This window comes from the organism of the source record quoted next, unplaced genomic scaffold (genome assembly GCF_019419815.1).
Source record: "Pyrus x bretschneideri cultivar Hongxiangsu unplaced genomic scaffold, Pyrus_bretschneideri_v1 Contig76, whole genome shotgun sequence".
Lineage (NCBI taxonomy): Eukaryota > Viridiplantae > Streptophyta > Magnoliopsida > Rosales > Rosaceae > Pyrus > Pyrus x bretschneideri.
The window spans coordinates 1,351,305-1,419,420 of record NW_025999816.1 but is presented as its reverse complement, the minus strand read 5'-3'; the positions used below and the strand labels follow the sequence as shown (position 1 = coordinate 1,419,420).

At 36.9% G+C, this 68,116-nt stretch overlaps 11 protein-coding genes across 14 annotated transcripts; 7 read left to right on the top strand and 4 right to left on the bottom strand.

Moving 5' to 3' along the window:
- The first annotated feature begins 3,120 nt into the window (after positions 1 to 3,120).
- Positions 3,121 to 14,873, top strand: LOC125472877 (probable polyamine transporter At1g31830). 2 transcript variants are annotated; one of them, XR_007254828.1, is made up of 2 exons: positions 3,121 to 3,716; positions 14,690 to 14,873. XR_007254828.1 is itself a non-coding variant. In XM_048574894.1 (2 exons), the coding sequence occupies exons 1-2, from the start codon at positions 3,558 to 3,560 to the stop codon at positions 8,331 to 8,333; spliced, it is 1,587 nt and encodes a 528-aa protein (XP_048430851.1). In that variant the 5' UTR covers positions 3,197 to 3,557. The 2 variants fall into 2 exon arrangements, 1 of the variants encoding a protein (XP_048430851.1); XM_048574894.1 differs by lacking the exon at positions 14,690 to 14,873 and adding an exon at positions 6,906 to 8,333 and having other exon boundaries at positions 3,197 to 3,716.
- On the top strand, positions 9,109 to 11,126 carry LOC125472876. The gene is made up of 4 exons (XM_048574893.1): positions 9,109 to 9,554; positions 9,947 to 10,042; positions 10,140 to 10,188; positions 10,913 to 11,126. Exons 1-4 carry the CDS (start codon positions 9,192 to 9,194, stop codon positions 10,999 to 11,001), a joined length of 597 nt encoding a protein of 198 aa, XP_048430850.1. The 5' UTR covers positions 9,109 to 9,191; the 3' UTR covers positions 11,002 to 11,126.
- Positions 14,874 to 19,185: 4,312 nt separating the features above from the next.
- On the top strand, positions 19,186 to 21,732 carry LOC103955602 (alcohol acyl transferase 1 allele GSa). The gene is made up of 2 exons (XM_048574892.1): positions 19,186 to 19,706; positions 20,612 to 21,732. The coding sequence occupies exons 1-2, from the start codon at positions 19,404 to 19,406 to the stop codon at positions 21,548 to 21,550; spliced, it is 1,242 nt and encodes a 413-aa protein (XP_048430849.1). The 5' UTR covers positions 19,186 to 19,403; the 3' UTR covers positions 21,551 to 21,732.
- An 826-nt stretch (positions 21,733 to 22,558) lies between these two features.
- On the top strand, positions 22,559 to 24,304 carry LOC103955601 (probable polyamine transporter At1g31830). Its single transcript, XM_009367502.3, has 3 exons — positions 22,559 to 22,594; positions 22,710 to 22,779; positions 23,454 to 24,304. Exons 1-3 carry the CDS (start codon positions 22,559 to 22,561, stop codon positions 24,302 to 24,304), a joined length of 957 nt encoding a protein of 318 aa, XP_009365777.2.
- An 893-nt stretch (positions 24,305 to 25,197) lies between these two features.
- LOC103955575 lies at positions 25,198 to 26,977 on the top strand. Its single transcript, XM_009367481.3, has 4 exons — positions 25,198 to 25,626; positions 26,019 to 26,097; positions 26,194 to 26,242; positions 26,888 to 26,977. The coding sequence occupies exons 1-4, from the start codon at positions 25,258 to 25,260 to the stop codon at positions 26,907 to 26,909; spliced, it is 519 nt and encodes a 172-aa protein (XP_009365756.1). The 5' UTR covers positions 25,198 to 25,257; the 3' UTR covers positions 26,910 to 26,977.
- Positions 26,978 to 28,489: 1,512 nt separating this feature from the next.
- LOC103955570 (poly [ADP-ribose] polymerase tankyrase) lies at positions 28,490 to 29,989 on the bottom strand. Its single transcript, XM_009367476.3, has 2 exons — positions 29,749 to 29,989; positions 28,490 to 29,270 (listed from the first exon to the last, which is right to left on the bottom strand). Exons 1-2 carry the CDS (start codon positions 29,862 to 29,864, stop codon positions 28,667 to 28,669), a joined length of 720 nt encoding a protein of 239 aa, XP_009365751.1. The 5' UTR covers positions 29,865 to 29,989; the 3' UTR covers positions 28,490 to 28,666.
- Positions 29,990 to 33,850: 3,861 nt separating this feature from the next.
- LOC108867821 (protein CYCLOPS-like) lies at positions 33,851 to 38,922 on the bottom strand. Its single transcript, XM_048574960.1, has 11 exons — positions 38,278 to 38,922; positions 38,004 to 38,053; positions 37,698 to 37,838; positions 37,531 to 37,579; positions 37,396 to 37,448; positions 36,554 to 37,230; positions 36,067 to 36,110; positions 35,912 to 35,960; positions 35,556 to 35,604; positions 34,906 to 35,034; positions 33,851 to 34,449 (listed from the first exon to the last, which is right to left on the bottom strand). The coding sequence occupies exons 1-11, from the start codon at positions 38,587 to 38,589 to the stop codon at positions 34,326 to 34,328; spliced, it is 1,677 nt and encodes a 558-aa protein (XP_048430917.1). The 5' UTR covers positions 38,590 to 38,922; the 3' UTR covers positions 33,851 to 34,325.
- A 981-nt stretch (positions 38,923 to 39,903) lies between these two features.
- Positions 39,904 to 42,056, bottom strand: LOC103955569 (protein BUD31 homolog 1). The gene is made up of 4 exons (XM_009367475.3): positions 41,901 to 42,056; positions 41,269 to 41,369; positions 40,972 to 41,159; positions 39,904 to 40,351 (listed from the first exon to the last, which is right to left on the bottom strand). The coding sequence occupies exons 2-4, from the start codon at positions 41,360 to 41,362 to the stop codon at positions 40,196 to 40,198; spliced, it is 438 nt and encodes a 145-aa protein (XP_009365750.1). The 5' UTR covers positions 41,363 to 41,369; positions 41,901 to 42,056; the 3' UTR covers positions 39,904 to 40,195.
- Positions 42,057 to 43,244: 1,188 nt separating this feature from the next.
- On the top strand, positions 43,245 to 50,008 carry LOC103955567 (RINT1-like protein MAG2L). The gene is made up of 5 exons (XM_018649520.2): positions 43,245 to 43,874; positions 43,955 to 44,053; positions 45,147 to 45,256; positions 45,377 to 47,237; positions 49,260 to 50,008. The coding sequence occupies exons 1-4, from the start codon at positions 43,580 to 43,582 to the stop codon at positions 47,225 to 47,227; spliced, it is 2,355 nt and encodes a 784-aa protein (XP_018505036.1). The 5' UTR covers positions 43,245 to 43,579; the 3' UTR covers positions 47,228 to 47,237; positions 49,260 to 50,008.
- Positions 50,009 to 50,363: 355 nt separating this feature from the next.
- Positions 50,364 to 55,739, bottom strand: LOC103955566. Of its 2 annotated transcripts, XR_007254873.1 has the most exons (6): positions 55,306 to 55,739; positions 54,816 to 54,946; positions 54,198 to 54,323; positions 53,894 to 54,021; positions 52,246 to 52,396; positions 50,893 to 51,026 (listed from the first exon to the last, which is right to left on the bottom strand). XR_007254873.1 is itself a non-coding variant. In XM_009367473.3 (5 exons), exons 1-5 carry the CDS (start codon positions 55,496 to 55,498, stop codon positions 50,726 to 50,728), a joined length of 879 nt encoding a protein of 292 aa, XP_009365748.1. In that variant the 5' UTR covers positions 55,499 to 55,738; the 3' UTR covers positions 50,364 to 50,725. The 2 variants fall into 2 exon arrangements, 1 of the variants encoding a protein (XP_009365748.1); XM_009367473.3 differs by lacking the exon at positions 52,246 to 52,396 and having other exon boundaries at positions 50,364 to 51,026; positions 55,306 to 55,738.
- Positions 55,740 to 62,253: 6,514 nt separating this feature from the next.
- LOC103955565 (replication protein A 70 kDa DNA-binding subunit E) lies at positions 62,254 to 65,861 on the top strand. 2 transcript variants are annotated; one of them, XM_048574914.1, is made up of 2 exons: positions 62,254 to 62,752; positions 63,200 to 65,861. In XM_048574914.1, the coding sequence occupies exons 1-2, from the start codon at positions 62,454 to 62,456 to the stop codon at positions 65,469 to 65,471; spliced, it is 2,571 nt and encodes an 856-aa protein (XP_048430871.1). In that variant the 5' UTR covers positions 62,254 to 62,453; the 3' UTR covers positions 65,472 to 65,861. The 2 variants fall into 2 exon arrangements, with proteins under 2 accessions (XP_048430871.1, XP_009365747.1); XM_009367472.3 differs by having other exon boundaries at positions 62,255 to 62,752; positions 63,143 to 65,861.
- Positions 65,862 to 68,116: the final 2,255 nt, after the last annotated feature.

The following is a 68,116-nucleotide window of genomic DNA, read 5'->3' as shown; positions in this document are numbered from 1 at the left end:
TCTGAAATTTTGGTCGTCAAATTGAATGAATTGAAGAAGATCAATAACCAAAAATCAACAAAAGTGTGTTAGAGATAAAAATAAGTGTGTGAATAGAACTACCTAAGAATAACTGAACATAAGCATTACATTGGACCATGCTTTGCTATTGAAAGAAAAGTAGCACTTGCTGCTGCTGAAAAACCAATCACAAACGGGCACGTATTTGAATAATTAATATTAAAAACTATGATTTTGTTCAAACAAAAATTAAAAACTATGATTGGACACTTTGTGAAACCCCGTCCTCGATTTATCGTATTTATACTATCGGATTTATGAAATTACCATTGTACCCTTGAGTTGACTTTCGTTAACCATCTCGCCGAAACCCGTAGTCTTAATTTAATTTATTTATTTGTATCGTACTCATTGTCACGAACTCGTAGGCGTGAACGGATTTGAATTCGAATGTATAACGAAGATTCTACATTCTAACTGTCGAACGTTTTTGGATATTTTGTGTTTCGTTTTATGCATTCTTAAATTACGAACCAAGGGGACCCACTTGGGATTCTTGTCCCCTTAACCTTAGCCTATCCGGATATGCCTTCCCCACTTTTCAGATTTCTTACTTTCTTATCTCTCTCCTTCTTACTTTCTCTCCTTTCCCTTTTAATTCTCCCCGTGCCCTCTCTCTAAGTTCACTCTCACAACAAAAAGAACAACCCCAAGACTCAAGGTTTGGACGTTGGACTTCAAACCCTAGGCCAAACTCAATACTTCAGCCATGACAGTCACGGTGCACCCTTCCCCGACAACTTTCGTTACTTTTTCGACGTGGGTAAGTTCCTAGAAACCCTTGGGCTGTGTTTTAAGGTTAGATCAAGGCTTGTTGTAAGTTGTTTAAGCTTCTTAAACGCAGAAATAGCTTGGAGTGAGTTTTCCCCAGTTTTTAGACTAGCACCGCCACTTTAGATGCGTTTTCCGGCCAATCCACGATGAGTTAGTCGTCGTGCGAGGTACCATTCTCTTCATCTTGTTGAGAACTACAACTTTTATTTTTGTATCACTTGATTTGGTTGAGTATTGAAGAAGTTATAAACATTTGAAGGTTTGCCTAGAAACTAGCCGATCCACGACCTGAAACCGGGTTAACCGAACCCGATAACCCTAAAATCGGGATCCAAACCCAACTGCTACCCAGCCCAACCCAGAGACCCATCCCATTAAGCCAAGCCCAAACCCTAACCCTTGACCTAAGCCCAGAAACCAAGCCCAACCCAGATTCCAGTCCTCGCGTGGAGCACACGCGCCTCCATCAGACGATGGCGCCAACGATCCAACTTGGTGCATGGCGGCGACGCGTGGGGGTACCTAAGGTTCCCCCTTAGGTTTTTCGATGTCCTGAATCCATTTATGACATCCATTTTCCGAAATTCAATCGTTTTAGTATAGTTTTATTAATTGGTCCCTTTATGTGCTTAGGTGCGTTTGTTAGTGGCGTTTCCGTCCTCCCTAGTTCGCACGGCTCTTTTATGACGGAGTATCTGTGAGTGGACCCCTTCTAAAATGCATGATTTTACTATTAAAAATGCATACATGAAAAACATGATTTTTATGGATACGTTTTATGAAACATTTATGAGAAAATTGGGTTCATACTTTATGAAATATCATGCTTCACTAGATTTATCCTTATTTAGATATTCACGAATATGATTTAAGATATGATGTTTGAGCTATTGAGCTCCGTTGAGATATATACACATATTTTGGAAATATTATGTTCATGTTTTTATTGTGCTTATTTAGTGGCTACTTATACTATGTGCCTACAGGCGAATGATATCTATATATGGCTTCGGTCGGGTGTTGTAGGGGTCTATATATGGCTTCGGTTGGATGATGTAGAGGCCTACGAGCGAATGAAGATGCATATATGGCTTCAGTCGGGTGATGCAGGAGCCTATGGGCGAATGAAGGCCTTCGGGCGATTTTGATACCACTACTAAGCACACTATATATGATATGTGTTTATGAAGTTTTATGACAGGCTAGGGTTTTCGGAAAACCTATTACCTATTATACTATTAAGTTTTCATAAACTTTGGGGGTCAGTACATTGATGAATAATTGTTTTAGTATTATTTATATATCAGCTTGATTCACTCATGTTTTGTTTTGCGCCCTCTCAAGACCTAGGAACTAGGCATACGATCCGACCTACGTGGTATTCCCATATTAGTGACTTTGTGTCCTTTTCTCCGCTTGGACATTCTTGTAATAACACTTTCTGTTACACCTTCCGCTTGTATTTTGAATTAGTAGTATGCTTTGAATATGTCAGACATTATCACTATTATTTTGTTGGCAGTTGAACTTATTATATTATTTTGTGAAGGTTGTATTTGAATTTTACATTGTGTAGTTATGCGCGAAATTTTTATGCATGTTTCACATGTCCTCGGCATATGCATTCATAAAATGGCTTGCATTACCTTGGGTGTCAGCCAGCACGTGACCATCTCATTGTCCTTCAGACACCGAGATCGGGATGTGTTGCACTTAATCCATTTGTGATTGGAAACATGGTTCCATTACAATTGTTATAATATGGCTTACCTTGTTCTTGCTGAGCTTGGTACTCGGTAGAGGTCCAAAGGAAATTGGCTTAGCAAATTACACCCCACATTTACACTCAAAGTTTTATTTCACCATTGTAGAGTAAACTTTATGATGAAAATTCTCTCCACATACTTTTTTTTTTCATGAACGATTGAGATTTAACTAATTAAAATTTATATTAAATTTCAATTGTAACACGATTAAAAAAAAAGTGCGGTTGAGCAAAATCGATTCTCTTATACATACATTAAATTAAGGCTTTTTAGCCAAAATAGTCACTGAGATTGACATAACTCTTTGCTTTGGTCCCTAATATAGAACTGGTTCCTGAATTTGTCTACCATCAATCATTTTGGTCATTTTGTGAAAAATTTCCGTTAAATAAAGAAAAAATGACAAAGTCCATTGTTTATTAAATTGAGGGTATTTTAATCATTTTGATCTTTATTTAACAAAATTTTTTCACGAAAGACTAAAATGATTGATGGTGTGCAAAGTCAGGGACCACTTCTATCGATTTCAAATCTCAATAATCAAAGTGACGAGTTATGTCATTCTCAAAGACCATTTTAGATAAAAAATAAAATTAAAAAAAAACCTTAAATTAAAGTCTGTAAAGATCAATAACGTTATTCATGTTCACAAATATTATAACACTTTCATTCAGTGTCTTTAATAAATTGGATTTGATTCATAATTTCGTATGTCAAACTCATCAGTGTTACATAGTGCGATGATGAATGAAATAAACGTGTCTTTCCAACAAAAAAGGTCGAAAAAGTGGGAAATTTTAAGGGAAAACTTTGAACAGCATGCCAATTTCGACTTCTTAAAAGTTGATTTGGAAATATGTACTTATATATATATATATATATATATATATATATAGACATGTATATCGATCAGATAGGCAATTAAACAAAGTATTCTTGTTCCTGCTGCTGCTGCTTATGATGGTGCTGCACAAGGAGGAGGAGAAGGAGCAGAGCAGCGGCAGCAACTCTCTCTCTACAAGTATTATTCCCACTGCTGCTGGAGAAGGAGAAGGTGCTGCTGCTTCACACACTCAGACTACCGATCACCGTAACTCTGACGCCAGTCATGACCAGGTATATATGAGATTAATTGTTTAATTAATTCTGGGAAAATGTGTTTACCTTATCGTTTCCGTTTACAAAACAATTTTTCTGTCTTTCTGGGTGGACAGTCATTGTGCCATCATTTTCCATGGTGTCTCTCTTTTTTTTTTTGCTCGTCAATTTCCATTTTCTGAATTTCTTGGCTCATCTTCTTTGCCAACTGAGATAATGGGATAATTTTAATTTAATACAAATTCTGAATAAATCCAAATGGAAAGGATACGGGTGAAATAAATAATAAATACACACACATTTTTTGTTTTGTTTTTGGCATTCACTTTAAATAAAACAAATGAAATCAATATACAATATTAATAATAACACTGCCCTACTTGATGTTTTTTACCTTTACCGGCAAAAACTCGCGCTAAAAAACTATTTATTTTGAGCACGGATTTTCTTGGTCTATGTTTCTCTTGTTTTTACCATTTATAATTTTCTCTGGTTAACGCTAGTTGTAGTTTTGCCAATATTCATGGATTCCTTTATTTTCATTCTCTCTCACAGGGGAATATGATAATTAGGTGGTATACTATTGGTACATGCATAATAGAACACCTTCTAACATAAATGCAAAGGGATAATACTTGCACGTATTCAATCATTTACAAATAAAATAAATTTACTGTATAAATATTATAATTCAAATTTTAATCATTTTTGTAAATAATATTCAAAATAATAATTATAAAAATTAAACTGTTCGAATTAATAAATTTATTAAGTAAATATACATTATTCGTAAAGGCTGGAATACACCCCATTTCTCATGAGATGAAAGTATGTGTCCTACCCTAATGACTATTTTAAGAGCATAGTGGTGTGGATGCATCAGATTCCGCGCACAAACTAGGGCATACACTAATTCATAAAGATTTATGCTGTTCGGCAGACACATGCTGAATTGGGCCTCTATTTTTGAGATGGAAATTGATTTTCACGTCTATTTCATTTTTGTTTAATTTTGACTGTTAATTTTGTTTGATTGATTCAAACGATGGCAATATATAAAGATATGCGTATAAGAAGTTAAAAAATATGTGTAAAAATCACTTCATTTTTTGACATTTTTTAGAAATATCTGTGTATACTATATAACAACATCTGTGACTATTAAATAACAGTTAGACTCTAGTCCGCACATACAACGCTTTATATAACAATTTTTGCCATGTTGAAGTGACATTTGTGACTACTAATAGAATTTTCGCTATCCTTGTTAGAGCTTTTACATGTTCGACGCTTACACTCAATCCACAACAATAGAATTTTCCCTATCTATGTTAGTGCTTACATATTATATTCCACAAAAGCGTCATACAAAATGAAGCCTTTAAAAAGTTAGCTGACGTGTTGAAGTAAATGGGTTTAGAATTGAAGAATATCTACATTGAAGACGATTGGATTTTAGATAAAGCAATATAGTTTAGAAAATATACAGCTGTGAAAATGATAACTAAGTGTTTGGTAAATTATAATGTTAAAAATGTTTTTAGCAAAAAAAAAAAAAAAAAAAAAAAAAAAAAAGACAGAGGTAGTATTGTTAATATGAAAGTTTCAATAATTAGTACTGCTCCTCCATCTTCTATAATAAAAAGCTCTTTTTCGAGAAGCATGGGTAGAGCTGCTTCTATTTTTTGCTATTCTACCTACATCTATGATTTTGAAAAGAAAAAAAAGAAAAGTTTTTTTCCATCTACCAAACAATTTTTAGCCTAGTTTTTTTTTTTTTTTTAAGAAAACTGCTTTTAGAAAAAATTGAGCAATCTCAAGTCTACCACAATAATCTGTATCGAACTCTTCATTAATTAGAGTCAAATCAAAGATCCCTAACTTACAAATAGACAAAAAAAACTAAAATTATATATATGGCTAGAACACTTGAATATCTTTTAATTCTATTTGACATATTTGACATCTCATCTGGAAAAAGATCTAAACAGTGTATATATATATTATTTATTTATTTTATCAAAAGATAAATTTGTTAGATCCGATAAGATTTGAATCCACAATACTCATCATTGTGGTAGAGGACCCTCTGAACAGTATATTTCAGTTGTTAAACTTTTTGGTAACTGAAACTAGCACGTGGAAAAGTTTTCAAAGGTTGCATTTTCTCTTCTTTCCCCCTTTTGTTCAAGAATTTTTTTTTTCTTTATTAAAGAGATAAATAATATTAAATTCGAATAAAAAGGTTTACCTCCTCAACCAAAATATTAAACAAAAAAAAAAAAAATCAATACAATCCCACTCAAACGAGCCTCCCTCTTTAAGAACAAACGCCGCCACGGTATGCCGCTCTAATGCCTTCTCTCGGCGAGAACACAAACTCCAGGGAGTGAACACATTCACTCAACATCCAAATATCATGAACTAAACCTTCCGCATTAGCATCAGGTTTCATCTCCTTATTCGGTACGCATCAGACTCAATGATTAAGTCCTGCACTTCTTCCCTACAGCATGCCCGGAGACCTTCGCGAATTGTTGCCATCTCTGCCATCTTACCTGAGTCACACTGCAGCATATCCGTGCCCCCTGCTGACTTATCGGCTGTCTCTCTTCCCTGAGCCGCTGATCTGTAAAACCTGAAGCTTTCTTTGTTCTTCAATGGCGGATATTGTCTACCCCAACCCACCTGAAATCGTTGCCTTTTTTCCCTATTCCTGGTTTGTTTATTTTTCTTTCTTATGATCATGTATAATAACATCTAATTTTATTGCACTTTGCAAGCGACTCTTCCAACTTGGTTGTGTATTTTCATGTTACTGTAATTACCATTTTCTTATTTCGATTTATGTTGCTAATTAATTTCTTTAAATTGAAAACGACTCCAGAGTTGATTAATCTGTGAGTTCAACATGGTAGAATGAATCCCATGGATTGATTGGACGTACTCTCCATATTGTCAATTGGTTTTACGGTGGAACATCAAGTTTCTTTGGTTAGTGTCACCAGATTTTATACCCCGGTCCTCGTAGTTTACTGTTATATAAATTTACTGTAGACTATCACTTTTCAAAATTGGAACTTTGGTTTTGATTGATGAGGATAGTTTATTAATGTACTTGCTCTTGTATATGTAAACACCTTCAAAGTTGATGCCAGTGAAAACCGAATTAATATTGTTTGTTGAAAAATTATGAAAAAAATACAGAAACTGAGGACCACAGAAGAAAGTAGGCAATCTTCCATTGAAATGGGAGAGTCCAACGGCAACGGCAACGGTGCTGAATATGTTTCAGTTGGTGAAGTACATTCCCCTAGGCCTAGGGTAGACAACTTCCAAAAACTCTCACTTCTGCCTCTTGTCTTCATCATCTTCTATGAGGTATCTGGGGGTCCATTTGGGGTTGTGGATAGCGTCCAGGCCGCTGGTCCGCTTCTAGCCTTTGTTGGATTCTTGGTCTTTCCACTCATTTGGAGTGTTCCCGAGGCCTTAATTACCGCAGAGATGGGTACCATGTTGCCTGAGGCTGGGGGCTATGTCGTTTGGGTTTCATCGGCTTTAGGTCCCTACTGGGGGTTTCAGCAGGGTTGGATGAAATGGCTAAGCGGGGTTATTGACAATGCTTTGTATCCGGTTCTGTTTCTGGACTATTTGAAGTCGGCCATCCCAGCATTAGATGGTGGCGTTCCAAGAGTTGCAGCGGTCTTATTTTTGACATTGTTGCTCACTTACATGAACTATAGGGGTCTAACCATTGTGGGTTGGGTTGCTGTTCTTTTGGGAATTTTCTCAATCGTTCCTTTTGTGGTTATGGGACTTGTGGCAATCCCCAAGGTGAAGCCCTCGAGATGGCTAGTTGTAAATCTACACGATGTGGACTGGAATTTGTATCTGAACACTCTCTTTTGGAATCTCAACTATTGGGACTCGATAAGTACACTTGCCGGAGAGGTAGAAAACCCAAAGAAAACTCTCCCTCTGTTCTATGCTTTGATATTAGTTGTTCTTGGATATCTCTTCCCCCTCTTAATGGGTAATGGGGCTGTTCCACTCGACCGTGAGTTGTGGACAGATGGTTATTTCTCAGATATCGCTAAAATAATTGGGGGAGTTTGGTTGAGATGGTGGATCCAAGGTGCTGCAGCAGTGTCGAATATGGGGATGTTTGTTGCTGAAATGAGCAGCGACTCCTTCCAACTTCTTGGGATGGCAGAACAAGGGATGCTCCCTAAGTTTTTTGGTAAGCGATCTCGTCATGGAACCCCAGTGATTGGCATTTTGTTCTCAGCTTCTGGAGTTCTTTTCCTATACTGTTTTGGAATGATTTTGGAGTTCATATCATTCATACGATTAAGGAGTAAGTACCCAGCTACATCTCGTCCTTACAAGATACCCATTGGAACAGTTGGAGCCATTCTTATGTGTATTCCTCCAACTGCTCTAATTTGTGTAGTTTTGGCTCTGTCAACACTCAAGATCGTAGTTGTGAGCCTTGTCGCTATATTGATCGGCCTTGTGATGCAGCCATGTCTCACTTACTTTGAGAGAAAGAGGTGGATCAAGTTCTCCGTCAGCGCCGACCTCCCAGATCTTCACGGTGCTAATCGGGGAAGTGTTGGCTTCATAAGGCATTAGTAAGTCCTCAAAATATGCAAAGCCATTGTATACTCACTACCGTAGGACGTTGGTGTTGAAGCGATGACTGCTCGCTACCGTATACAATTGCATTGCTCGAACACAGAGATCCGGAGAGGACATATACAGAAACGTTGACATGTAGGATGCATGTTGTGACTTGTGGGAGCGATGTATATTGCATGTCCTTCCCTGGAGGTGACATACAAAAATAAGAAATTTCACCAACTCCTAGTCTCCTATAACTTTTGAGTTCTAGTTTTATAATTCCATCGTTTCAAATTTCATGTTTTAATCCATCATTTGATTCAAAGATCTTACATTGAATTTAGAATTGCCAAAGAGATTAAAAACTTGAATTTTTAATCTTTCTTGCAATTGAATTTGCAGCACATTTTTCTTTTTGACAAAGCGATACTCCTAATGTACGAGAAATTCGAACTTGGGTGTAAGGAGGCGGACAAATTGAGTTGCCTCTAAATATGCACAAAACACATCATTAAGGTGTTTCAAGTACCTGAACCGTTATTAAAACAATATACCAAACACAACATTTTAGGGTTAGTTACAATACTCGTGATGCACCGAAATAATAATAAAATTGTTAAAAATAAAGTATCTATTTCGTTAAATCTCAGCTCTACATTTTACTTTACATCAAAACGTAGTGTTGTATTGTAAATTTCGCAACCTCACTACCTTTGAGTGAACAATGGATATCCAAAATTTGCATATAAAATCCCGTACATATATAGACACCTGTCAAGGCGCCAATCCATTTTCTTAGAAAATTTGAAAATTTAAAAGACAGAGGTGAGAGAGGAACAACTGAAAGAAGACGAGTAAGCGACGGGAGAGATGAAGAAAAGCGGCGGAAGTGGAAGTCGAACCCGGAGATGCATAACAGAAATGTTTCTGGAAACGCGGTTACAATTTCCAGTGGCTTCTTCCCCTCCAAACCAACCGTCACCGAAATCGCCAATTTTCAATGCCAGCAGCAGGCGCAAGAGGCCGGCCGTCGCTGCCGGAGGAGGAGCCTCAGCCTCTGTTGCAGCGGCGCTCATGGAATCCCCCAAAAGTAACGCTTTAGCTTCGATTCCTGATCTCAAGCACCTCGCCTCCTCTCGTCTCCGCGATCTCAAGCTCCACGTCGACAGATCCCACTGTGAGATCCTCAAGGATTTTGATTCCTCTCAATCTCGCCTCCACAAGCGATTCAAGGTCTCTCTCTCTCTCATATTGATTCTCTGTTGTCGTACTTTTGCATTATTTAGTCTCGGAGTTGGTGGATTAGTGTCTGTTTGGTTGCTGAGAAAATACCTGAGAAAACGTAAATTCGAATTTTCGCCAAGTAATAACATTATGTTGATTTAATCTCACTTTCAAGTCATAATTAAATCTCATTACTGTTATAAGGTCTGCTAAAGCAAAATAAATTTAAATCTAATTAATTCTTAATTATAATTAAAACTTAATGTCCATTTAATATAAGGTTTTGTCTGCTCTATGATGAACTAGTACTCAGTGGTAGTAATAGTTAGGGAAGAGGAGCATTAGAATTCAGTCTAGGGCACGATTTTTTCGCCTAATTATACGTCTCTTTGTACCGTCAGATCCAGAGCCAGACATGCCAACAAGTTTTGGATGAAGCAGATAAGGAATACAAGAAGATGACCAAAAGGATTACTGAAAGTCGGGAAGCAATGGCGGTATATTAATCTAGTCTTTCTTTGTTTCGTTTACTTACTTCTGATTGTATGTTTGTAGTGCTTATTCATCAAGTGCATCCTACTGCTTTTTTTTCAGGCTTCGTATGCAGAGTTCATGGCAGATGCACAGACCACTGCTTCCCGTGGTATGTCTTCAGTTTAAAACCTCTTTGACATGCTTAAAATATGTGGATTTTTTGTTAGTTATGTCTTGGTAATAATGTCGTACTGATGGAGTCTGGATTCAATCATCTCTACTCACCAACACTCTATGTTACATTATCATCAAAGCATTTGAGAGACGTCGTTCATTTTGAGGCTTTGACGAGTGATTATTGTGTCCATATGTGGAAATCGTTTTTAATCTCATGTTCAAAGTGATACAGGTTGGATAACATTTCTTTATCTGTTAAGTTTCACATTGCCATTAAAACTATTGGCGCGATAATGGCTAACTATTTAGTGTGCTAACTTAGGTTCTTCAGTTTGTTATCTGTTTTGTTTTCTGTTTAGTGTCTGTTTTTTCGTTCTCTTTGCGCTCCCTTTTAATTAGTTCTCGGCCCTACACTGGAGCTTGTTCAGGTGGGGTTTTAGGCTCTGGCCCTTTTGAGTTTTCTTGATTGCCTAGTTGCCTTTGTTCTAAGAAGCGAATCATTGATCAAAAACAAGATATTGTATAACTGCGGAGAAGAGAAAGAAGATTGAACAAACAAGAAAAGAGTGAGAAATAATAAAATGCCTCCTATGAGTCATTAATAAGACTTATAAGTGCTTGGTAACAAACTAACAATCTAACTTGAGCCAACAATGTAACTACTGTTATTCATTCTGAGTACTTTTTCTTTTGGGTTGTATTTCATACTTTTTCAGCTTGCAAAACATCAATCGCTGAGCTTTCACAGTCCTTTGAGAAACAAATCGATGCTCTTTGCAGCTGGTATGGCATTTCAACAAATTAGCAATCAATTGTCCTTGCAATATGATCTACTGAAAGCCTTAGGTGACTGTTCTACTTTTTAAAATTGTTTACTGCTGGTGGGATAATTCAGTTTTATGTGTTTTTAAGCGTCTGATTACGCTGTTTTGTTTTACTCCATATACTGTACATAAATTTACATTCATTACAACCTGTACTAGATTTGAGAAAGAAAAAAAGAGGAGAGAAAGGTTGTCAGTTGTAGAGTATCGGATGTATGCTCGTGATGGGATATTAATAAATTGCTAGAACAAGGGAGACATCTTTTAATGTATTCAAAGGAGTTCAGATGCTTGTGCTAATTCATCTATTTTGGTGGAACATTGTTGGATTAATTAATCTTTAGACTCGTAAATGTCGACCTAATAAGCAAATATAACACTTAATAAACAGCTGCAGAATGCATATCTCCACCTTGAGTAAGAAGTATGACAATACTTGCGCGTCCCCAAACTAGACGGAGACAAGCGATTTGGGGAGGGGGAATCGAATTCAGTTTCTATTTCAATATAACCTGCAAAAGTATTTATATGAATTATGATACCCTGAGCTCGTTCATAGTTTATAGCCCTCGTACCTTCATACGCAAGTTTTTTACATTGTTGGTTTGTGTTTTCAGGCATGTATAGTGCTGACGATAGCAATTGAGACTCCGACGAATCTTGATCAAGAACGACTGGTTGGATCAAAGGGGATTTGAAACCATATCTTGTTGCGGTTTCATTACTAAACAGAAAGCTGCATTTCAAAGTATATTTGTGGTTACTTGATGAAACACAAAGTCATTGGGTTGTGCATGAGTGGTTGAATGTTCTGCTAGTAAATAATTTAGACCAGTGCTTAGCTTTGTGCCTAATGTGTCTATTGAGTTACGCCCTAAATAATTAATTAGTTCACAAAGTTTCCTCCCAAGGCCCTCAGCCCAACATGCCAGCGAGAGTCCCGGCCCGAGCCGGCCTATCCTTTTCTCTCACTCCTCTTGCCTGCACGGGCCCATGCCAAGTGGCCTTGAAGACCCGACCCAAGTCGGCCTCCTCGTGGCCTAGCACGCTGATCCCCTCAGCCCGAGCCGACCCAAGCCCTGAGCCCAGGCCAGCCGACCTTCTTGCCACATCACCAGCAGCCCCGTGGCATCCCTGCCACGCCACTCACACCTCTTAGCTCCTGCTGAGCCAATTTTTCAAGTCTCAAGACTCCCAAAGACATTTAAGAAGAAAATTCAAATTTTTCTTACCTTGGTGCGACATGGAGAAGAAGAACAACGAGAGACGACTCTTTACAAGGGCAAGAGAAAGAAAGCTAGGGGAGGGGGAAGCAAAATTTCCTCTTGCTTCTTTTCCTGGTTGGAATAATAATTGCTTTCCAAATTTATTTAATCCACTGCTTAAGGCAGAATTGAATAGGTATTGGGGGCAATTGGTTTCCTTTTCCTAAAAGAAGTCTATCTTCAAAACAAGAAAGGAGATCAAGTTCAAATTGGGAAACAACTTTACAAGCCCAAGCGGTTTGAGATTTCTACACCTACTATCATTTTCTTGCTTGCAGCCTAGTAGGTGTAGGGGCATTTATAGAGACTAAAATAATCCCAAAAATTCTAGAGGCGACACTCGAATTTTTCTCTCAAGAAAGTCAAGATTGCCATCAATAAATGGGCATGCTTCTCAGATACTCCCACGCATAACTCACACTGTTGAATGTCTCAGCAGTTGAATACGATTGTCCACAGCTCACCTGACCTTGGCAATGAATTAAAGATAAGGATTAATTACCCAAATCCTACCTTTAATACATTCCTAATTGAAGATTGACTTCAATCAAGTAAGTAATTCCAATTTAAATAAATTAGAGATAATTACTCTATTATCTCAAGATATTATTTTCTATTTAATGTCTTGGGAATATTATGAGAATATTTCTCCATAAACACTTTGGCTAATAGGATGACATCATGTGTAGGGTAAAACCCTAACACTATAGTCGGCCTTATCCCTATAAATACCTCATATTTTACCAAATTTTTAGAGCTTTTCTACCCTAAAAAAGCCATAAACACTTTATTCTCCTCAGAGAAACTAACTTAGGCATCGGAGATCCATTGACCTAACACCCCCCCCCCAACCTCGTGGGCGCGTGAGGCTTAGGACTTTGATCAAATGTGTTGATTGTTTTGCAGATGCATTTTCGTCAAGACTGAAGACGGTGGAAATTTGCATTCATATAGGAAACGAGAATCACATCATTACACATCTTGAAGATTATAATATCAATTTAATTGCCTAGTTTTAAGAAATAAAATCAATTTGATTTTATTCTAGTACATAATTCCAGTTTCCTTTATTCTAAGTTGTTGGTTTCATAGGAAATCAAGCCTATCATTCATCTTTGCTTGGTTATAAGATTTGAGCACAAAAGGTTTAAAGCAAAGTTCTTGAGTGCTAGGTTAGAAGAGTGATCTTAGTGAAACACTTCATACCTTTCATATTATTCATCATATTCATTTGTGTGAAGAAGTTGTGTCCATCTATGTGACGAAGTTGAGTGCAATCTCTTTAGTTGTGAGAAGAACCTGCTGAGTGCGTCGTGTATATCCAAAAGAGAGCAAAAGAAAGATTGTGTGCTACAAGATTAAAAGTACAAGAGAAAACTTCAAGTGTAGTAGATGTTTGTCTTGTTGAGTCTTGTAAAAGTACTTATTTCTTAATGGTTCTTTAATCGGTTGTGTGTCCATGAATTATATCGTGAGTCTTTTGTTCCTTTTTCTCTATTTCATTTTGTTCTTCACAGTTATGTAGTATGATTGAAATCGTACTCGAATCCTCGTGTGGAATTTAGTTGAGATTATTTATCTATTGGGTTTGGGTTCCTTGACCCAGCTACGCTTTCAAAGTAGATGCTATATCACTAAAATTCAACAACACCTTTGTAATTGCTATAACAAGATATCCTCTGATTATCTAAAAAACAAAACATGTCAAGAGGAATCGTCACTTTATTTAAGATCCTTTATATGTCAGATAATGTTATTGAATTACTGTATTACTAATATAAGGATCAAACTGTTGATATGCTATATATACTAAAACTCGGCGGATGAGTACTGTCCAAAAACCAATGTGTTTATCCACGGGGTAAAACAATTGGTGATTGTTTTGTTTATTATATATATAATTGTTTTTCTCATGAACTCTCTCACTGGCTGTTGCAACTTCTCTCTCTCTGAAAGTGGGTTTTCTTTTCTATGCATGTTATTATTTTATTTCTCTCTTACTGTTTATTATATCTACCTGTCCATTATCCGTGCTTCTTCCTCCTATCACTCTCAAGTCAAGTATTTAAAGCCTTTTCTGGTTGCTTTTGGTTTACATTATGCCACGTGTTGATCGTCTGTGGTTCCCCCTTTTTCTTGTTGCTTCTGGTTGCTTTTGGTTTTGAACACCCATACAAAACACTAGCTTCACTCATAGTAATAGTCCTTATCTTTTATGTTTAACATAAAATAGATAATGATGCATGATTATGGATTACAAATTATTTTTTATTTATTCAAATTTTGTTTTTACTCTTTCATCCTACATATGACTCCATTTTTCAATCCATGTCAAATAATTATTACATATTATTTATTAACTGCTATAAAACGTTTTTTTTAACACTTTGTTTTACAATTTTAGGAAACGAAAAAAAAAATGCTAACTCAGCAACGAACTTACAAGGTTGACAAATACGTTTTCAAGCAATGACGACACAAACATTCAAAGGGATGTAAAATTAGTTATTACTTTATTAATTTTGTTTTATTGACATTTTACATTTAATTTCAATTTTTACTAAGCTTTCTCTTTAGGGGAATTAGATATTACTCGTACACACACACACACACTCGTACACACACACAAACTATCTTCTTTTCACATGATCTAAATACATGACAAAATTACCTGCTTGCATATTGAAAGGTTAGATTGAATATCCAAAAGTACAAAAGTAGACATTTCCACCATAGATATACCCTCTCCATATATTTTAATCTGATATGTTCTTTCACATATTTAGAAAAATATGGACAAAGCATATCTTTAGTGGAACGATGCCTTTTTATACTTTTGAACGTTGGCCTTAAACCTTTCACTAGACAACCAAATAATTAGTCATGTATTCACAATAAGTTAGCAGAAGAAAGTATGTGTATAAATTAGTAATAGTTAATTCCTCTGAAGAGAAAAGATGGAAATGATGATTCTTACTTTAGATAATCAAAACTGAGTTTATCAATTTACATAAATCTGATCTGTCTTAGAATGGCATTTAATTTTGTTTTAAAAATTATATTAATGGCAAATAAACTCTTATTTAACGATAGCATGATTTGCAAGACTTTTGAAACTCTTATATAACGCTATCACTAGATATATTTTATTGCATGACACACCAATTTCCATCTTTGTTGTACTAAATTGCAAAAAACATATCTTTTCTTATATTGGTCAAACTAAGACAAATTCGGCTTTCAATGTGCCGAATGTAGTAACCTGTAACACCTCACTTCGCCGAGATGGCTAATGAGATGACCTCTGCCAATAAGGATTTGAAAATCCTTCTCGACTGAGACTTGGATAGATAACCAGTCGGCCTCGACGCAGTGCTGTTTATCCAAACTGAAGGTGCTCCGGGAACGGCTAATTCTACAACAACAGTGCTGTTTATCCAAATTGAAGATGTCACTGGTTGCCTTCACAGTGATGTTTATCCAAACTAAAGGTGTGTTGGCGGAAAAAGAAAGTAAAAAATCTCAAGATGTTTGAAAGATTTGCGCATGACAATTTGTGTGTTAAATTGGAGAGGACTTGTTCGTTGCACATCGCTTCGTATTTATAGCGATGAAAAATCTAACGAGCATGAGCAGATAACACGGCTTTTCTTGATGGTTGCATATTTTTACGCTGACCCAATGAATGACCAGGTGATAATGCATAAGACATGCTTCCTACTTCAACCAGGAGACTCCCTTCTCAATTTTATTGTCCAAAAGCACTCATGCAATCCGTTGCAAATCGCCAAGTGTAATCACTATCTCACCACTATCTCACCAAGCCACGTGCATGATAACATTTAATCATCATCATTATCACCAAACTTGAATTGGATAATAACAATTTCAAGAAATCCAATCCCATCTTGCATGCTTCAATATTTGATGTCGTGCCTTAAAGCATATCCGCATTTATATTGTACAAGAAAATATCAAGGTAATTAAAAAATGATTATTATGATGAAAAATCATAATATTATCCTTTAACAATAACAAAATTATCTTCTTGATATCTAACAGTGTGGAGTTATGCTCACTCAACAACCTCGATTACTCAGGCCGACGGTATAATTTTGGGTCCAAACAGCATGACACACCAATTTCCATCTTCGTTGTGCTAAACTGCAACAAACGTATCTTTTTTCATATTGGCCAAACTAAGACAATGAATATATGTTATCCAAATTCTCAATCCAGGTATGTATCCAATTTCACTTACTCCTTATTTCTCAATGCATTTGTTTGAATGAATTAATATAACGTTAGTCAAAACTCAAAAACTTAGAAATTATGCTGAATCTATTTTTATTAATTTTTTTAGTTGTTATTACCTACGAACTTTCTTATCCTGCAGCAACGTGTGGGCACCACTTCCTAGTATTTACTGAAGGTACGCTAAAAGAGAGTTTTGTATACCTCAGGGATTTGCTGGTGTCAAAACTAGAAACAATTTAAAGGAGAGTGTTGATGCCTGGACTGATTTCTAGCTTCCAATTTTTTGTATTGAACAAAAGTAATGGCTTAGTTTTTTCTGAATTTGTAACGGCCAAATATGTTGACTTAGTCCAAAATTGCAAGTGTAGGGCTGAGATAGGTTTGCTTTGGTGTGAGGTTTAGAGTTGCTTAAAACAACTGGGGTCTTAAAGGCTTTCGTTAGCTAGCTAATTTAAATGAGATGTAAGGTGGTATTGTGACCAAAACCCTAAATCATTGAAGTATACAAGTGACGTTTGAGCTGCAATGTTCTGCCCTAAGCCGTCACTTTTCTCTGAAATCCTCTTATGTTTGTTTCTATTTTCTTAAATAAAATACAACTAGATTGAATCATGTATTTGAACATGCCGAACACAAAATTTGACAAGAAGTTCAATGTTCGGAAGTTAAGCACCGAACATAAGAGTTGAGGATTAGCTGATAGCCATGAACATGGAATTGGGGGGTCGGTTAACCAGTACTAGCTTAACCTGCTACCGATCTTCTCCTCCAAGTCGACTCTTGACCTTCATGCTGCTGTTACAAAGTCTTGATACAATTTGGCTTCTTAGTGATGGAATTTTACATATTGTTATATTCAACTCCAATGATTATATGAACACTCGAGTCTAGTTTGGTTTGATTTCTTCTAAAAATTGATGGGGAAGAAAAATTGGATGGCTAACCACCAACTTAAATGAACGCAAATAAAGACATAATTCACAAGAAGTTGCAAAGAGCTGTTGGTTTCATGTTCCTTATAATTAAGTTGAATTCTCAAAAGAGTGTGCATAGCTTGATGAATATTGGTTCGGCAACCCCATATTGAAGGGGAGGTTGTTGGATAAGAAGATATATTGTGTAAGATGGGGAAGGATTTGGAAGGGGTAATTTTGGTAGATTTGGTGAGTGCGGAGAGTAGATGTAAAGTTTTTAAAATCTTGTAGAGTAAAAAGAGTTCGTTGGGTGAGGAGATAAAAGTTGGGTGTAATCAGAAGCTTCATTTCCATTTTAACAAACATAATATTGTCTTTAGTGAGTCCTATCTTTAACAAACATAATATTGTCTTTAGTGATTTCTATTTTGTCAAGTGATCGAATTGTTTGTTCCATTTTGATTTTGTACATGTTTGCTTAACAATGAAATGTTGAGAGTGGATCTCATATTAGGTAAGGGAAAGACCTTGCATGTGTTTATAAATAATTGAGTTACTCATTCATATTGTCAATTAGTTTTATGATGAAACGTCTACTTTTTTTTTTTTTTTTTATTTTATTTTAACAAACGATATTATCTATACTGAGGGAAAGATGATGGGTTTAGACTCACAATGGATTAACAATAATGTGGTTTAAATTCGTCTTTGGCAAAAATTTAACCTAAAATCGCTCACTTACAAGTAAAGAGGAATACCACTAGACCATAGTACTAAGTGGCGATGGAACCTCAACTTTCGGCATGGTATCATGTCAAATTGTCTCATGTGTGAAGCCCATCACTTGAAGTGCTCCACACCACCTAGTTTGTGTTGTTCATATGCTAAACTTAAAAATTCGACACACATAAAGGGTCATATTGGGAGTATGAATTACACATCGGATAAAAGAGGACCTTGCATCTGCTTATAAGTGATTAAGCTGCTTCCTATATTATCGATTAATTTTACGAAGCCTCAACTTTCTTCATCATAACAAACATTTATCATGAGATAATTGAGAAGTACAGATCTTCTCCAGATCTAAAAAAACTAAGCCTAAGGATCAATTGATCTTGATTGTTGAAATTTGATCTAATGGTTACGATTATTATTACTTTGAGAGATCTTCTCTTTATAATCGTTAGATCAAATTTTAACGATCCGAATTATTTGAGTCTTAGACTCAATTTTTTTAGATTAAAAAAAAAATCTGTGCTCATAATTGAGTAGTCACCATACCAGACCAGTCAAAATTAATAATATTCTCCCGTGCTAATATGCCAGTCATTATAAAACAACAACGTTTTCATTTATAGCAGACGTCTCAACGTTTTCCCGTACTACGATGTTGGCCTTTTTCGTTCCATTCCTATCAAAGGTTTTCTACCGGCCACTTGTCCTCATATCCCTGTTAGTATTCAGTTTTCTGATGTTGAAATGAAATTCAGAATTAATGCATATGCACGAATTTGTGGTGTGAAGTGTGAAACGGTCCCATGCACATAACTGAACGACATGTTTTTCTTTGGAGTCCATGTTGGCCACGTAATTTAAACGTTTCTTTCTAACAACTAACAACATTTTTAATGGAAAAGAAAAGAATCACAATCACAACAGGTGAAAACTTGGACGGAAGAATCGAGAACCCTGTAGCATCTGCATAACGCTATATAAGTACTGACTATCAACTTTTAGTTAGCATGCATACCACAAAATAAAAGTTCCAAAACCTTTGATCTTTTGCTGGTTCTTAAGCTCGTTATTGAAATGATGCCACCCTCAGTACTTCAGGTGAAACGATTGCAGCCGGAACTTATAACTCCGGCAAAGCTAACGCCTCAGGAAACAAAGTTTCTCTCAGATATTGACGACCAAGAAAGCTTGAGATTTTAGGTTCCAGTTATAATGTGTTACAAAAACAACCCTTCACTTAATAAAAATCGTAATCCCGTTAAGGTGATTAGGGAAGCCTTAAGTAGAGCATTAGTGTATTACTACCCTTTAGCTGGAAGGCTTAGGGAAGGGCCTAACAGAAAGCTCATGGTCGATTGCAATGGTGAAGGTATCTTGTTCGTTGAGGCTTCTGCTGATGTCACACTTGAGCAACTAGGAGACAAAATTCTACCCCCTTGTCCATTATTAGATGAGTTCTTATTTAATTTTCCAGGCTCTGATGGAATTATTGGTTGTCCTTTGCTGCTGGTTCAGGTGAGTTAATTAATTATCAATTACATTATTTAGTTTTTCATATTCATATTTGGTCATATCCATTAATTCTTTACAAAAAATTTGAAGTAGGTTAAGGGTATGAGTAGTGTTTTTTGCGTTAAGGTCGCATACACACACCGTAGATTTTTTGTAAGAAATTAGTGCAATCAACAACATATGAAATTTTTAATGACAAATAAGGACATATACAAGAAAGCACTAACAATATTGTAAAGTTTGGTGGCACCACAACTGTTTTTAACTTTTTTCATAAAATTGGCATCCCTTTTCATAAACGAAAATTAATCATACTGCCACCACACCCAAACTTGAACTTATCTACGATACTACCACGCCTCTTTGTTCTTATGATTAAGGAAAGTCACTAGGTGGCTTTGGAAAGAAAAGATTATGAGACGCTTTTCATTATTTTTCGAAACTAATTTTTCTTCGACAATCCTTATGTTTAACACTATACATTGCAAAATTTGTATACACACCGGATAGAGGAAATTATATTTCACCAGTCTCACATCACCTTTTATTGTGTAGGTTTTCCTTTGGCGTTCTTCTTCTAGGTCTTTTGCATGTCGTCATGTCGTCGTCTTTGTCTTCTGTCTAAATTTTTCTCTTCTATAAGCATTTTGTCTAAATTCCTCTATATTTAAAGACTCTTTCAAGTAACTTCAACAGGCATGAGACTCTTTCAAAGAGACTCCATCTTTCTTGAATTTTATTCCTAATTTTTATGAAATTTTTGTTTCCTAATTAGATCATCTAATTTAGATGGTTTTTCTATTTTTTTTTTGTTTTTTTGTTTTTGTCTTTTCTTCTAAAGAATTGTTAACTAGCACGAATATGATGATCAAGAAAAAAGTCTAGAAACTAACTTTTGCAATATGCAGGTGACCTGTCTTACATGTGGAGGTTTCATACTTGCATTGTGCCTAAACCACACAATGTGTGACGCAGCTGGATTGCTCTTGTTCCTGACCGCCGTTGCGGAAATGGCAAAAGGCGCACATGCACCATCTATTCTACCAGTGTGGGAGAGAGAGTTCTTGTTCGCTCGAGATCCACCAAGAATTACATGTGCTCATCATGAATATGAAGACGTGATTGATCATTCTAATGGCTCATACCCATCTAGTAACCAGTCAAACATGGTTCAACAATCTTTCTACTTTGGTGCCAAGGAGATGAGAGTCCTTCGAAAACAGATTCCACCCCAACTAATTTCCACTTGCTCCACATTTGACTTGATCACAGCTTGTTTGTGGAAATGTCGCACTCTTGCACTTAAAATTAATCCAAAACAGGCTGTCCGCATTTCATGCATTGTCAATGCACGGGGAAAACACCACAATGTACATCTTCCCTTGGGATACTATGGCAATGCATTTGCATTTCCAGCTGCAGTTTCAAAGGCTGAACCTCTATGCAAAAATCCACTGGGATATGCTTTGGAGTTGGTGAAGAAGGCTAAAGCTACCATGAATGAAGAATACTTAAGATCAGTGGCAGATCTTATGGTACTAAGAGGGCGACCTCAATATTCATCAACAGGAAGTTATTTCATAGTTTCTGATAATACGCGTGCAGGTTTTGGAGATGTCGATTTTGGATGGGGACAACCGGTATTTGCTGGACCCGCCAAGGCCTTGGATTTGATTAGCTTCTACGTTCAACACAAAAAAGACACCGAGGATGGAATATTGGTACCAATGTGTTTGCCATTCTCGGCCATGGAGAGATTTCAGCAGGAACTAGAGAGGATTACTCAGGAAACTAAGGAGGATTTATGTAACACCCTTAGATCAACTAGGATCAAGTCAATGATGTAAGTGTTAAATGTAATGCACTTTCTGTAATGTAGAGTTGTGTCTCTTGGAACTAATCCAAGAGTTATGCCTGTTATCGAAAGGTCTGAATGTTATTATAAATAGCCAATAAGATGGCCTAGTGTTGTAATAAAAAAACTGAAAACAATAAAGTTAAGTAAATTTCAGTCCCCATTCAAAACTCATCCTCCATGTATATTCTCTTGTATTCTTCCTTTCGGCAGTATAACTGAAAACTGCTGATCTTTCCTCCAACAGTAAGAATCAAATTGCCCAAGTGTTAGACAATTTAGTAAGTTTTCAATGGATTTCTTGAAGTATGAAAGAAAAATTAATATTACTGACATATTAAAAATTGAATATGAAAAACTTTATTATTACCTGTCACTGTGCCTCCATCCTATATGAGAAGGGCCTCGAACCCGAATGGTGGAGAAGAGTCTTCTTCTCTCGATTGATTTTGTTGGCTTTCGTCTTCTTCTTTTATACAAAAAAAAAATGTATTAGTTCTAATTTAAATGAAATATAAAAAGATTAATAAACATTAGTAAGAAACGTATAATACTTTTAGACTTAATATAAAAAATATAAAAAACGTTCCACATAACCGGGCTCCTGAAAATGACTACAGAGCCACACCCAATTTTTTCCCGATCCTCAAACTCTTTCGGGCAACCCTCCTCAAGAGCGACCTGCGAATCATCAAATGTCAGAAAATATTGGTGCATGTCTCTCTTCCACTGCTTGTATCGTTCAGTGAAGAGCCTATTGACGTACACCAACATATTGTTGTTGATGTCATCAAAATTGTAATTCGTTTGCAATGTAACAAATTAATTACATACATTAAGTAATATAAATATATAAAATTAAAAAAAAAGCAATAAAAAAGCAGGATACTTATCGACAAATAAGTGCGCACCTTCATCCTCACCTTATCTGGCATCGCCTTTCAAGACTTCTATCGCATAGGGCAATAGGTCTGAACGACGTGAACAATGTCGTGGGCCAATGCACTATGTTGCTCCAGCGTTGGTGCAGCCTGATGTCAGCCATCGTATCTGATCGTGATACGTCCGTTGGTCACTTGGGTGACCTTCGCCATCTTCAACTTGCGACACGGTCCCTGGGTATTTTTCTTTGCTGAAAAAAAAAAAAACAGTCAGACAAACACTGCAAAGTATACCAAAATTTCAGCAGAACCTCCCCTAAAGTTATAACAATTCCCAAACCCTAGACATTGTAATAATATTATATGATATCCAACAACAATCACAACTAGGGGTGGGCAAACGGGCATGGACCTGCGGGTAGGGGAGGGTCCAATTTTTTTTAAATCTGGAACGGGACGGAGTGGGGCGAGTCCTAATTGCTAAGGAAACGGGTCCCCGACCAGGACCGTTTCCACCGTCCAAAAATTTGTTTGTCTCTCGGACAAAACTCTCAATCTCTCTCACTCTCCCTCTCCCTCTCCCTCTCTTTCATCTCTATCCCTCGCCTTTGCAACTCACTCTATCGGGATTTCTATATTGAAACTGCAAAGTGTCAAGCAAATAAACATCAATAATTTGTTAAACTGAAAACGGAGTGACAAAACTAAGAAAGAAGTAACTTTTACCGCTATAACACCAGCATCCGTCAGAAAATACATGAAGTCACCATCAATGCCAAGCTGCACACAGACTTGGTCAATATGCAAGTGACAAGTGAAAAAAAAAAAAAATATATCCCACCGGTGGGAACTGGACTCATGATTTACAAATGGTGGGTGCAAAGTGTGAAATTCCAACCTGGGTTGCACCAAACAACGCCCTTATTGCTTTTCCATTAGTTGTTAGACTTTGTTCAATGATACGAGTAGTTTCTTGAAGTGCAGCTTTACATTGTGGACCTGCAGATTCCAACGTGAAGCCCTCGAGATGGCTAGTTGTAAATCTACACAATGTGGACTGGAATTTGTATCTCAACACTCTCCTTTGGAATCTCAACTATTGGGACTCGATAAGTACACTTGCCGGAGAGGTAGAAAACCCAAAGAAAACTCTCCCAAAGGCTCTGTTTTACGCTTTGATATTAGTTGTTCTTGGATATCTCTTCCCACCCTTAATGGGTACTGGGGCTGTTCCAATCGACCGTGAGTTGTGGACAGATGGATATTTCTCAGACATTGCCAAAATAATTGGGGGAGTTTGGTTGAGATGGTGGATCCAAGGGGCTGCAGCAGTGTCGAACATGGGGATGTTTGTTGCTGAAATGAGCAGCGACTCCTTCCAACTTCTTGGGATGGCAGAACGAGGGATGCTCCCTAAGTTTTTTGGTGAGCGTTCTCGTCATGGAACCCAAGTAATTGGCATTTTGTTCTCAGCTTCTGGGGTCCTTTCGCTATCTTGGTTGAGCTTTCAAGAGATTGTAGCCGCAGAAAACTTCTTGTACTGTTTTGGAATTATTTTGGAGTTCATATCATTCATACGATTAAGGATTAAGTACCCAGCTACATCCCGTCCTTACAAGATACCCATTCGAACAGATGGAGCCATTCTTATGTGTATTCCTCCAACTGCTCTAATTTGTGTAGTTTTGGCTCTGTCAACACTCAAGATCGTAGTTGTGAGCCTTGTCGCTATTTTGATCGGCCTTGTGATGCAGCCATGTCTCACTTACGTTGAGAAAAAGAGGTGGATCAAGTTCTCCGTCAGCGCCGACCTCCCAGATCTTCACGGTGCTAATCAGGGAAGTGTTGGCGCCATAAGACATTAGTATGTCCTCACTCCTCAATATATATGCAAAGCCATTGTATACTCACAACTGCAGGACGTTGGTGTTGAAGTGATGACTGCTCGCTACCCTATACAATTGCATTGCTCGAACACAGAGATCCGGAGAGGACATTTGCAGAAACTTTGAAATGTAGGATGGCATGTTGTGACTTGTGGGAGGGATGTTTATTGCATGTCCCTCCTTGGAGGTGGCATACAAAAATAAGAAATTTCACCAGCTCCTAGTCTCCTATAACTTCTGCGTTCTGGTTTTATAATTCCATCATTTCAAATTTCATGTTTTAATGCATCATTTGATTAAAAGATCTTGAAATTACATTGAATTCAGAATTGCCCAAGAGATTATAAACTTGAATTTTTAATCTATCATGCAATTGAAACGTTCCGTGGTTCCTTGAATTTGCAACACATTTTTTTTTTAACAAAGCGTTATTCCTAATGTACGAGAAATTCAAACTTAGGTGTAAGGAACGGACAAATGGAGTTCCCTCCAAATCCGCACAAAACACATCATTATGGTGTTTCAAGTACCTTAACCGTTATTAAAACGATATACCAAATACAACATTACCCGTGATGCACCGAAATAATAATGAAGATTATTGAATATATAATATCTGTTTCGTTAAATCTCACCCGTACATTTTAGTTTGCATCAAGTGTAATGTTCTAGTGTAGATTTTGCAACTTCACTGCCTTTTATTTAGCAAATAATATCCAACAAAAGAAAATGATAAAATTCATTGAAGGTCGATACAATTATTATTTTTTATTTCTGTATATTGTTAGCCCAAAATGTGCGTGTAAAATCCCGTACATATAAATAGGCACCTGTCAAGGCGCCAACTCCATTTTCTTAGAAAATTTAAAATTTTCAAAACACGGAGCTGAGAAAGGAAAAAACTGAAAGAAGACGAGTAAGCGACCGGAGAGATGAAGAAAAGCAGCGGAAGCGGAAGCGGAAGTCGAACCCGGAGATGCTTAACCGCGAACTTTCTGGAAACGCGGTTACAATTTCCAGTGGCTTCTTCCCCTGCAAACCAACCGTCACCGAAATCGCCAATTTTCAATACCAGCAGCAGGCGCAAGAGGGCGGCCGACGCTGCCGGAGGAGGAGCCTCAGCCTCTGTTACGGCGGCGCTCATGGAATCCCCCAAAAGTAACGCTTTAGCTTCGATTCCTGATCTCAAGCACCTCGGCTCCTCTCGTCTCCGAGATCTCAAGCTCCACGTCGACAGATCCCACTCTGAGATCCTCAAGGATTTTGATTCCTCTCAATCTCGCCTCCACAAGCGATTCAAGGTCTCTCTCTCTCTCATATTGATTCTCTGTTGTCGTACTTTTGCATTATTTAGTCTCGGAGTTGGTGGATTAGTGTCTGTTTGGTTGCTAAGAAAATACCTGAGAGAACAGAAATTTGAATTTTCGCCAAATAATAACATTATGTTGATTTAATCTCACTTTCATATCATTGTTAAACCTCATTACTGTTATAAGGTCTGCTAAAGCAAAATAAATTTAAATCTAATTAATTCTTATTTATAATTAAAACTTTATGTCTATTTAATATAAGGTTTTGTCTGCTGTATGATGAGCTAGTACTCAGTGGTAGTAATAGTTAGGGAAGAGGAGCATTGGAATTCAGTCTAGGGCACGATTTTTTCGCCTAATTATACGTCTCTTTGTACCGTCAGATCCAGAACCAGGCATGCCAACAAGTGTTGGATGAAGCAGATAAGGAATACAAGAAGATGACCCAAAGGATTACTGAAAGTCGGGAATCTAGTCTTTCTTTGTTTCGTTTACTTACTTCTGATTGTATGTTTGTAGTGCTTATTCATCAAGTGCATCCTACTGCTTTTGTATCAGGCTTCGTATGCAGAGTTCATGGCAGATGCACAGACCACCGCTTCTCGTGGTATGTCTTCAGTTTAAAACCTCTCTGACATGCTTAAAATATGTGGATTTTTTGTAAGTTATGTCTTGGTAATAATGTCGTACTGATGGAGTCTGGAATCAATCATCTCTACCAACCAACATTCTATGTTACATTCTCATCAAAACATTTAAGAGATGTCGTTCATTTTGAGGCTTTGACGAGTGATTATTGTGTCCATATGTGGAAATCGTTTTTAATCTCATGTTCGAAGTGATACAGGTTGGATAACATTTCCTTATCTCGTAAGTTTCACATTGCCATTAAAACTATTGGGGTGATAATGGCTAACTATTTAGTGTGCTAACTTAGGTTCTTCAGTTAGCTGTTTTGTTTTCTGTTTAGCTTCTGTTTTTTTGTTCTCTTTGCTGCTCCTTTTTAATTAGTTCTCAGCCCTACGGTGGAGCTTGTTCAGGTGGGGTTTTAGGCTCTGTCCCTTTTGAGTTTTCTTGTTTGCCTAGTTGCCTTTGTTCTAAGAAGCAAATCATTGATCAAAAACAAGATATTGTATAACTGCGGAGAAGAGAAAGAAGATTGAACTAACAATCTAACTTGAGCCAACAATGTATAAACTACTGTTATTCATTCTGAGTACTTTTTCTCTGGGTTGTATTTCATACTTTTCAGCTTGCAAAACATCAATCGCTGAGCTTTCGCAGTCCTTTGAGAAACAAATTGATGCTCTTCGCAGACGTTATGGCATTCAAACAAATTAGCAATCAATTGTCCTTGCAATATTATCACTGAAAACCTTAGGTGAGTGTTCTACTTTTTAAAACTGTTTACTGCTGGTGGGATAATTCAGTTTTATGTGTTTTTAAGCGTCTGATTATGCTGTTTTGCTTTACCGCATATGCTATACATAGATTTACATCATTACAAGCTGTACTAGATTTGAGAAAGAAAAAAAGGAGGGAAAGTAGGTTGTCAGTCGTAGAGTTTCGGATGGATGCTCGTGATGGGATATTAATAAATTGCTAGAACAAGGGAGACATCTTTAATGTATTCAAAGGAGTTCAGATGCTTGTGCTAATTCATCTATTTTGGTGGAACATTGTTGGATCAATTAATCTTCAGACTCGTAAATGTCGACCTAATAAGCAAATGTAACACTTAATAAACAGCTGCAGAATGCATATCTCCAAATTTGAGTGAGAAATATGACATTACTTGCATATCTCCACCTAAGTTTGAGTAAGAATTATGACAATACTTGCGTGTCTCGAACTATGTTTGGGTAAGTTCGAGTAAGAAGTATGACAATACTTGCGCGTCTCCAAACTAGACGGTGACAAGCGATTTGGGGAGGGGGAATCGAATTCAGTTTCTATTTCAATATAACGTGCAAAAGTATTTATATGAATTATGATACCTTGAGAGCCCTCGTACCTTCATATGCAGGTTTTTTACGTTGTTGGTTTGTGTTTTCAGGCATGTATAGTGGTGACGAAAGCAATCAAGACTCCGACGGATCTTGAACAAGAACGACTGATTGGATCAAAAGCGATTTGAAACAATAGCTTGTTGCGGTTTCATTACTAAACAGAAAACTGCATTTCAAAGCATATTTGTGGTTACATGATCAAACACAAATTCATTGGGTTGTACATGAGTGGCTGAATGTTAACGCTAGTAAATAATTTAGACCAGTGCTTAGCTTTGTGCCAAATGTGTCTATTGAGTTAAGCCCTAAATAATTAATTAGTTCACAAAATTAAAGCCTAATATATCAAGATCTTAATTTCCTTCTTGCCCTCTAATTTAAGATCTTAATTTCCTACTTGCATTGGATTTGTTTTGATTTCCACGCCAATAAGAGAGTCCTTTTTCGAGGGTTGTGAGTGCGTTTCCATGAAGGTAACTGGTTACGAGTAAGAGAAAGTCATAGCATAGACGATCCTTACCCATGAAGTTAGTTTACTTAGAGCTTGTGATGGCCTCCTCGACATTAGACAGAAAAATGATACGCTGAATCCATGGTCTCTCATGTCCATTGCTAGGCACAGAGTGTCTCAGTTGCACACTAGCAATTTTTGAGGGTGGCAAAAACAAGTGCGCAGTCAGACAGTAAGCTATCTGCAGAGAAGAAAACAGTTGCCAAATGCAACCTTCGACATACAGAGCTTTTGCAACCATGAAGGCATACATGATTGAGTAAACTCTGTATTAGCCTAGCGTAAACCAATTCGAGCCATTGCCCAACAACGAAAGTAAAAGGCAACAGAGAACGACTTTGAAACACAAGTTTTTATTTGGAAAGACGGAGAAACAAAAAGAACACTTTCTAACAAGTCTTTAACCGATGATACCCTATAAACATAGTACAAAGAGCTACATGTTGCTTAGGCTACAGCAGTTAGCTGCTTGATTAAGGTCGTTCTACCACATTAGTCTCTTCTAGCAGCTTCATTCCTCCTCGTCTTGCATGTCATCGGCAGTTAGAAGATGATTCAGTGCAACTTTGGCCTTTTTACGTTCCCCTACGGCTTCCTCAGCGTCATTTTTGTCTCCCTTCCGCTTCAGACTTTCATCCTCGGCCTGTTTATTGTTCCCAGAAGTTGCAGCTTCACCTTCCGGTTTCACTTCTTCCTGCACAGATGTCTTTGGATCAGATTCTTTATCTTTCTGTTTACCATCCATATCTTCTGTCTTGGATGACCTTTCACACTCTTCTAAACAAGAGCGGACATCATCGCTGTTAGCAAGATCAAGAGGGGTCTTCCCAGCTTTTGTCTTCGCACTCAGATTGGCACCTTTCTTTACCAGATACTTGATAAGCTCGACATGAGACCCTTGAACAGCATAGTGGAGCGGAGTGAAGCCCTTGCGAGTGGAAGCTTTTATAGAAGCCCCAGATGAAAGCAGAGTGCGAACGACCTCTAAATGTCCCTTTTGGGCAGCAAAGTGTATAGCACCCATATCGTCCATAGCAGCAGCACCAACATCCGCCTTGTGGCTACAGAGAAAATTCACCACCTCCGTTTGGCCAGACCATGCCGCTAAATGTAGTCTTTGATCAAAACCACTTGTCAAGGAAACATAATTTGAATTCTACATTGTGGACACTGGACACTACGATACGAAGATTAAACTTGAACAAGGCAAGAAACTTAGAACGAAAAGATTTCAGGAAACTAGGAAATTTAACGATGAATAAGTACTCAACACAAAAACCCGAGCCAGCCACTTTCTAAGTTGCCCGGAAAGTAAAGCAAGTCGAGTAACTAAGAACACATTTGAAGAACAAATCTTTACATCCATATGAACAATGCGGCGACTAAATACATCTTTTTCGGATAATCGATGCAAAGGATTCGGCCATTCATTACCCTACAACGCCACTGCGCTCGGTTTATGCGATTCATAGCATCATGGCGTTCAAAAATTGAAGCAAATTCATTCATATATTCATTCTTACAGGCAGTGAAGTGTGTGTAGAGAGAGAGAGAGAGAGAGAGAGAGAGAGAGAGAGAGAGGGAGAAGGATACGGAGTTCTGGAGTGCTTGTCTCTGGAATTGACGGCGAGAGGGTTGGAGGCGAGAATTGACTGCAGTGAAGGAAGATTACCGGACCTTGCAGCTGCGTGAACATTTTCGCTCGCCATGTCCCTTTTTCTCTCTTCAGCTACTGAAGCACAACAACGAGGAAAAGGGGTAAATTGTAGTGTCTGAATTTATCAAAACCCTAAAATTATTCGACACTCAAACAGACCATCCTTCAAATTAATTTAAAAAATTAAAACTGAAAAAAAAATTTAACATTTTTTTTTATAAAAGCAAATAGATAATTATGAAATTATCTTTTGGAAAATATTCGGAGGCATCGAACCTTCAATAAGCCAGTAGAGCTCTAGTACGAATTAGTAACTTAAGGCAAAGCTAAACATTCAATTTTTATTTAAGCATTTGTCAAAAGTTCGTCTTTACAACGATTAATCAAAATTCAAAATCGGTTCAGTATTTAACTATTATATAAGACTAGATTCAGAATAAATAAATAAATAAACCTAAAAATTCGTTGTTTGAATACATAGTGTCATGCATCTCAAATCTTCACAAATTACCAAAGGTCAGTTTAATGGCACCATAAATTGCCACTTCTCGCCCTCTTTATATTCGTACTAGTGTGCTTGATGCATGCAAATTTTGTAATTACCTCTATTTTAATCAGTTATTACCATTTCCTTAATTTGAACAAATCTAAAAAGTTCTTATCATGTAATGATCAATTCGGAAAATCTATGATTGAAATCTTTAATATTCTTTTAGTTATTTCTTGTATTTACACAATATCGTTACCCACTATTACTAAGAACATCCAATATCCTAATGTGCTATGAAATAATTATTATCCTTTGATTACCTTTTGGAAAAACCTACGAATGAAATTTTCAGTTGTGTTTGATATTTAAGCCCAATGTTGTCACCCATTGTTACTATAAACTGAAAGAAACCTCATGAACGAAAGAAAGATGAGAAAGTGAGGAAGAAACCTATGTAGAATTAAAGACAACTTCCAAAACAAGGTGGAATAAACAAGAACAAGAGGGATCCTCCCGAAGAAGATCCTTCCCCTTCTTTATTTTTTTTCAAAGAAAATGAGGATATTAACAAAATCGATGAAATAAAAAAGATCCAAGTGCATGATCTTACTCTTACACACGAAAAGTTTACATGCTGAATACCAAGTAATTTGTTTTCCAAACCTATTTCTTGTAGGATATGCACATGTCAGATTTTCTATTCTTACAGAGTTCGATTAAATTACATTTCTAAATATCACCGATAGATTTGGACATGCAAAACTTAATGTTAGTGGACAATGATAAGACTTTTACCACCTGCAAAAGTAGGGATAAAAATACTTAAAAATACTTGCAAGAGAACAAGGTAGTTGTAGTATAAACGGCTCAAGCAAGGTTGTTTCCACAGGGATTGATTGAATAATTTGTATTTAAACTAATTCTTAGTTAACTATTTAAAACAAAGTTTCGAAAATGTTGATTTTATGACCTAGAATATTAAAAACGAATTTTAAATTAAAACAATTAAAGAAAACCAATTTGAAAGGGAACAATCTTAGAAAATAATGATAAATGGACACTAGGATTCCATCATCACCTTAACAATCTTATGTAGATTTACCAATTACTTATGAATTACATGTGCAACTTTGAAGGTTAGGTTTTCCTAATGCATATTCTACTCGTGCTATTTAAGTTAGAACGTATATCAAACATGTAATCCGTCTATGGTATTCAGAACAAATATAAACTTGCATGACTTATTACGTTTTGTGAAAACCCTTTGAAAAACCATGCAACCCCTAAGGTATTCACCCTAGGTGAAATTACAACTATCAATCACAAGAAGCAATACTCAATCCCCTGGTGGTATTCCAACCGAATGCATCCGATTACTTATCTAAGCATCATAATGGTCACGAATCATTAAGACACAAAGACAGTTTAAACACAGTGATTAATAATTCAAAGTATGCATGCATAATATCATAAGTAATTAAATAAAAATTACATATTCATACTAAGGCTCAAGGCATCACCCTACCAAATGAAAATTAGTTACTAACAACCATAAAACAAAAGGAATTTGATTGAAATAGAAAAAGAATAGAAAACACCTTGAAATACAAATCGTCAAAGCCTAACTAAGTTCTCCAAATTGATGCATTCCCTTTCCTAATGGCTAAATAGCCTTATTTATACTACTACAAAATAAAATTCTTACTAGAAAAGGTCTTCTAAAAACTAAGAAACATAATAGAATAAGATAATTAGGAAATAAAAGGTTTTCTATTTGAACTGAAATTTGGACTTCTTAGAAAATCAGACGTTTGACCCACCAAATCAACTTCGATTTCATCCCAAAAGGTCTCTTATTAAAGCTTGAGACGTCCCCAACAAATCCTCAGAAGGAGTCTTCCTCAAAATATGTCATCTTGACCTCAAAAATACCCAAAATGTCTAGAAATGTCAATCTGGGAAAGTTGCGCGCTGGGCCTTCTTTTCACCACCACGGTCAAACAGCTTGGTAGAAAAATGTGGAAATTTGATACAATCATCTTGAAAGACTGACGAGCATCCTCCAATTAGAATCACTCCAAAATTCATCCGTTTGATCACTTTTTGCTCCAGATGAAGTCAAATGTCCTACATTGAAAATAAATAACAAAGTATCAAAGTTCTACCAAAATAACCAATAAATTATAACTAAGAATAGGATAAAATATATGGTATAATATGAACTTATCGGACAACAAAGAAAATAAGTCTAAAAGGAATAAATCTAGAGATCCAAAGAAAATGAGTATGGTAGGAATAGATTTAGGGACTCACCTTGAAGCAACTTAGGTTCTTGAGAGAAATGCCGAAAATTTGAAGACAAAGCAACTAAGGAGTTTTGAAAATCAATTCCTGACGGTAGAGATCAAATTAAGTTAACAAAAAAAAAAAAAACGATATTATGAGATTAAGTTTATCTATACTATTACTAAGAGAACCCTTCTTGTCAACTTTTTGTCACTTTTTTTTTCCAATTTTGCCCTCACAATGCTTACATAAGGAAGGTAAAATAGTAATTTTGTATCTTTTGATAAAATGACAATCATATTCCTATTTTTTCTATTTTACCCTCACTTTTTATATTCAATATTTACATAAGAATGACAAAACAGTAATTATGTACTATTAAGATAAAATATGCACTAGCCCTTTTTTTTCCTATTTTGCCATCACTTTTGATACACAATACTTACATAAGGAGGGTAAAATAGTAATTTCGTATCTTTTGATAAAATGACAATCATATCCCTATTTTCCTATTTTACCCTCACTTTTGATACATAATATTTACATAAGGAGGACAAAACAGTAATTATATAATATTAAGATAAAATATGCATTTATTAAGAGAAATTGTTCCACAATCATTTTTTCATACTTTTTTTAAATTTTAAAAACTAATCACACTTTTTAATAGCCAAAGGTCACTCCATGCGCACCATTAATTGCCACCTCTCTCTCTCTCTCTATATTTGCACACCAAGTGTCTTTTCTGTATGCAAAATGTCTAATTTTCTCTCTTTTTTTAAAGCAATTACTAACTTATTGTTTTGTTTCCTTGCAAATAATAGGATAATCTACACTTAAATTAAATTGTTTGAAATCCGGACGGAGTAGTTTTAACTTTGAAGAGGAAGATCATATCCACCAAGGCAATTTCCTACTTGCAATCCACTAGTTCTCTATTTTACCCCTTGGTGTTTGGTGTTCCCTCTTTTCAATTTTTTTTTTTTTTTTTTTTTCAGAAAACCAAATCAAGTGGTAAGTCTTGCATGCATTTCTTGAGAAATTTCATATATTACACCAGATTTTCACTAATTTAACTTACTAATATAGGATTATAGAGTTTAATTTAAGTTTCTTCGTTAACTTTTTATGGTTTAAAAGTGGCTTCGATGAAATCAACTCAAGCACCCAATTAGACAAACACCACGAAGAACTAGAAGGATTCTAAGTTATTAAAAGCTTGTGTACTACACGTGATGATTCTCAGTTTCAACTCACATAAATGACAAGAATGATTTAACATTTATATTAAATTCGATACTTAGTTGTAATTAGGTCATTGTGGCTTGGCCTAAAGCCAGCTTGCCTTACCAGAATATCATTGTATAAGACGAAGTAACCTCCATTTGCCGTTGCCCAAATTATTTCATGCAGTATACATTTCAAATTGACCTTCGCACCTAATGCGACAGAAAAATTGAAACACAAGCAGCTTGGTCTTCCTTACTCTAGAATTTCCAAAGTTACGAAAAAGCTTTACCGTTTTACCTGACCTTAGTTATATAAAAAGGGCAACCCTAACCTAGCAAAACTCCCTGCTTTGTGAGAGTCGGGAGGAACGTCTAAGTAGCTTAGTTATATATATAAATTTACTGTGCATCAAGCATTGACATTTGTCTGCTTGCTTTGTCTTCCTTATTGAACCTGTATAAATTCTCAAGATCCTGAAGTTAACTGCAAACCAGAAGTTGATGAGTTTCAAACTTTGCCAGTTTCTGAAAGGACTCTCTCTATCTCCTCCACGAGCCGTTCTTTTTCATCCATTAGATCTTCATTTTGCTTCTGCAGCTCCTCTATCTGCGTAGTCTGCTCAGAATCCTTCCTGAAACAAGGTAACACTTAGATAATCAATAAAGTTTCAGATAGAACACGAAGGCGTGTTTCTAGCAGTCAAACCAAAAGCTTTCGTGCTCCCAAAAAGACCCTGTCAGTTGATTTGATCTAACTGGCAATACTTTCCAAAGACTTTGCTCGACAATTTACTAGCTCTAGCACTTAACCGAGAGACTTAACTAAGTTTCGGACGAACGAAACCTATTAACAGAAGTTAGTTAGCAGCTCTAACGCACAGCAAGTTTCTGAACCATAAAAATCTTGATTAATACAACTAGAAAGTTCATGTCATTTAGCAAACAACTGCACCATTCCATCTTAGATACGGATATTCAACGGTTGTATGCATAATGTGACTTGAGTGAAAGAATAAAAAAGTTGCTTCGTACGCGGAAACATCAAAGTAGAAAATTCTGAGGAAATGAAAGCTAATCTGTTTCGTTACCTATTCATGAAGGACAAGTTCAGTTTGAGTGATCGCACTTCCTTTTCAAGATTTTCGCACCGCTTCAAGACAGATTGCATATCAGATGGAATTACTGGAGTTGAGTTCCTTCCCTTTGCCTCCGCCATTCTTCATCGACAAAAACTTAACGTAAATATAACCTTCTCATCTCTAAAACACAAGTAGCACTTTCTAGATAATTTCTATTGCTTCATGTTGCCTTCAAAGATATGTTCTGGCATCACTTGAACCTGCTCACTGATTTTAACATAAAATCCTCCTCAACTTCTCCTCCTAGAATTCCTAACAAAAGTTACAATCTTCAATACGAAAAGTTCACTCTTCAATGCGATCAATTTGATGTCAGACAGTATGTGAGATAAGTATGCGCGTGTTTTTTCTGCTATCGTATCTTATGTGAACCCGTGTGCTTAAAATCAACCCATTTATCCTTAACTCATATATGAGCATCCAAATTTGAAAAAAAAAAACTGGAATCAAGATTCAACGGATAGCCAATTAACTAAATCTGCTCCCATTTGTTAACAAGAATATATAAATAAAGAAAAGAAAATCTAAAGTTCTAAGAAGAGAAGTTTTTTTGGGGGGAAAACAATACTATCCCCCGTTGTAGGTATTGCTGTACTTACTTCCGTGACCTCTCCACCCTGCGTTTTTTTGTTGCATCCTCCTTGTCCACTGCATAACATTTTGTTTTGGTTAGAGAGAATACCATGAGGGGAAAAAAATGTCAGGCAAGTCCAAAGGCTTCCTAGTTCACCTCGAACATAAGAACCTTCCGTTATATGTGTTGCACATCATAAGTAAAGAGTTTGGTTTTTCTTGTCCCATCAACTAGAGTACATTCCATTCTAAAATCTCATAAAGTTCAATTCATAAGTATGCTTTAAGAACCAAGAACATTCTGGTTTAATTTATTCATAGAGGTAACATTGACACCAAATCCTTAACTCACTATGATGAAGTTTTAGTCATAATTGGATACCTGAAACAGCTGATGTCACTGATCCGTAGCGGTCTAAACGTTTCCCACTCTGTGAAATATGCCAAGTTAAAGAACAAAGAAAAATGAAACTTGATAAATGTTTTAGATGTTTTCATAATAACATGCTGTACTCAATGTCCAAGAGTAGAGTATACCTTTTGATCATCTTTCAAATTTCCAATTATCCGTTCTCTGACATCTGTAGTTCCACGACAAGATATATAATTTAGTTACATGAAACGCTGACAGACGCTTACCAGAATTAACTTTTTATTAGTAGTGCTAATATGTCTTCATAAACATTTTTAATCACAAGCGGAGAAAGAAAGGTGTGCATCTGAAACATCTGCACAGGCATACAGTTACATTTTGTGCTGATAGTCTTTTAATTTTGTACAAATTTTCACTTACTCTGGTAAATGGAAACAAAAAGATAATTCCGATCATAGTTCTTTCACAATTTTAAGATGTATCATGATGGTAAGTGTGTATCTCGGGCTAATCGATTTATTTTGTATGTTGGTTCTCTGTCAACAGAACTTGCATAAGATAACTCAAAGGCTTCTAAAAGCTAAACGGTCACCGATATGAGTCTGCAATACAATTTTCATAAAAAGGGAACAGTGACTTAAAAAGGATCACCTTTGGATCTAGAGCTTTCAGCTCGTTTGATTGAACTTTCACAAATGCTCAGGGTTTGACCTGAATTGCTGGGACCGTCACATGCATCAAAACCAGATGAAACTACTGGTGCAGCAGCAGATGATTCACTTTGGGAACGTTCTTGGGAAGTCCTGCTTATGGGATTTGGGTTTGTGATATTTACAAAACCTTCCATCTGAATATCCAGTGAACCTTCAACGTTTTGTGTAATTCTATGACCATTAACTTGGATAGTGGATATTTCCTGAAATGTTCCAGCTGCCATATCATGAAGTTGATCCCTTTCCCCTTGATCAAAACCGGTGTTGAAACTAACTTCCTGAACAGAGAAACGTCCATTGGATCTATCATCATCCACACTTTGTTTCTCGATCTGATTGCTAAGCTTTTTGCGCTCCAAGGTACCCTTTAGCATGCTCACCACAGATGAAACCTTATCCATCTCACTCATTAGTGGGGTGTTGAAAGTGGACGATGATGAATTGGATGGAGAAATGAAGGTCGCCAATTGGTTGCTGACCTCACAAATAGAAGGGTCATTGAAACCATTTGAAAACGCAAAATCCTGATTTGCTAGATTGCTATTCCCCGAAGCAGTCTGCATGACTTCCAGACCTGCTGGCATTTGAGCGTTTTGCATAGCGACATACCTCCTCCTGTATTTTAATATATACTCATTGAATGAAATGAGATGATGACATGTGCCCTCCGTAGAAGTAAATAAGAAAAAAAATAGATGAACTACATTAAGGACTGCATCCCCAGGACAGTTTAACAGCAATTCTGCGGTTATTATCTTTAAACAAGTGTATAAAAATTACCGCAATTCAGAGGATCGGCTTCTTGTCATTGGTTGAGAACTGTGAAACCAGGCCTGCATTGATAGGAAAATATCAGATACATACAAGATGAAGCTTCCTTGAAATGAATCCTGACAGGAATCAATATTAACATGCCTTGGCCAAGTATAACTCGCTAGCTTGTATTCCTCGTTCAACACCATGCCTGAAAAAATTGAGACCAAATTAAATCAATGTAACTATCTTAGAAAATTGTTATCGTCACCGTGTGAAGAAATTTGTATATGCTACAAGGCTGCTTATTAGAAGGGAGCAGTAGCCACCTGATTGAACTTTGATTGTTGTCACCCGAGATTTCATCAGGCATTGTATTAATTGGTGGATACAAACAATCGTTGCTTCTTTTCTTTTGAAGTATACCGACATGTTGCTGACCCGGCGAGCTAGCTATTTCAGTAGAAATCCTGTGATGCACAAAGCAATTATGAGCTTATAACAAGAAAGCAAAGAAGATCAAAGATCGGAAGTCTGAAGGTTAAAAAACACTATGCAGTCTGGAAAATAACAACGTTTTTAAGGCGTAGCACATGATTTCCATTTAAGGGTTGCTCGAACTGCAGACTACTTACATCCGTGATCGGGTACGATGTGCAATGCTTGACGAATTATGGCAATTGGTCTGGAAAAAGTTACATGTCAATCAAACAAAAAAAGACGATCAGGAAAGGGACAGAGCACCGAACCCACAAGTCCATATATCATCCAGCTTCTAATGGATTTTGTGTATCTTATGTGAAACAATTAACTGACTCAAACCTAGATAGATGTTCTATTGGACATTCAACGAATGATCAAACTTTCAAACAGAAAAACAAGTAAATGAGTATGTAGGATAAGGATAACACTGCTGCTTGCCTCTCCATTTGTGAGCCAGCTTTTGAAGAGTTCCTCGCTATCAGTACGAAAGTTTTGAGACAAATTCTTAAAACCAAGCATCTCCATGGTTGGTAGAGGCATTGCAACTGGGCTCTCCATATAAGATCTCAGGCTCAACTCCTCACTTGTATTCCTATAGAAGTCCGAAAACCTTCTTCCTTCCATCTCCTGCCCCTCACTTCTTGGAATCGCCAATGCGTTTATCAACTTCTGCCGACTGCTTTCTGGTTTCACAATAGAATCATTCACTGAGCTTCCCTTAATCCCTTCATTGACCATACTAAAAAACACTTCCCACAAACAAAAAATTAGAAGCCGTCCGAAAAGGGTCAACTCTTATATATACCTGTGAGCGAGCTATAATCGAACTATGTACTCAAGCAGATGATGCTCTTCTGATCCCTCTTAAACCAGCTACTTACGCGAGACGACTTTGAACCAAGTTGACACAGCAACTGTTTCTGTCTCTGCAGTCTCAAGTCTGAACTGATCAACACTACCACCATCTGGGCAAGACTTCAAACATTAAAACCAACCAGTATATGACAAAGAAGAGGTCTTAAGTACCAAGATTATAGTTTCATATGTCAGTGTTACGCGTATTTAGTTTTCCTTTGAACCATTTTACAAGCATATGCTGGTCTGCGGTCATCAAAACAAGATTATTATAAACAAAAACTGCGGTATCGTTGATTTCGGGCTATCTAAAGATTCCCTACACCAAACATTGTCTCGTCTTTGTCATGAAACTTTCATTCTTGCAGCAGAAAATTACTTCAATTCTTCAACGGTCTGTCAAACGCAGGCAGATTAAAAAATGAATCAAACCTTATTAAGTTCAATGTAATCTCGGTAAGATATGCAAGAGGCCTGTAGAGCGTTTATTCCTGTACCCGAGGTTTGTGTTCGGCTTTCTTCACACCAATTTGCTTAGGGTAGAAACAGCTAAGCAATGATGGCAGCAAGAAAGGGACTTGCTTGATTATGTTTATTTAAAAAGGGTAGCCGTTGGGAGGGCGTTGTATTAGTGTTGGGGAGGCACCATCTGACTCGTGGACTTTATATAATATGGTAAATTGGTAATGGTCGATTCAGAAATTTAATATCCACCAAGTGGGAAATTTTTATAGGACTATAAAAATCATAGGCTTCAAACACAAGCCAATTTAATTTTGTTTTTGCTAATCAATTTGAAGGCTTAAGAAGTAGGAGGATTAATTTTTAGGTCATTTTGGTTCCGGTCTCTAATCAACCTAATTGTTAAATTGAAATCTTGTTTGTTTAAATATTTTGATCGAGGTCCTTAACATTATTTAACGGGAGGACGGTTGTGGTAAGTTACACAATAGGTCTGACATAACTAAGTATCAAACTAAACATAAATATTGTAGGTTATTGTCACCCATGTGAGTCGAAAATGATACCTCTCATTTACAAATAAAACAAAATATCACTAGACAATAATACTAATTGTTTAACTCACGGATTTTCTTTTTTGGCCAAACTATAAGATAATTATGATAAATTCTTCTAAATTACAGGGTGAGAAATTCGCACTAGGATAAAGAGAGTGAAACACACTGCTCACGAAGATTAAAGGAAAGAAAATGACATGCTGCTAGTGCAATACGAATTAGAATCATTCATCGATACAAAGTTTCACTAAAACTCCAAAGTCTTTCAGCTTTCAAGATGCAGTTAGTCGAAAACACAACTAACTGTTGTTCAGATCAAAGAAACACATACTACTAATACCATTTACAAAGGGACGGCCCAGATTAATTAAGATCAGCTGAAAGTTACAAATTCCAAACAATCCACGGTACCAAGGATAATGCGGTTCAACATCCTCACTAGTATTACAATTTGAACGACATACCACTAATCAATCTCCACTGGCACAGCCCCTACAGCCACAATGCACACACTCTATAACCTTCTCCTCCCTCAGATGCTTGGGCACTCGGCAAACACACGTGGTGGCAAAGTTATGATCCCGAGGCTGCATGCATCTTAAACAACAGAGGCGTTCGTATCCAGGCTGCAATTCAGACACAAGCCTTATGTCATGATTTGTCATCACAGTTGACTTGTACTAATATATTAATTCATAAATATTAGATGTGGATAAAAGGACGCAATGTACATGAGTTTGCTATATTTTCCTTAACATTTTTGGTATCCTAATTAAAGTACAGAACTTCGTTTTAAACTTACTAATGCAGCTGACAATGCAAAATCCAATACATATTACTTTACCTTCATCGTCAGCATATCCATGTCAGACTACCCATGTCCTATGTCTATGTATTCCAATACATATAACTTGACCTTCATGGTGGGCATATCCATGTCATACTACCCATGTCCTATGTCTATGTATTTCCCCCTGAATTCGCTAATTTTCTAGCAATGCTAAGTTTACTCCAATTTTCTGATAATAAATATTCATGCTTATGTTCTTTCAACTTTATTTACAGGTGTTTCATGATTAAAAGGGCGACCCCAAGCCAACAAGGCTCTCCGCTTCCAATTCAAAACTAGGCAACTTATTTCCAAGTTCGATATACCATGCAGTCAACTTCATACACATATAAACCAGACAAAGGAAATAAAATGCCAACTAATAGCAAATAAGGGTAGAAGAGATCTGAGACAAACCTTTTTCCATTTTGCAATTAGATTGCGGTCAGCGTAGCCTTGGTCCAGGCAGAACTCATATAGTTCCTTGGATATTTCCTTTCTTCGATGGTAAAGGTCAAAAATATAGCGGCTCTTTTGATGTGCAATTTTGAAAATAGGCCACAAGGTCTCACATTTTCTCTTACCATCATGAGTATCATTCTCCGCTGTCCAAAAGATAAAGGAAACATTCATCAGTGTACTTTTGAATTCTTATACGCATCGATTTTTAAAAGTTCAAGGAACAATGTAATAAAAACACGGAAAAAATTAAACCTTCTCTCATCTTAGCTTGTAGCTCGCGAAGAGTAGGCTCAATCAGTTCCCATCCTTCTGGGTATTTGACTCGGTTAGTCTTTACCTTTGGCATTTTCTACCTGTCATCCATGGCAACATATAAGCTCAAAAACTCAATCCGCAGCAGCAATAGAATCAACAAGAAAAGAAGCCGTGTCCAATAATATATTAATTAGCGAAAATCGCAAATGATGAGCACCAAGTCCGAACCCAGGATTTGAAACTGGATTGGTCTGAACTTTTAAGCCAATTTTCCGAAGTCATAAGTTCCTCACTAAATTTGAGCATAGTCTAATTTGTTTTTATGGAATTTCCCAACAAAATGATAAGCTAACAACAATACAATTATACAAAATCAACTAAAATTCAAAGACCAATGGCTGGAGCTCCAATCCAATCCCAAAATTCAACTAAACTAAAATCAGAAATTGGACATCAATTCAATATTCCCTAAATCCCTAGATTAGACATCCAATTAAAAGAATCCTAATTCCTAAATCCGTAAATCAGAATTTAGAAACAGTAATCAGAAGAAATTAGACTGGAATAAGTAGAAGACTTGAACAAGAAGAAGAAGAGAGAAATGGGCTTATCGATGAAGAAGGACTTACAGCTGAGGAAGGAGGAGCAGTGGAGCGGCTGCAATGCGGAGGAGGAAACACGCTGTCGGATTAAAATGGGCTTTCGCTTGCTTTTTTTCTTTTTTTTTTTTGTCAAATGTCAGATTACAGAGCCGACAGTGTTCGAATAAAAGACAACACTCATTTCCAATACCTAGGGATGGGCATAAAAACCGTCAAACCGTAAAACCGCATCGAACCGTAAGAAAAAAAATCGAAAAAAACCGTGTTGATCGGAAAAGTCAACTTTGAGTGAAAAACCGAACCGAACCGTTCAAACTGGTTCCGGTTCCGGTTTCGAATGACCAAGAACCGGCCGAACCGAACCGAACCGTTTTATTAATAATAAATAAATAAATTATATATACACACATGTCATAGTATAATAGGTTGAAAAATTGTGTACAGGAGCTGCTGCTTCTTGCTTGCTCTCTGAAGTCTGAAAACCTGCAATTTGCTTCATCATTTTTTTGTTTGTTGACTGATTGACCAGTACATATGTATTTTAGTTGTCTCTTTTTGTTGACTTGGTGCCACTAACAAAGACATTTGCATTAAAAAAGATGTGTTGTATGTAACTTTATGTAATCAGTTTTAGAAGATGTATTTGAATGCATAATGATTTGGTGTTCAAATAATTTATTATTAGGAACCGTAAACCGGCAAGAACCGAATCGGAACCGGTGTAGACCGAACCGTAATGTTCTAGTAATAAATTTAAGTGGAACCGCACCGAATCGAACCGTTAATATATTTCGGTTTCGGTTTCAATTTAGGGGTGGAACCGCACCGAACCGCACCGTGCCCACCCCTACCAATACCACAGGGAGCTGCTTGCATGAAAAAAAAAAAAGGCTTTTGTTAAATTGGTATAAAAAATGTTTTTAGATATTTTAAAAGCACAATCAAACAAGTTATAAGTAACTTACATTTTACCCAAAATCACATCATATAACTTGTCAAACTAAACTCGTGCGTCTCATACTATGCACATACAAGTGCATGTATACTTTTTTTCTTAAAAAGGGAATAAATGGTGGTAAGTTACAGTTATCTATCTTTTTCGAGGATCAGAAAGACTCACATAAACATTTCAGTCTTACTTGGTTAGAAGTCTAGCTTTCACATCAGTAGTGAGTTTCGAACACAAAACTTTTAATTTTTAGTTTGAATGAAGCCTTGTAATCCGTGCTTTATCGCTTAACTATCAGCTCGTAGTTAAATGTATAAGTACTGAACATATACCTCCCACGAGTCTTCTTGTAAGTCACATAAATAATATGAATATGTAAAGTACTATTTAGCCAGTATAACATACCAATCATCCTCATATATCATGTACCATAATACAGATGCATGTTTTGTACAAGTAAAGATACAATATATTATGCAGATTACAGATGCATTTTTAAGTTTCAAAAGCACTTTCTGCAAAAGCTCCGTCATAATACTGTACTAGTTTCATTGTTCCAAAACCCCAGCGTACAACTCTCCTCCCGCCGGTCCAAACATCCACGGCGGGCGAAGTTGTTCCCCCTCTCGCTCTTCCCTCTCCCTTTCTTTCTTCTATCTCTGCAACCTGCCGAACCTTAACCAGAACCAGAACCAGAACCAGAACCAAACGCGACCTTTCCATCTTCCCGATCGGCCGATTCGATTCCCAATCTCAGATGGAAGCTACTCCTTCCTCCACTCTCTCTCTGCCCAAACCCATCGACATCTCCTCTGACCAATTGAGGTTTTTGAACCACCATTTCCCAGCCCAGGAAGATGTTCTTCACAAAGCTCCTCCTCTTTTGGCAGCGCTTCGCTCTCAATACTCTGATTTGAATTCTCATCTCCAAGCGCTCCAAACAGCTCTCACCCAACGCACCGTGTCCTGGATTCGCCTCTCGTCATCGGCGAAAACCGCCCTCCACAATCTTCACATCAGTCTTCAGAATCTCAGCCTCCTCACTTCCCAGTGTACGTGCATTCTTTTATCTCCATCTGGGTTTTCGAAATTTGGGTCATTTAACTCATCTCCTCTTTTGGGAGCATTGCAGGTGGGAGTGCCTTGAAGAAGCTGCAGCGAGTTTTGTGTACGGAACTGCCTCAGCTTGCTAGGGAAGTGTTGCGAATTGAGACCATTCGCAGTTATCTTGGTGAGTTAGGGAGTGACCATTTTGTAATGCATTCTTCAATTTCAGATATTTGTGTAATTTAGTGTATACGATTCGCCATTGAAGCCTTGCAGTTCTCCATAACTCAGTGCCACTTTATTGAATTAACTCAACCATTGTTTAAAAGCTGTCGATTCTGAATTCCTCACATTCATGTTCTGTTCTTTTAAACTATGTAGTTTTGTTAAGTACACTTTGACAAAGCGATGCCAAAAAGACAGTATAGTAGATTTATAAAGCCAAATGTACCACATAATACATATGATTCTTATGTTAATTGCACAAGGTGGCTGCAAATGTGTAGCTCATCCATGTAACTCCCTTCAAACCTGCCCTTATTTTTACGAGTTTCGCTGTAATATTTACTACTTTTTGGGCTCAAAATCCTTAGCATTCATAGATTACATGTAAGACATATAATGCATAAGATGTCCCTGCCAAATTTATCCGGTAACCTAACCACAAAAACTTTTCACTTTTCTATTGCAAAAAGTGAAGCAGTAAACTGTGTGATTGTTTTATAATACTGTAGTCTTTGATATCTACATTGTGCAGAAGATGTTATTACTCGAAAGCAGTTTACCATGTTACCACGTTATGCATTAGGTACCATATTATATATTGCTAGCATTTGCTTTATACACATTACTCCAAATATCTAGGTACATCCGACACATCTTTGAATTACAAAATATTTACAAACCTTGTTAGATTGATTTTTGTAACTCGAATACATTGATGTGTTTTATGGTGGAAAAGTTATCGAGTAAATCCCATATCTCATTTGTTACAAGGCTGAAATTGTTATTGAATGTGTGTTTTCTTCAAAATGCTTGTTTTAGTGAGCTCCCAAATCCGAAATTGTAATGCTGCTGCAGTATTTTCATATCACATTTTCCATTTTCTCTTTTGTATCTTTTTTAATATTTTTTTTTATATTTATAATTTATAATTTATTTTCTCTTGATATCCAAACGTCTTATATTTCACTGCTGGATGTGACATGCATTTCATTCTTGATATTGCTTTCAGTGATGTAGAAGTCTCAAGCTAAACTACCCTCTTAATATTTCAGAGACTACTCTACAGTTAGAAGCTCGGGTTGGAGATCTAGAAGATGCAGTTTTCTGTTTTGTGAATTTCCGTGGTGGAAAAATGTTCTCTGGAATGCTTTCAAATTCATCTGTATCGACTGAAACAATTTTTTCATTTCTTGTTCTTTTTTTTTATTTTTTTTAAATGCAGAGTTGAATGGTAGATTAATTGACAGGGGTCAGTTGATCATACCGTATCTTATGAATGCAGGATGCTGGAACCAAGCACGAAAAGTTGCTTCAAGCCATAAAAGCATTGAATGATTTGGAAGTGTTGGTTGATGTTATGAAACTTCGACCACAGTGGCATCATCTTTTGACATCTGTTGATGGGAGGGTGGATAAAACTTTGGCTATTCTTCGTCCACAAGTTTTTGCTGATCACAGATCTCTTCTTGCTTCTCTGGGATGGCCGCCAAAACTTTCAACATCACAAATAGAAAGTGAGAAAATCTCAGGTCTCCCAAACCCATTAGTTTTAATGCAGGGGGAAAAAAGAAAGAGTTATTCGAATAGCTTTTTAGCTCTCTGTGCTTTACAGCATCTACAAACAAGGCGTGAAAAACGACAGCTCAATCTCTTAGGACAAGAGGTGTGCATGATACAGCTTTGGGCTATTGATGAATTGGTATCTCCTATTGCCTCACGGTTGGAATACCACTTTTCCAAGTGGATTGACCAGCCTGAACTTATATTTGCTCTTGCACACAAAACTACAAGGGGTTTTATTGCAGGAGTTGATGATGTGTTGCAGCCGCTGATTGATAAAGCAAGATTGGTAAACTGTAGTGCTAAAGAAGCTTGGGTTCTTGCCATGGTACAACTGCTCTCTGAATTTTTGGCAAAAAGAATTTTTACAGATCTTGCAGAAAGATACAAGGACAAACAAATGAAATCTGAAGTTATAGAATTATGGCTTCATCTGGTCGACCTTATAGTTTTATTTGATAAACAAATGCAGTCACTTGTAAGTTCAGACATCACTCTGTTTCTGACAGAGTCAGAAAGGGTGGAGAGTCTTTCTGGAAGCATTTCAGCGTTGATGGTGTTTTGTAAAAGGCCGGATTGGCTGAAGATTTGGGGAAAGATAGAGTTTAAAAATGCCTGTAGGAAATTCAAAACAGATTTGAAATCTGAACGAGCTTGGTTAGTTGATGAAAAACATCAAGATGCCTTGCAATTGGATACGGAATTTGAGCAGTTTCTTCTTTCAACTAGAGAAGACTACAGAGCTCCGTTAATTGCAGAATCTGCCCTTAGAATCGCCTGGGAAATGGTTGAAAAATGCCAAACTATGCCTTCCACTTTAGCACGTATACAATTTGTTAGGTCAACTGCCGTCAGATTCCTCTGGTACTTTTTTAAAGTTTTGCTTCTACGGTGCAAGGAAACTGAAATTTATCCTGACAATCTTGATGATGATGCCTTAGTTAGACTATCTGGATCAGTTAATGCTGCCAAATATGTCGAATCCAAACTTCGACAGTGGAGTGATGATGTGAACTTATTGGAGATGAAAGTTGCTGAAAATGATACTAGTGACCGGGAGAAAGATGACAGTACCGAGATCAGTTTCTTCAGAGAAGAAATAAAAAGCTTGTCAGAGCTTGCAACTAACTGGTTGTTGGAGATCATTTCTGTTCTCCTTCGTCAGTTTGAAACTCTTTCATGGGAATATGTGCAAAAGGTGAAACATTATGACCAACAACTAGAAGGCTTGACTCCAGTGGAAGTATCAGCAGCCATGGATATAACTATATCAGTTGATTTCGTTGAACCGTTAGATGTTTTGAGAAGTCATCTCATGCTTTTGAGAATGCGTCTTAATCCCAAAGACTTCTTAGATCTGTGGAGAAGTGTTTCTGAGGGACTTGACCATTTCGTATCTTACAGTGGTATCGGATGTGGTATTCAACCTTTTGATAATAGGATCAAACACTTCGAAACGGATATGCAAGCATTGTTTTCTGTTTTCCAGCCTTTTTGTGTTCGGCCTGAAGCATTTTTTCCCCGTACTATAGAGACCATAAAGCTACTGAAAATGAACAAAGGGAGAAGGTGAAGCATTTCAGGTAATTTCTTAATTCTTAAAATGGTGACAATGAAACAAATTTTGTGCATTTATCTGGAATTTTACATGTATCTTTTGATGAAAGTGGAATTAGCTTGAGGGTATGAAAAGCAAGAGAAACAAAGCATGCAAGTTTTTCACAGAATAAGAAAATAAGAAAATAAGTGAAAATAGCTTGAGTAACACATGCAAAAGCGTTTAAATTAGATACAATTTTCTTGTTACATCCAGGATCATTAGGATGCAAGTGTTAACAAGTTTTACTTTATTTACCTTTTTACCATAAGCCTTATCAAAATAAAGTAAGCAAAGTACAACATCATTGTTCAGGAGTGGACGAGTAGTTCACCAAATGAATAGTAAGTCTACCATCCACTAACTATACAGAAGTAACATAACAATATTTCTCGATAAACAGTTGCTACCCAATAGTTGGGGCAAAAGGTCAATGTTTTATGGGGTGTACTGGCGTTAGCTTTCTGAGTTATTTGGATGAAATACAAAATGGTTTTAAGATTGCAGTGGTGCGGTGGTTGATGAGCTTTTGGATGAGGTCAGATTCTGGTCCTTGCTGTAGGCTCTTGATGTTTATAAAGTAACAAGTTCAAGGCCTTTCTCCTATTCTTTTAGATTGGAAGGCTGAAGAACCCTAGATATGTTGGAATTGGTTTTATTAGGGGTTGGATTTTGTTCTGGGAAGAAATTATTATATATCTATTACTTTTGAATTGGATTCCTGGTCAACTCTATCTTATTTTGTTTAGATGAGTACTAACATGTTTGTATTCATCAAAAAATATGAAGTTACCAACCTTTAGCGGAATAATGGAGTATGGGTAAAATACTTGTATATGCTATCTTCCCATAGCCACGCCCTCAATTAAGTTCCTATTTTCCTCTCTCACGAACAACCCATACTTAGGACATCAACCATTAACTTTTGTAGAAACAAAGACATGAATCCCTCTAGTTAGGCCTCCATATAGAAGTCCGAACCTCTCTGATATCCTCCCATAGCTCGGGCAGCCAGTGATTTACAACCTCCACCATCTGCAGAAACATTTCCGAGCCAACCAGGTAACAGATAATCTAAACAGGCCATTGATGAAGAATAATGCATTTATTGGTATTCCATCAATGAAGAATCCCTGGAAAATCCTCAACAAAATGTCCTGACCACTTCCCAACAATCTTGAAAGTGCACCATTAAAAATCCATGTTCCCCACCCAGGCAACTTCCCCGCTGTCACAATTTTAATATTCAAAACTTTTATTCCTAGCTTGAAAAAATCCAGGAGCGTTTAGTTTCAGAGCAAAGTCCATCTTGTGAAGAAGCATTGGAACTTGGATGTTTTGTAAATCTGTCATAACATCTACAGTTAATCACTATTGTCCTTTTATTCTGGAAGTTCCTTAGCCTCTTTTCCTCATACTGATGGACAGGTTGACAAGACTGCCTTTTAGATCTTAGAAACTTGTGTTGTGGTTTAAAGACTTCCTGTTGTAGAATAACAACATTGGAGTTTGCAGATGTTTAAAAAATTGAATTAATAGGGATAATGGGGGCTGATCTTGAAGAAACTGGTTGCTGCAATTGTGGAACAGATGCAGTTCACTCCAGAATTTTGGTATTGTTTGGTCGTTTATTTTGGGCTGAAGTGGTCGAAATTATATGCTTTAGGCTTCTATTGGAAGAAAACATCAAGGGTTGGGGCTGGTAAACAACTTGGGTTAATACTTATTTTTATTTTAATTATAATTAGGGACAGATTATTCTTTTTTTTTTTCATAAATAGAATATGAAATTGGTAATATATTTGATTATGAAGGTTTGCAAATGTATCAAATGTTCAAATTTCGATTGGCAATCATTATTTTTCAGAAGTCCTGGTCATGATAAATAAGTTTGTTCTGCATCTTGGTTGTTTTCTTTTGTTATACTGTTTTGCTGGAAGTTGTTATTTATGTTACTTCTTTTGTGATCGTATAAACTGTCTCACTTTTGTCTGTTTAAATAAACTAGGTGTACCTTGGCCTAGTTGCCCATATACGAGTCCTTGGACCAGTGCAATGTGGGGAAACGGCAATATATCTGAAATGGGAGCAACCATAGTAGCATGTCCATGTTTCATGGTTCTCGACACTCTAGTAGTTGTTGGACCTTGCTAGCAACAGAGGAAGTCTTGCAGACCCTTTACGACAGTCGTCCATAAACCTCACTAGGCTCTAAAATGGCCAAAAATTGTGAAGGTGCTGGGTGCGGTGGTAGTTGCAGGCTGCATCCTCCCTATCGTTGAGGCACAACAGTAAACATGAATCCTGGTGGTGGCGTTTACGATGGTTATGCTAGTTTCGCTGGAGCATGGTGTGGCGTGCTGCATAACATAATGGTTGGTTGCAATTACGGTATCATTTGAAGATTATTGACGGCATATTTTAACCCGGTTATCAAGCTCAAAAACCGAAACGCCTGAGGATGAGATATGTGTGTCGAAAGCTGTAAAAGGAGCAATACTCGCAATGTTTAAAGAAGACAGGTTTTTTGTGTGTTGTTGATTTTTAAGGATTTTCTTTTCTTTCTGTGTAGCCCAGTCTCGGCCGATTTCACTTAGTGGGATAACGTTTGGTTGTTGTTTGTCTATTTAACCACTCTTGGTTAGGACCAAAATGTATGGTTTGTAGCAGTCACACTCTAAGAATACTGAATTCGAATGTGCCTTCGTGCTTCATTTACAGTCGATTTTTTGTGAATATAGAGGATGTCATTTTATATTTTTCCTTTTTATGACAAGATGATATGTTATTCTAAACTAATTCACGGGAAAGAGGATTCAAACTTTGGTAGCCAGCTAGCCTCCTAATCGTATGTGCAACTGATAACTCCTTTTTGGGATGCAATTTGATGCAGAGTACCAACCTATCGACTATGCGGAGACTAACCCAAACAAAAGATTTCAATGCTGAATTGGTTGCACCATTTTAACCCAAATAAGCTAACGTAGTGGATTTTCCTGGTGGTTAGGGCCTACCCTCTTCAACGCACTGCGTTCTAGGGTTCAAACCCTTCTCATAGTGTAGACGAGCATAGAATATCGCTCATACCATAAAAACAAAGTACAGAAATGAATTCCCGAAATCAACCACATCCATCACAATATAGCACAAATAAAACATTAGACAACAGATTATTCGAATTTCGGTGTACAAAAATAGATGAAATTCTGTGAGATACTTTTACACAATCACATATAAGATTATTGCTCTTTTATCTCCAGGTAAGTTTGCCTATACAATCTCTATATGAGCTCAATATATTCTTTTCAACACGACGATAATTAAGCACATTCGGTGCCCACTCAAATCGTATATCGTTGTACAGGGGAATGATAAACTCCGTTGCCGCAACTCCAAATTTGTAGAATCTAGGACCGAACACCTTGCAGACGAAAATGGAATTAGCACTTCTCAATAAACGGTGCTGCCTACTTCTCAAGAGTTCTTAAGCAGAACGATGATCTCCGGGAGGCCGAGCCTTTTCCCATACTGGATAGCCAGCCAACCCACAAAAGAGATGTATGCCACGAGTAAACAAGTGCGCCTGAAACCGATAGTAAGCACTCTTGCAGCCAAAATCTGAGGCAACCGAAATTTCATTTGCTGCAGCAGTCTAACAAAGAATATGGAGATGACAGAAGTTGAAAACCCACTAATAACTCCAGCTATGGTTTCCCACCTCCAAAACACGCTTTGTTTCTGGCTGAAAATCCAGGCATGTAAAATCTTCGTCGCCCTGAAATATAAGAGACACCATTACTAAGTAAGACAATACAAGTACAAAACACAAAACATACATGAACAGAGGATTTATTAAAGTGTAAATTCATGACTGCTCCACTTAATTCTCTATATACACTGCACTTATTTATTATCAGGAGAAATTTTTCCTAAACAAAATGAAAATTCTCAATTGGTACGTTTGACACTAGATAGAAATATAATAGCTGCGGAAGAGAAGTGAATAATAACGTGGATAAAGCTATATCTAAATTTACATGCTACTGTCGTCTGCACAAGCTAGAGACTATGAAGAGGCTGGAATAAACAAGCCGCTAAAACAGATGGCCGCCTGCCTGTAGAAGAAAAAAAATGCACATGCAATAGGTTGACATGGAAAAAAAAGGTGCTGAGACAAACTCTTTTGCAGTGAACCATGATGAGAGAGTCCTTTCTCAGATTTGCACACAAATACTCTCTCCATTCCTTCAGAACCTTTTGGTACAAAGCCCATGGTTTACACGTATTGCATTATCAGCTCCAAGTGCTTCTTTTGATAAGAAAGCAGTGGCTTATATGTATTTAAAATCCAAGTAATCATATGCATACCATATTTCCTTCACCTAAACCACCTCACCGATGACAATCAAATGTATTGTGGGATGAAGCCAACTACTTTCTCGTGAAAACAGATGATTACAGTTATGGACGAAGTTAACCAGTGCCACATTCTTGCTATAGCTACCACCAGAAACAAACTCAACCAACAAAAGCTCCGTATACCTGGTTTATTAACGATTTCATGCAAATTAGCATGAAGAGTATTATTAGATAACTATTCCTCAATATACGCCACCTCCTCTTAATGATATGTGCAGTCGTTTATCAATTTATTCCAGAAATCAAATAAAAGAGTTTCTCTTAGGTCTCTTTCCTAGAACTCTTTTTTGTTTAAGGATGATAATGGATTAGGCGAGTCAACCTACACGTAAGGCTTAGGTCATTGGTCTACCATAGTAGCCACTCTCTAAACCCGCACAAGACGATAAGAAAGAACCAAGACCTTGGGATTTATCCATCGACTACAAAGTAGGCTACTTCCTTCCCACTCAAGGTGATTAGAAAGGGCTAACTCCCTGATAGAACGACCACTCTGGTTCCCAAAAAGAGCAATAAAAAAATGCAAGCCGGGGGACGAAGCCAAAACCGCAAAGGAAAAACAATACATCACCCACCTGGAACCCTCTTAGGTCTCTTTCCTAGAACTCAATTGTCTTCATTTCCAGCTTTGGTTCTATAGCTTTATCTCCAAATGTTTTTCTGTTGCTTACAACAGGGATTCTGCTTTTTATTTTGATTTGTCACAGTTAAAACTAGTCCACCAATCTACAAGAAAGCAACAAAAATAAGAAACAAAGAACAGAAGACTATTCACTGCAAACAGAACCCCATCAAAAATTGATTTTCTATCTCAAGTAGGCTAGAGCAACATGCTTCCCCCTCTGTAGTCTGCACCCAAGTTTGAATTTCCCTCCCCGTAGTTTAGATTGATTTAGTGTAGACTATTGATTGAATAAAAATAGAAAAACAGCTGCTCGCCAATCTTCAATATAAAAGAAAGCGGCATATCTCAAAATGCAGATGAAACGGCAAGTCACAACCCAAAGGGAAGTAAAAATTAATACTCTATCCCATAACACTTCCTCCAACTACTCTCCAACCAAATTACCAGAAAAAAAATGCTAACTGGACTAAAATTCCTTTGCCTTTGTTTCACCACCAAAACCTTATGTCTTTCACAATAGAGAGAAAAGCAACCACCCGGAATTACCGAACTGAGATGCTTCTCTGCCTAACCTCAACAAAAAATATGAAGTTATAGTTAAGGAAAAGATTATGCTTGGATAATTCCCTATAGTTCCCTATAGTTCCCTATAGTTCCCTTAGTTATAGTTCCCTTAACAAAAAATATTATGCTTGGATAATTCCCTATAGTTAAGGAAAAGATGATCTTTACTTTCACCCTTTCCTTTAAAACATAATGCACCACTGGGAAGAACAATAAGAATTAGGTCTCTCCTTTGGGCCAAAGCACAGGGATTAGCCCACCCACAGGGAATTATCCAAGCAAAAAGTTCACCTTAGGAGGTATCATAGCCTTTCAAGAAAACTGGGAAGAGATGGATACACAAGTAACTCTCTAAGTATGCATGAACAAACAAAACCACTACCTTCTAGCATCTGATCTAGCATGAAAAGAAACTAGGATTCTTCAATATAGACAACCTAGAAGCAAGCTCCAAAATTCCAGTTCGCTTGAATAGCTTTCTGATTATAAAATGTTTAAACCCCTAAGAACTCTAAGTAGTACTAATTGCTTGTCAAACTCAGCATGCAAAGTATACAGTGCAAACAATTGTCTTAAATTATTATAAAACTAAGATTTTGAAATATATGCAGTCAAATTCAATTGAGCATAAAAAACTTCTCAGTAATGATGTCTCTCAGCAAGCTCTGTATGTACACTAAATATACAAACCTACTATGCAACTAAATTTTTCTATAGTTTTTTAATCAAATAGTAGATTGGAGTTTCATTCAGAATTTTCATGTATTGTTTTTTGAATCTTATGATGTTATTTCCATGTTTTTGGAACCAATATATCCATCTACGCTGATGTATTACCTTGCTTATGAGATAAGCAAACCATCTAGAAAGGCTATCCTAATGTACTTATGTGATTAAGTGAAGTTATCGAAAAATTCACATTCTTTGGAACTCATTTGGCCCCATGAAACAATATCCATGAAATAGAACAAAACTGATTAGCTAAAAAGGAATAAGAAAAAAGTCCAAAGAAATAAGGAAGTCAGTTTGCTCACAGGATGCAATATCTTCTAATCATCTCAAATGTAGACGGATCTTTAGCTTGGCAACTGAAGAAACCATCATGATATAAGCTTACTTTGGAAATGCCATATGTGTACCAGCAGTCATAAGTTTCATTGACCTAACAAACATGAGAAATTAAAAAGAATTCTATCAAGGAGTTGAGAACCATAATGTTCAGCCATGACGTTATCTTCATGGTAAATGTGGAATTCATACACATTAATTTTAACCAAAAATGCAAATAATAATTACGCCAACCGCAGCGTATGCAAATGTAAAGGCCTGCCAACATACCTTGAACTTGTCTTTGGTCAACCATGCGGCACCAAAATTAGGTCTGCAATTAAGAGGAAGGGCCTCATTTGGAGCCTCAGCCAATGCAAGCTGAGTCTGACCAGAAGACTGATCTTTGTATTCCACCTGCAATCAGGAAACCGAAGAATTAATATTTGAATGATCAGAACATGCCAAACAGATACTACAACATACCATTCTCAATTCATGTGGTAGGAAATTAGCTAGAAACCAATATGACTAGTGTTAATGTTTCGTGGTTCGACTCGTGTCAGGTTTATCAAGGGTTACAGGAATCATCATAGCACGACCATAAAGCATAATTTCTTCAAACTAAAAAACAGTGACGTTACCAGTTTACTTCAACACCCACTTGCCATATGCCATTCTATCATCCACATAGAATCTTTCATAGTACTCTTTTGGTTCACAGATGAACTGCATTTACCTCAAACTTGAAGAAAAAACTAACAGAGACGCACTCGAATCCAAATCTCTAATGACACAAAGTTCCAACTACAAATTACGTGTGGAAGGTAAAGCTATGCAATCAGAAATTGCTATTATTAGTTGCCTATAATTAGCATACTGCATGCCAAGAAAGATTGTTAAAGTAACCTTAAAAATTGAAGCCCAGTAGTAATCATAACGGCAACGAAATCTTCTTCCCTCAAAAGGATAAAACACATGCTTGGCTTTATAATTGAACAATCCAAGCTCACACACCTTAGATGACTTAAGATCAACACCTGCAAAAACGAAAAACCGCTCCAATTCGATTATTATGATTTCGTGATAGATAATAAACTAACTAACAACAGATCCTTGTCTTCCGAAAACCGAACATATATCTGCGTAATTTTAACAGAAGAAAGGTGATTGTAATTAGAAAACTGGGTTGAAAAAATGTATTAAAACTATATGCATATACAAGTTTTTCAGTAATCTAACCAGAGGAAAATAGCTATATTTGTTACAGCTAAACAATCAAAAGCAGATTGCAAAAACCCTAATCTGCTAATTCGAATTCTCATTTCGAAGTCAACAAACAGTGACATTCAAGAATATCATAATTATTAAAATAAATTAAATAAATAAATAAACTTACTGCTTGAGACGATCCTGCACTGAGAGGAAACGGAAATTGGGCTCGGAATTGAGGAATCAGCGGCGAAAACGACGACGAAGGCGACGAAAAGCGATAGTGAAAAGAAAGCAAGGATAGGGAGAAGGAGAAACAGAGACCACCGGAGTATTAAATTGGCCACGCTGCCCTTCGCAGAGGCCTCCTCAGAATCCATTGAACTTGGTATATCGCGTAAATTAAAGGGAATTCGTGGATTTTTCTGCAAAAGGTCCGGCCACCGGAGCCATTTATCCGGTGATCGGCACACCCAGTCCCCAAGAGCACTGAACAGAAGGAAGAAGAGGAATTATTGATTTTTTTTTTTTTTCTTTTTCTTCTCGTTTCTGCGGAAGTTTCGAATGAACTATTTGGTCGCTTCGCTTCTTTTCTCGTCTTTTTTTTCAATCCTGTTTTTCCCTCTTAATTTGTTTATATATTCTGATCAATTATAAGCTCTCCTCAGGTAATTTTATTTTAAACTAGATACGCTCGTGCGAGAGGCATTTTTGCATCACGGACGCTACGCATCTCAAAGATATGTTGTTTTAAATATTCTTATATTTCTTAAGTGATTATTTTATAAATTGTGAGTGTGTCTCCATCACAACAATTTCTTATTATTTTCAATCATCTAACTTAGTCTTTTTGCACCCGCTCATTGTACAGAAAAAATGAAATTTATGAATTACACCATAACCATTCCATTTTTTTTTTTTGCTTGCTGATTATTATGGTGTCATTTTTTTTGTTTGGCTGATAGAATTTGGTTTCACGAACTAAACTAAGCTTGGTCATTATTATCACTTTGGTAATTACTAATTAACAAAAAAAATAAAGTTAATCAGTGTAGTTAGAATTCTTTTATATCCATCAGTATCGTTTTACCCATATGTATTGTACAGAAAGAAAATCAAGAGTTGGGTTCCTTAGTCAATAAGGGATTAAAAATGGTGGATGTCATTTTCGTTTACTATGATAATGGTGTTATTGTTATGCATGCCTTATTGTCATATTGCCATGTTCGTTGAAGAATTTAAAAGCATATATTCCATCCAATTTGCACATATGTGAGTAATCTCTCATACAATTTTTACTATTTTTCCTTTAAAACAACAACGAAGATAAAATGGGAAAACATAAATGATTAAAAAAATCTAAAAATATGACATGTAATTTCATTTCTAAATACATGTTGATAAAATTTAATGTCCTTAAATCAAAATTTTCAGATTCATAAGTTTTCAATCAAAGTTATGGAACGGACAATTGTTTAACATCAAGGCATTGGTAGAACACGCACCAAGTAATAATAAACTTGATTTTAATTATGACAAATTCAAACTGCAATGAATAATTTGGAAATGTGAATGCCTCTAATTGTTTAACGTCAAGGGGTATTACTTAAACACGTATAGGATGCTTCACCTATTTGACGTTAAACAAATGTCCAAGTTGCAGCTGTTTCCCTCTCCTATTAATGGAAGTGATTTACTTAAAACTTGGAAATGTGAATGGCTCTAATTTATATATGGACATTATATAATTGTCAAATATTTAAAAGTCAAGCATTTGGTTGGAGCATAATTCGTTTTTTTTTTTTTTTTTTTTTTCCGATGATTATAAGGGAGTGGGAATAGATGAAATATGGGATAGAGTTTGATACTGGGTAGCTTTTTGAGCATCGGTTTCAAATGCGAATAGAAAATGGAAATTTATATTCATTTACAAACGTAAAGGTGTAAACATATCAATATCAGGATCTGTACAATTTTGGCAAGAAAATTTTCAGACACTCAATATCCCAGAAGCGTAAAGGTAAGCTTATGATATTCTTACAAAAATGCTATGAGCCTCTCTGAAAAATCCTTTAGATATTCTTGGCTATGTGATACGGAGATAGCTTTATCTAACCATTGGATTTTTTGAATCACGTACTTTGAAAATGTAATATTCTTGGCTATGTGACGAAATTTTGTGATTGTAAGCATTTATAATGGAGTGTGTGATACTAAGATAGCTTGATCGGGAGTTTTCTAGAAGGCTGGTACATATGATATTGGGAGTTTCGTTACACTCATGCCTCTTCTAGTTATACTCGTGTATCAGCGTTTATTTGCTCCCTATCAGTAACCTTTGGAGTTGAGGATTCTAAAAATGAAAGAAATGAACCTAGAGATGCATATGAACTTGGATTTGGAATTTAACGCATGTATAAAACAGCACAGGTACATATTACAATTTTTAGTCCTCAAAGAAACCAAGTGAAAGCAACAATTCATACACAATTGAAAGATCGGATCCTCACCTGTCACTGGCTCTCCCTTATCTTTTCATTACCAAGAATACACTTTCCCCACCTTCCCTTTTCTTTGAGGCCTGACGAATAGGTCTGCAAACAAAATTGATGCATAAATCTTCAGAATATATTCCAAATGAGATCTAGTTTATGTTTCTATCAATTATTTAGCATGATTCCAAATGGTACTTAGCTTAATTATCAAACTAAGAAGGCACACAGCACACCACTTTATTACAAAATTGGAAAAAAGAGAGTGAAAAATATTCAAGGAATCAATTCCAACTATCTCTCAATCACACAAATCACAGAGCACACCACTTCATTCCAACTAAAATATTGAGCATTCAAGGAATCTGAACTCATAAATGATTACTAACTTTTTTTCCACCCAGCCAAATATGTGGTAAACCGCCAAAAAAAAAAAAAAATCCAAAACATAAAAGCTGTACTGAAAAGCTGAAACATGCAAGGAGGGCTTTTGAGATTAGATGAAGAGAAGTTAAGGAAGGCTTTTGAGACCGAAGATGAAGACAACCCAGTAGGATAAAAAAATGGTATCATGCACATTCCTTTTTGATCATCTCATGCTTCTGAAAGTTAACATGCCAACTAAACCCTTCATATTTCATTGTGCGATGAATTTTCAGCATAAATTGTGAAGGAAAGGATGTCGATGGAATGAAGACTCTTCTAATTAACTTCTAACCAAAACAGTGGGAGTGTAATTAAGGTGTTGGATGAGGTAGAAAACATCAGATAGATGTTCTGATAACTATAACTATTTGCATGTATAACATAGGAGGCCATTCATAAAATGCAAACACATTCCGAAAGTGTCGAAAGTGCCAAGGCTAATTAAGGTTAGGGGAATTTTTGGAAATAACTCGGTGCTAAAAGAAAAAAGCCAACTGTTCTGCTATTCTCACCTTTCGTTTTCTTCAAGGCTCACTGCCAACATGAGCTCTACGGCAAGAATGGACTTTCCCACCTTTCCTTTTCTTCGATCTTCGACGAATAGGTCTGCAACCAATGAGTATGTAAAACCATAAAAAAACATGAATTGTATTTGTTTTAATAACTTGAATCAGATTTATAAAAATTGAAAGAGCCTGAAAAAAGAAAACATGACGACACAGTAAGTTGTAGGATAAAAAAAAGGGGGAGGACTGAGGTGCCAACTGAAACATCAAGTATTGGTACCAAAACACAAAAGAACTTAAAAGTCAAAATATAAAGCCTCCATAACAATATTTACTTTATCACACATCAAGTATTGGTACAGAAAGTTTATACATTTGAAGTAAATCAGTTAAGTTATTATCATGTTTCCTGCAAAAGATCGTAAGCACCTAACCAACTGCAGCTATATAATACCATGACTTCAATAATAAGGAAACATATAACATTGAGAGGTAATTTTAGACACAACTTCCCCCCCATCTGTTCGGAATGCAACCATCTTTTTGTTCATCACCCTTTGTCTAGTATGATAAGGAAGAAAGGCATACCAACCAACGCAAAAATTCACAGAAATGTGAAGGTCAAGTCAATCTATCCAAAAACTTAAAAAGTAAATTGTGAAAGGAAAACATGCAGTTATTCCAATTTTATTTCAAGATGATTAAATTAAAAGAAAGATCAACCCAAAAAAAACACAAACCAATGTAATTAGACAGATCCTTTAGCAGCAATCAAATCTTGGTAACATCCAAAGGTTCAAAAAACAATTAATCAAATTTGCAGCAATGAGAATGTTCATGGATAAAACCCATTACCAGAAAAAGCCAGTAAATGAAAAATCAAATTTGCGGATATTAATTCATTTCTGATGCAATCAGAAGATTCGAAACACTGCAGAAAGCAAATACAATTCAGAAAAAAATTTACAGATACATTTTTAAATTACAAAGTACCAGAGAGAGGTGGAAAGGAAGTGGAAGAACAGAGATGGAGATTGATATTGGTGGGTGGAGATATAAGGTTCAATGTTTACCCCCAAATCATTTATAAAAAAATTAAGAAAAAAGAAAGAAATACATACTGCTCGTGCTCCTCCTTTTAAACTCTTTGAGAGTTAGTGAGAGTTAGCTTGCTGAAATCAACAGTTTTCAATCAAGATCAACAATCAATCAAGGTTTTCTTCAAGCGATTATGTCACAAAATTTTCAAATTTGATAGTGTAGCATTATCGAGAGAAATAGGTTTTAGTGTAAAAGAAATCTCTATTTGGTAGGCTCTCTCTAAATCTAGTTCCTTATAGCCTGCAAATGAGTTGTGGAGATAATTTTAGTGAAAATTGGAAAGATTATGTAGTATGCTCGGTAGAGAAGGAAGGAAGAGGACCTTTTTTCCCATCATATCGCCACCTCCATCTTTGTTCTAGACAACGTCCCAGCACCTGTATTGTAGGTTTGAAGTATAACAAAGTTCAAAACAACCACATATTATGCATGTATTTAGTTCACAAAAGAAATCAATGCTGATATTGTATATCGAAGATATAAAACTGTGTACTTGCCCTCTATCCGATAAAGGCACTCAAAATCAAAAGATGATGGTGAATTGGTGAAGCAGATGCTAAGATTAGCAATTGGATTAGCTTTTGTTCTACAATTGGTGATGCAGATGCTAAGATGGCTTTGGAAAACAAAGCGATTGGAGTCATACCCTTCCAAATCAAGAGAAGCAAGTTGGCAAAATTTATCATACATTAGAGGCATACCTTTCTGAACTGTGGAATCCGAGTCGGCATTAAATTGGTAGTAGCCTGAAATTAACAATAAAAAATATATATCAAAATAGAGTCGACATTAAACAGAGATGCAGGATAAAAATAAAATATGTCACGTATAAAGAGGTCATATTCGTCCATCTCATGCTTCTGAAACCACACAACGAACTCGTGAAAACCAAACTTAGCCTCATTCCGATTACTCATCTCTAAATACTGGTGGTATGCTGTTGATTAGTGTTGAACCTCCCACCAAACACAAATTAAAGAAAATCCAAAAATTGCTCTTCAAAAGGGAGAATAATAAAAAATAACTCACGTTTTTTTCGTTTTACTTTTGCTTCTCTTTTCTTCACCGACCTCCTCCTCTGCTTGTTTGTCTTCGAGTTTCAGTCTTGCTGTCTCAATCTACAAAACCCAAAATTGACTACAGTAAACACAAAACCCACCAAGGAATTACCTCCATAAAAAATGCCACAAAAAAACATATTAAGCTCCACATTCAATCATCAACCCAAAAACTTGAAATCCCTCGAGAGCTTGAACAAACCCCCCCCAAAACCAAGGAAATTACAAAAAATCTAAGACTGTATCACATAAAAAGAAAATGCTTACCAGATTGTCTTTGAGTGAGTGCGTGTTTTGCCTCAATGCAATCTTTGAGAGAGCAAGAGTGATGGAAGCTACTAAGGACACATAAGGAAAGATGGAAAAAAAAGAGAAGTGTGCAGATGATGGGACCAAATAAAAAAACTGCAATTGGAAAAAATCTTGAATCAAAGGTTGAAATCAAAAGCTAAATGGAAAGGAAAGTTGGGGTGCACAAAATGGAAAACTTACTTAAATATGGCGATCGGAAGAGAGAAAGGAAGATGAGCAACAGCCAGGAGATTGGGCTCCTGAAAGTGGGTGTTCGGGATCGAAGGTGTGAAGAGGATGGGCTCCAAGACGACGTCCCGAAGTCTGGTTTCGAAAATTGGGCTCTTTTCGAATATTCATCTGTATATAGTGGTGGTATGTGGGCAGTTGTTGTTGAACCTTCAACTGAACTCAGATCATGGGAATCGTTGAACTGCTCGCTGGTTTCGTCGTGGGAATCGTCAAACTGTTCTCTGGTTTCGATCGTGGGAAGTTGGAGTAGGACTGATAGCTGAACTGGCAACTGTCTATTCCTTTTCACTTTCCATTAGGTTTCAAATTCTGTAGTTAATGTTATTACCTCTTTATACTTCATTGATTAACATGCTTAACTTTATTAAAAGGCCTAATTGGATTAACAGTTCCTGTGGCTATAGGCTAATTGGAAAATAACCTCTGTAGTGAAAAAAACTAAGATTTAAGCTTTGTGGTAAAATCTGTTAGGATTTATGCACTAAATTAAAATATTAGGCTAAAACAGAACTCTTCATACACATATTAGGCTAAAACGGACCTCTTCATTAATTGTTAACACGTGAGGCTAGCTCACGTGCTAATAATTAACAGAAAGTTGACGAAATTTTCAATTTTCGGCATAAATCCTAACAAACTTTACCACATGGGCTTAAATCCTAATTTTTTTTATCACATGAGCTATCTTCCAACTAACATATCATCACAAGAACTGTTAATCCAATTAAGCCTTATTAAAACAATTTATGTAGAATGAACATCTTAAATTGAAAATATTTAAATTTAGATAAAATATGGACAATCACACAATACATACGAACCACACTTAACCAAAGCCAACTTACCAAACCAAATGTACTCACAATTTGAGTGTCTCTGACGTGGCAGAAGAGCAAGTGCACCGTGTGGCATACCTTCTTTCGGAGTGGCGTACATGGCAATCCGTGCACCCGTAATACTAGGGGATATATCCGGCATTTTCACAGAAGCTGTACCCTTTAAACCAAAGCCTTCTCACTTTCCCTCTCAAATTACACTTTCTGGCGCCTTCGATTCGATTTCGATTCCGTCAGTTTTTTAGGGTTTCAGTTTTCCCTCTCTATACACTCCAAAGCCCCAATCTTTGCACTATCTCTCTCTATTTTCCCAAATCAATCAACTTTCTCGCACTTTCTCGGCTATCAAACAGCCAGTTACCCTGTTTCGACGATGGATGTGAGGTTAACAGAAGGGGCGATAATGAAGATGTGCACAGAGGAGCTCAACGACGGGAGCTTTCAGCCCATCCTGCAAGTGATGGACGTGAAGCTGGTCCATACGGCGGCGCGAAATGGAGCTCAGCCGGGCCAGGATAAGGAGAGATACAGGGTTGTGATCTCCGACGGGTCGCACTACCAGCAGGGGATGCTGGGCACCCAGAAGAACACACTGGTTCGGCAAGGTATGCTTCAGAGCGGCTCCATCGTCTGCCTCAAACAGTTCACCTGCAACGCAATCCAAAACCGCCTGTAAGTATTCTTATACTATGTCATCCTTTTCCAATTTCACTCTTTTTTTTTTTGTCGATTCGTTTGCGAAATTTTACAAATGGGGTATTATTTATTTATTTTTGTTTCGACTCGATTCGGTTTGAAGTTTTGTTTTCTGTATGGGAATTTTCTAGGGGACGGAGAGAAAAAGGGTTATCGAATTTACGGGTTTAGTTGATTAAGAATTTAGGACTCTAGTGATTTGGTTTCGGTTAGTTCGATATTTGCAGTCATGGTGAGAAGCATTGATGATGGTTTGGTTGGTTAACATTTTGTTTCGTTATGTCTATAATTGTTTGTTCTTTCCGATTGTACAATTTCTTTTGATATGTTAAATGGAATTATTCATATTTGGGTTACGGTTTGCAGGATTATCATTATAATCGAATTGGATTTGGTGCTTGACAAATGTGATTTCATTGGCAGTCCTGTACCGGGACCTAAGTATTCGAATGCACAGTCGTCAGGGACGTCACCTGGAAATTCTCAATCTCTTGGTGGCACTGCACATTCTGGCGGCACAGTTCATCAAACTGGCACGGGGGCTACTCCAGAACAGCCTAGAGTAAATCAATCATTTGGTAGTGCAGCTAGTGCTTACTCTGGTAATGCTGAGCCAGGAAGAAATGCTACTATGAATACACCTCCCAATTACCCTAAACCAGAGTCTGGATTTGGTTTTCCTGGATCAGCACCATCAAGTGGGTCATATGGCAATCAGAACATAGGTTTTCACAACCCTAGACCTGAGGTTCCTCAGCCACCACCAAATTCTTATGCCCGCCCACCTCAGCCATCTTATCAGCAGCCACCTCCGGTGTATACTAATAGAGGACCAGTTGCCAAAAATGACGCTCCTCCAAGAATAATGCCAATTGCTGCTCTGAATCCATATCAAGGAAGGTGGACAATCAAGGCTAGAGTGACAGCTAAAGGAGAACTTAGGCGCTATAACAATACACGTGGCGATGGGAAAGTATTTTCTTTTGATCTTCTTGATGCTCATAATGGAGAAATTCGAGCAACCTGTTTTAATGCAGTGGCTGATCAATTCTACAACCAGATTGAAGTTGGTAAGATTTATTTGGTCTCCAGGGGTAGTTTAAAACCAGCTCAAAAGAATTTCAACCACCTCAACAATGACCATGAAATTCTTTTAGATAACTCATCAGTAATACAGTCATGTTTTGAGGATGATGATTCGATTCCACATCATAATTTCAATTTCAGTCCAATAAATCTTGTTGAAGGCTTGGAGAACAACACTATTGTGGATGTAATAGGTGTGGTATCATCCATCAGTCCCCCTGCCTCTATAATGAGGAAAAATGGTGTTGAGACTCAGAAGCGAACCCTCCACTTGAAGGACATGTCTGGTCGTAGTGTTGAAGTAACTCTTTGGGGAAATTTGTGCAATACAGAAGGACAAAGACTGCAGGTTATGTGTGATTCTGGTCTATTCCCGGTGCTTGCTGTAAAAGGTGGTAGAGTCAATGACTTCAATGGGAAGGCGGTGGGGACCATTTCCACAAGTCAGCTTCTAATAGAGCCTAATATCGAGAAGGCTCATGAGGTGAGGAACTGGTTTGAGAAGGAAGGAAAGAATACCCCATGTATCTCTATTTCCAGGGAAACGGCGGGTGTGGGTAGAACAGAGAACCGAAAGACTATATCCCAAATTAAAGATGAGAAGCTAGGGACTTCCGAGAAGCCAGATTGGATCACAGTTGGTGCAACCATTTCATTTGTAAAGGTTGATAGTTTTTGCTATTCAGCATGCCCAATCATGATTGGTGATCGACAATGCAGCAAAAAGGTTACAAATAATGGAGATGGGACTTGGAGGTGTGAAAGATGCAATGAGTCCGTGGAAGAATGTGACTACAGATATATACTCCAGTTTCAGATACAGGACCATACTGACTCAACATGGGTAACTGCATTTCAGGAGGGTGGTGACGAAATCATGGGATTACCTGCAAAAGATTTGTATTTTATCAAATTTGAAGAGCAAGATGATGAGAAGTTTGCAGAAATCATTCAGAAGGTTCTCTTTACCAAATTCATTTTCAAGTTGAAAGTAAAGGAGGAGACTTTTAGTGATGAGCAACGTGTAAAATCAACAGTTATCAAAGCTGAGAAAGTGAACCATTCATCGCATGCTAGATATCATTTGGAATTGATGGATAAACTTAAGATAGAAAATATTAGTGCTTCTGCCTCCAAAGCTGACAATGTAACGCCTAGCGCTGGAATGAATGTTGCTGGTGTCGGGAACACTGCAATTAGACAGCCCACTCCTGCTGTGAATGTTGGTTACAGTAACAATGCTGGTAGAGAATTTGGAGCACCAGAAAATCAAGCGGGTCACCATGCGAATCAGTATGGCGGTACGTTCCTTTCAGGGGGTTCTGCTGGTTCATATCAAATATGTAAGAGTTGTGGGGATGCTGGCCATAGCTCAATGAACTGCCCAACTGTAATGAATGGCCCAGGACAGTCGTCAGGAGTGGGCTATAACAATAGAGTGTCTTCTAGGCCAGGTATCAGCAATACTTCTGGTGAATGCTACAAATGCCACCAACCTGGACACTGGGCAAGAGACTGTCCTGGGTTAAACACTTCTCCAGCTTATGGAAGCAGCGGAATCAACCGTGGGACATATGCTGTTTCAAATCAAGAGGTCGGTCGCTTTTGAGGTTTGCTTGGACAGGGTTTGTATAATAGATGGACGCTTGGTCAGCGTCCTTTGCTGGGTGTCGGATGTGCTTCTTGATTATGGGATTTTGAGTAGGTGAACTTTTCCCTTGTAGCAGCAGAGGGTTGAACCATGGTTAGGCTGGAGCTGAACCGAACTTGTAGCCTTTATTTGAAGCAGTCCTTCCAACTTCAGAATCATGTTTTGAAAGAGAAGCTTTGGTGAGAACGCCTCAGACTCTTTGTTATTACCTAATATGTTTTTGTCTTAATTTCATGGATTTTGTTTTTGTTTTAGTCTCTTGTGTAAAGGTATTGCTTGTACTGATTAGAAAAGCTTTAATGAAATCCCATGCTATAAGGGTCTGCGTACGGTTGCCCCATTTAAGTATGTGTTGGTTCATCTCTCCACTTCTAACCATTTAAGTATGTGTTGGTTTATCTCACCATTTCTAACCATTTTGAGCATGCATGGGTTGTTTCCCATCAAGAAATGCATTTTGTAAAACCCTTCAGTTGAGGCTGAAGTAGCCAAATTTGCAGATACAGTTTGCATTTTATTTGGGTTTTCAATTTCCTCCTCCTCCAGGCTACAATAGATGCATGTCTTGTCGGATTGGCAGCGCGTCATTGGTGATTGTACATTCTATTTCTCTTCTACCATCCAATGTTGATTTGATGCCATTGCGGAAAGTGCGGTTTGGTTGACGCTTGAGTTGAGTACCGTCTCTTTCTCTCAAACTATTTTATTCTCATTTCTTCTTGCTTATTTCTCGACGACTTTGCCGTCCTCGTAAGATTTCAGTACTCATGTCATGTATTTGAATGGACTCTTCAAATCCAATTTCATGCTGCTGAGGACCCTTAAGTTTAGAATGCTCGGAGGACTTAAAAGTTGGTTGGGAGTGGCAACTGGCAATGGTGTCACTCGTGCAATTTCAAGGAATTTTTGTTGATTTTATTGACAGCCCAAAAGAAGGATGTACGGGTTATAGGCCAGTGCAGCTTTCGGGCACAAGAATTAGTAGTATCAGGTTTTCTCTTCTGCGCACCGGGTCCTGTGCACATGGGTTGCGCATGACCACATGTCTTGGTTGGGTCTCATGACGCCATGGCGACACTCCAACAGCAGTTTACGGTGTTTCATCGACACTGTAACGATACTCCAACAATCCAATAGCGCTGTAACCACTGCACGGTTTGGGCATAACCCGAATTTGTTGTTACAACGTCATTATGGCATCAGTGGCGTCAATAGACCCATCCGGTTGCAAGCCATACGCACAAAATTTGTGGGCAGGAGAGAAAATCTGTTTAGCAGTATTGAGCCCAAAATTGCTCAACGATGCCCATCTGAGAGCTAGAGCCGGTCCATGCTGGAGCACAATGTTAGGGAAAGGTAACCACACAATTTAGGGTTTGTTTCGAATTGCTTTTTAAATAGAAAATTCTACTCAGAAGCATTTTTAATATAAGTGCTTCTATTAGAAACATGGTGAATTTCTAATAAAAATGCAAGTGTTATTTGGAAACAAGTTTTTCCCCTTCAAGCGTTTTTTGGAACCTAGAAGCACTTCATATTCTTTAAATCATATTCATAAGCGTTTTTGGTGATCTGAAAATACTTTTAGTTAATTTAAAAGAACTTGCTTAATCATATATGATGTTTTTATTTCATTTATTTAGTCATCGGAAACAGGATAGAATGTGTGTACAAGAAGAAAAATGTGTGATTACAATTTCTCTAATTACTAGATTCCTTGTTTACCACTAATAGACACTGAAAATTTTAGAGAGTTTTAACGAAAAGCTTACGGTACTGTTTACTTTAACGAAAAATTATATTTTTACACTAAAAAGTCAATCCTGTTACTATTCACTTTACATTTTATTTTGTCCTTATTATTAAAACTCAATTTTCAAATCATTTTCATTAGTTTTCCTAAAATTTTACCCCTCCCCTTAAAAAATCCATGATTCTGCCGTGCGAAAGAGACCAGAGAAGATTCCATGGAACAAATAGCTGAAGAAATTATCAATGTTTTTGGAGTGCGTCGCTAGGAAGTTCATAAGTATGCGCATAAAATGCTCAAAGGGTTATATGTTATTATTTTGGTTAATTTCCAAGAGTATATGTTGGTCGGCATGTACATTAGTGTATGGGAGGAAGCTTGTATACAATAAGAAGATCCAGACTGCCGCCCATAACATGGTCACACACACTGTTGCCATTTGTCCTAAAAGTAGATGAATGATTGGAGAGAGAACAGGAGGAGTATGACATTACGTGTTATAATCTAAGGAGTAACGCTTTATTAATCATATATTTGTACCATCATTTTAATACAGGTATGACTCACCAATACATATGAGTTTCATTTCTATTAGAGAAATTATACAAATATATAATAAGGGTAGCATTTTTGTAATATAAGTAGACGTTTCTAGCTTTTTACACACCCTTCCATATTTATGATTACTAGATTGAATAAAGTATTCGGATTTCACTGTCAGAATTAAACAAAGATGTGTAAGAAATTAAAAATAGTGTGTGAAAGTCACTTTTCTTTTCGAAAGTCCTCTTTTCACTTCTATTATAAAATACAGTGTACAATCTTATATTATAAAATACAATGTACAATCTTA

Bases quoted from the DNA above. Each gene is read 5' to 3' on its own strand.
- LOC125472877 (XM_048574894.1), top strand. From the start codon at position 3,558: ATGATGGTGCTGCACAAGGAGGAGGAGAAGGAGCAGAGCAGCGGCAGC. The intron at 3,717-6,905 runs GTATATATGAGA...AAAAAAATACAG, and splicing joins CTGACGCCAGTCATGACCAG to AAACTGAGGACCACAGAAGA.
- LOC125472876 (XM_048574893.1), top strand. From the start codon at position 9,192: ATGAAGAAAAGCGGCGGAAGTGGAAGTCGAACCCGGAGATGCATAACA. The intron at 9,555-9,946 runs GTCTCTCTCTCT...TTGTACCGTCAG, and splicing joins GCCTCCACAAGCGATTCAAG to ATCCAGAGCCAGACATGCCA. The intron at 10,043-10,139 runs GTATATTAATCT...CTTTTTTTTCAG, and splicing joins AAAGTCGGGAAGCAATGGCG to GCTTCGTATGCAGAGTTCAT.
- LOC103955602 (XM_048574892.1), top strand. From the start codon at position 19,404: ATGTGTTACAAAAACAACCCTTCACTTAATAAAAATCGTAATCCCGTT. The intron at 19,707-20,611 runs GTGAGTTAATTA...TGCAATATGCAG, and splicing joins GTCCTTTGCTGCTGGTTCAG to GTGACCTGTCTTACATGTGG.
- LOC103955601 (XM_009367502.3), top strand. From the start codon at position 22,559: ATGCACTATGTTGCTCCAGCGTTGGTGCAGCCTGAT. The intron at 22,595-22,709 runs GTCAGCCATCGT...AAAAAAAAACAG, and splicing joins CAGCGTTGGTGCAGCCTGAT to TCAGACAAACACTGCAAAGT. The intron at 22,780-23,453 runs CCTAGACATTGT...CAGATTCCAACG, and splicing joins AGTTATAACAATTCCCAAAC to TGAAGCCCTCGAGATGGCTA.
- LOC103955575 (XM_009367481.3), top strand. From the start codon at position 25,258: ATGAAGAAAAGCAGCGGAAGCGGAAGCGGAAGTCGAACCCGGAGATGC. The intron at 26,098-26,193 runs GTCGGGAATCTA...CTTTTGTATCAG, and splicing joins GACCCAAAGGATTACTGAAA to GCTTCGTATGCAGAGTTCAT. The intron at 26,243-26,887 runs GTATGTCTTCAG...CATACTTTTCAG, and splicing joins ACAGACCACCGCTTCTCGTG to CTTGCAAAACATCAATCGCT.
- LOC103955570 (XM_009367476.3), bottom strand. From the start codon at position 29,864: ATGGCGAGCGAAAATGTTCACGCAGCTGCAAGGTCCGGTAATCTTCCT. The intron at 29,271-29,748 runs GTATCCTTCTCC...TTTTGATCAAAG, and splicing joins GACAAGCACTCCAGAACTCC to ACTACATTTAGCGGCATGGT.
- LOC108867821 (XM_048574960.1), bottom strand. From the start codon at position 38,589: ATGGTCAATGAAGGGATTAAGGGAAGCTCAGTGAATGATTCTATTGTG. The intron at 37,580-37,697 runs GTGGCTACTGCT...CAATTTTTTCAG, and splicing joins AACAATCAAAGTTCAATCAG to GCATGGTGTTGAACGAGGAA. The intron at 37,449-37,530 runs GCATGTTAATAT...CTATCAATGCAG, and splicing joins GCGAGTTATACTTGGCCAAG to GCCTGGTTTCACAGTTCTCA.
- LOC103955569 (XM_009367475.3), bottom strand. From the start codon at position 41,362: ATGCCAAAGGTAAAGACTAACCGAGTCAAATACCCAGAAGGATGGGAA. The intron at 41,160-41,268 runs GTTTAATTTTTT...TCTTTTGGACAG, and splicing joins ACAAGCTAAGATGAGAGAAG to CGGAGAATGATACTCATGAT. The intron at 40,352-40,971 runs GTTTGTCTCAGA...TCTGAATTGCAG, and splicing joins TAATTGCAAAATGGAAAAAG to CCTGGATACGAACGCCTCTG.
- LOC103955567 (XM_018649520.2), top strand. From the start codon at position 43,580: ATGGAAGCTACTCCTTCCTCCACTCTCTCTCTGCCCAAACCCATCGAC. The intron at 43,875-43,954 runs GTACGTGCATTC...GGAGCATTGCAG, and splicing joins CAGCCTCCTCACTTCCCAGT to GTGGGAGTGCCTTGAAGAAG. The intron at 44,054-45,146 runs GTGAGTTAGGGA...TTAATATTTCAG, and splicing joins GACCATTCGCAGTTATCTTG to AGACTACTCTACAGTTAGAA.
- LOC103955566 (XM_009367473.3), bottom strand. From the start codon at position 55,498: ATGGATTCTGAGGAGGCCTCTGCGAAGGGCAGCGTGGCCAATTTAATA. The intron at 54,022-54,197 runs GTATGTTGGCAG...CATGTTTGTTAG, and splicing joins TGACCAAAGACAAGTTCAAG to GTCAATGAAACTTATGACTG. The intron at 51,027-53,893 runs GTGAGCAAACTG...CTTATATTTCAG, and splicing joins ATTAGAAGATATTGCATCCT to GGCGACGAAGATTTTACATG.
- LOC103955565 (XM_009367472.3), top strand. From the start codon at position 62,454: ATGGATGTGAGGTTAACAGAAGGGGCGATAATGAAGATGTGCACAGAG. The intron at 62,753-63,142 runs GTAAGTATTCTT...TACGGTTTGCAG, and splicing joins AACGCAATCCAAAACCGCCT to GATTATCATTATAATCGAAT.